The sequence below is a fragment of the Salmo trutta genome, chromosome 19 (assembly GCF_901001165.1).
Source record: "Salmo trutta chromosome 19, fSalTru1.1, whole genome shotgun sequence".
Lineage (NCBI taxonomy): Eukaryota > Metazoa > Chordata > Actinopteri > Salmoniformes > Salmonidae > Salmo > Salmo trutta.
The window spans coordinates 32,829,758-32,901,846 of record NC_042975.1 but is presented as its reverse complement, the minus strand read 5'-3'; the positions used below and the strand labels follow the sequence as shown (position 1 = coordinate 32,901,846).

The 72,089-nt window shown below is 42.0% G+C and overlaps 1 protein-coding gene across 1 annotated transcript; it reads left to right on the top strand.

The window, feature by feature from the left end:
- Window positions 1–17,348: 17,348 nt before the first annotated feature.
- Window positions 17,349–54,313, top strand: LOC115153738 (uncharacterized). The gene is made up of 4 exons (XM_029699326.1): window positions 17,349–17,454; window positions 50,222–50,276; window positions 50,781–51,480; window positions 54,140–54,313. The coding sequence occupies exons 1-4, from the start codon at window positions 17,349–17,351 to the stop codon at window positions 54,152–54,154; spliced, it is 876 nt and encodes a 291-aa protein (XP_029555186.1). The 3' UTR covers window positions 54,155–54,313.
- Window positions 54,314–72,089: the final 17,776 nt, after the last annotated feature.

Genomic DNA, 72,089 nt, shown 5'->3' with positions numbered 1-72,089 from the left:
AGACAACACCATTCTGTATACTTCTGGCCCCTCTTTGGACACTGTGTTAACTAACCTCCAGACGAGCTTCAATGCCATACAACTCTCCTTCCGTGGCCTCCAACTGCTCTTAAACGCAAGTAAAACTAAATGCATGTTATTCAATCGATCACTGCCTGCACCTGCCCGCCAATCCAGCATCACTACTCTGGACGGCTCTGACTTAGAATACGTGGACAACTACAAATACCTGGGTGTCTGGTTAGACCGTAAACTCTCCTTCCAGACTCACATTAAGCATCTCCAATCCAAAATTAAATCTAGAATCGGCTTCCTATATCGCAACAAAGCATCCTTCACTCATGCTGCCAAACATACCCTCGTAAAACTGACCATCCTACCGATCCTCGACTTCGGTGATGTCATCTATAAAATAGCCTCCAACACTCTACTCAACAAACTGGATGCAGTCTATCACAGTGCCATCCGTTTTGTCACCAAAGCCCCATACACTACCCACCATTGCGACCTGTACGCTCTCGTTGGTTGGCCCTCGCTTCATACTCATCGCCAAACCCACTGGCTACAGGTCATTTACAAGACCCTGCTAGGTAAAGCCCCGCCTTATCTCAGCTCACTGGTCACCATAGCAGCACCCACTCGTAGCACGCGCTCCAGCAGGTATATCTCACTGGTCACCCCCAAAGCCAATTCCTCCTTTGGTCATCTTTCCTTCCAGTTCTCTGCTGCCAATGACTGGAACGAACTGCAAAAATCTCTGAAGCTGGAGACTCATATCTCCCTCACTAGCTTTAAGCATCAGCTGTCAGAGCAGCTCACAGATCACTGCACCTGTGCATAGCCCATCTGTAAACAGCCCATCTATCTACCTACCTCATCCCCATACTGTATTTATTTATTTATTTATCTTGCTCCTTTGCACCCCAGTATTCCTACTTGCACATTCATCTTCTGCACATCTACCATTCCAGTGTTTAATTGCTATATTGTAATTACTTCGCCACCATGGCCTATTTATTGCCTTAACTTACCTCATTTGCACTCACTGTATATAGACTTTTTGTTTTCTTTTGTTCTACTGTATTATTGACTGTTTTGTTTATTCCATGTGTAACTCTGTGTTGTTGTATGTGTCGAATTGCTATGCTTTATCTTGGCCAGGTCGCAGTTGCAAATGAGAACTTGTTCTCAACTAGCCTACCTGGTTAAATAAAGGTGAAATAAAAAAATAAAAATCTATTACAATGAGCTATAAATTACGGGATTATTTTATGGTAGTAAAGCTAGAGGATACAAACATTATTGCTATTGTTTCTAGATTATCCCCTCAACTATTGTCCAGCTAGCTAGTAGTTACTACTAAATGTAATACTATCAATGGGTAATTGGGGTTAATTTTAAGCATCTTATACGGTTTGGGTACATTTTAATTCCAGAGAAATGTGAACATCCCACTCAATCAGAACACAGAACAAAAAAAATGTATTTTCTGTTTTTGAAATGTTTGTGATGGTCTGTGTGTTTGTGCGTGCGTGTGTGTTCTACGTATGTTTGTGACTGAAGGGATGTTATGGGACAGGTTTAGAGGCTTTTAAGGGAGATCTGGGAAGTGGAAACCTAATACTGCTTGGCTGCTGCTCTCTGTGCATGAACCCTACAGCTGCAGGAGAGAGAGAGCGAGTGGAAGAGGGAGAGGGGGAGAGAGAGGGGGCGAGAAAGGGCGTGGTGTGCGCAGTAATTAGTTGTCTGGTTTTCTATTGATCAGTCTGGTGCGTGGGCCTTTGGGACTGTTAAATTTGCCATTGAACGTGAAAGGATTATGCGTCCCAAAAGGAATTAAACAGAGCCAATGAATAGGCTAGATGGAGGGCCAAATGGAAGACTCCTGTTTTTCCCCATTCTCTTTTTTCTATCTAGCTCTCCTGCTGTATTTTCCTGTCAAAACCAGAAACCTGGTGAAAACTCATTCTTTTATGATGAGTGAAAAGTAAAACGCTTGAGCTGGGGCACACATGAGATAGTTAGTGTGGAGGTGCTGACTATCGGCGAGTTAATTGTAATTTATAAAAATAAATAAATAGAGTCGCACAATCTATATACATATATACAAACGTCCAAAGAAGGCACAGTGATGCCAAAACGTTGGTGTTTTACCCAATAAATTACTGGGAGTTTGTATATGTAGAGTGTGCGACTCACTTTATTTATTTTTATATGATGACTGAATAAAACACATATGATAGGTTTGTTTATGTAGTGGTTATGACCAGTATTTTTAAAGGAGAGCTGAAACAATATCTTATTATAGTCTGTTACTCACTTGGCAGAGCATGCTTGTCCAAATCATTTCCTGGTGTTTGCCATTGAATGGTGTGACATTGACTGTGTGTGTGTTTTTTGTGCATGCGTGTGTGTGTGTGTGTGTAAACGTGAGCATGTGTAATGAAATCCGTTTGCGTAGGACAGGGGTTCTTAAACTTTTTCAACCTGGGACCCAAATGAGAAATTCTGTGTTTTTCTGGGACCCAAGCTTGTGAAAACATGCAACTATAAGTACATGTCGGTACATTTCATTGCCCTTATTCCTAAAACAAATGCAATATAGACAAAAACAAATAACAATGAAATTAAATGAAATACCCATATAAAAGCAATTCATAATTTTCCCCATTAAAAACACTCTTACATATCTGGCTAGGTTGGAACTGTTGCTGTTAAAATACAATAAAGAATTTTCATTCTGAACTGGAATTAACTGATTGATCACATCACACAGATGTATAACAGAACACACACAGAGGCTTTTGATAGTGCAACCCTACAGTAAGTAACAGTACAGATGAAAAATGATCAGGCCTACTGTACATCTTACTGTAGAAAGGATAGTTGAAAAAAATAATGTTAAAATACAATAAATATTTTTTTATTCTGAACTGGAATAAACTGATTGATCACATCACAGACCAGAAAACACATACACACAGTCCTAATGAGAGGTGTGTAACTGGTTGAAGTTTTCAACAAGCAGGTCTATTCTGGACTCAGTTTCTGACAGTGCAACACTGAGGTACTTGTGTTTTTTAAGTAGGTCAGAGTTGAGAACCCTGACTCACATAGGTATGTGGTGTCAAACTGGATCAGAACATCTACTGCTTTCTCAGTCATGCAGGAGACCGCTTCTTCCTGTAGATGAGCAACCCATAACTGTGTGAGAGTGTTTTCCTCAAAAAGCATATGGCTTCAATCATTTTTTGCAGTTGAGAATAAAAATGATTGCTTGTATTTTAACAGCAACAGTTCCAACCTAGACTTGTTTTCAACAATAATTTCTACAGTAAGGCCTGATAATTTTTCATCTTCATATGTACTGTTACTTAGTGTTGCACTATCAGTAGCTAGCTAGCTATTAGCTGTGTACAAGGGGATTGTTTGAAAGAGAAACTCACACCTACTACTATGAGAGATAGTGCTCCCTTATTTCTGTTTATCATCACCTTTTTTAAAATGACAACAATGCCTTGCTAGTTGACTTACTCGTCCACTGTCGAAGCACTGTTTCCTGAAGCATTCTTCCCTGTTCTGAAAGAACTGCCTGGGTTTACCGTCATGCTGTGGATGTTTGGTCAGGACGTGTTGTTTTAGTTTGTTTGTTTTGAGCGACTCATTAATAAGCACTCCCCCGCACAAAACACATTGTGGGCGCTCATCGTTATTTCTCTAAGTTTGTATGAAACCAAGAGAGATAGTAATCGTTGTATTTGCGTTTCATGACGATTGAGCTCAGTCAGAACATGTGGCTAGCTTGAGTCCATTTGATGACAGCAGTGAGTGATGGCGAGTGGGAATAACAAGTCAGTGGCTGACAGCGCATCATCTGCTGCTGAACGACGGCGCGTCATCTGCTGCTGAACGACGGCGCGTCATCTGCTGCTGAACGACGGCGCGTCATCTGCTGCTGAACGACGGCGCATCATCTGCTGCTGAACGACGGCGCATCATCTGCTGCTGAACGACGGCGCATCATCTGCTGCTGAACGACAGCGCTGCAGCGTGTGGGTCGCGGAGTGATCTTCAAGAAAACTGCCGAAAAAAGATCTGGTAAACCGCAAAGCACACGGGCATCTCCCCCCACTCGTGCAGCTGCCAAACTGAGCAGAGCAAAGACACCGCTTCTAAGCAGAGAGCACACTGAACAGAGAGCGAAGTTGCACTTGGCCAAATCAATTCCAGTAATTAAATAAATAATTATACATTTACTCTGACACGTGGTGACCCACCATTAACAGGTCAGACTGACCCATACTTTATGAAAGGCTGGCGTAGAGGGGTGGTGGCTGATGGGGAAAATTGACGTCTCCTCTCTACCTCGCTCTCCTCGGGAGAGAGATTTTTGTCACTGTTTACCCCGGCTGTGATTGGTCTCACTTACAGTGGAGGGCCCAGCCCGACAAGCCAGCGTTGAGAGAACATCTTCCCCAGCCATTTAGACACAGACAGGTAGTCAGAAAGTCAGAACATCTGCCCTACTCACTGGGTCCAGACAGACAGACAGACAGACAGACAGACAGACAGAAAAGAGGGAGACAGACAGATTGTGCTCGCTCAGTGCTCACTTACAGTCCAGCCTGGCCAGACTGCAGCAGGGGTGAGCCTTCTAACGCTCCCTGTCACCAGACATATGGGGGGCTGGCAGGGTGGAGGGTCAGAAGGGCGGCTTAGGGGAGGGGGGAAGGGGGCTCAAAAGCCTCAGACCAATCAGTAACATGATCTCCTTGTGATGACTGCCAAGATCTGTTTGAGCGGGATGGTGGCGGGACGACTGGGAAAAAAGTGGCACGTACAGTATGAGGGATCTGTTGTCTCAGTGACTTAACATTAGCTTTCATGCGCGTAGCCAGAGTTTGAACCTGCCGAACTGTAAGCCTTGAGCATATCTTTCGGATGACAGAGGGATGATTTCATGTTCTCTCTCAGTGTTTGTCTAGCTGGCAGAGCAGAGGAGAGAAGAGGCAGAAAGAAGCGCTGCCTACAGAGGGCCGCAGCAGCAGTTATTGTATGACTTAGTTAGGACCAGGGGTTAGAACCAGTTCAGGGAACAGTACCGAACACCGGAAAATAATGGAATTTTTAGAGGAACAGAATCAGAACCGGGAACTAAAGTGATCTATACTGTTCTGGAACATAACTGTTATTTTAAAAGCATGGGAACTGGTTAATAATGTTTTACATTTCGGGCATTTTTTTCCAGTCCCACAAAAAACGCAACAAAGCGCCTCACTCTGTCATTCAGAAACATATTCCAGTGTCTGCCTGCCAGCTGAAAATATTTGCCTGTGTGTGTGCATGTGTAGAATACTTGCCCCTCCCCCTCCGAAACAGAAACATAGGCAACTGTAGCCTACTGATGTTACAAGAATGATCCAGAAATTAGGGAGAGAGATTATTAATTTGAAGAATGGATTAACCTTTTCAATGCTAGTTAAGGAAACTATAGTTATCACGTTTCACATTGGATTTATTAACTACAAAAAGGTTAGAAGTATTTTTATTTTTATTCTGGTGCCTCTCTGTACACACATGCTTGTTAGCTAGCTAGCTGGTCCAACATTAAGCTAACTGTAGGAATTTCAAAGACATCGAAGGTTCCTCCATAGAAGCCACTCCTCCGTAGGTATAATTCTGAGGGCCTAATTCAAATAATGCATGTCATAACAAAGATGCCCAGCGCTTCAAGCCTCCTCCTCCTCCCTCTCTTCCACCCACAACATTTCAGTTGCATCTCATGCCCTATGCTAGTTTGTCCAATGCATGTAAAGAACTAGGCCTATAGCTTGCCCGTTCCATAGCAAGCAGCTCTATCCATACTGATTGGTGGACTAATTTAATGTTGAGATAAATGTAAAATAATATAGACATTTTCAAAGGTTTAAAAGGAACAGAAAGGAATGATATAAACCAGTATTTTTGGGGGTTTCAAACCGGTTCAGAACTTTTGTTTTGCTGGTCGGAACAGTGGAACATAACGAAACAAATAATGGTTCTGTTCAGAACGAAATGATTGGAACCTTGGTTAGCACCCACACTGTTTGGTCCATCAGGACACTATCCAAACCACAGATAAAAACCACAGGCCTTATTCCATTTGTGTTTTGTAACTCTTTCACCACAAAACTCCACAGCTCCATTTTACTTTTTTGTATGTCTTTTTTTGTGTGTTTTTCCTTTGATTAGGTTTGTATAAACGGGCAAATTTTATCAGACTTGACTCATTTCTTTGGTAGGCAGCTTTTTGATCCAGGCAAGAGCAAGAACCTTTGTAGATAAGACACCCAATCTGTTTGAGATCCCTATGTGATTACCCCAGTGTAAATACAGCAGACAGACTGGCCTACAGGTGGCCAGGTGGGAGAGACTGAAGAGACAAATATACAATATCACTCTATCACTGTGTATCAGTATCACAGAATAAGAATTAGAATAATGGAAGGCATAATCCCAGTTTGTCACAGCATATCAATATCATAGAAGAAAAAGTACATTAACATTCTTCACAGTAAAACTGTCACAGAAAGTACAGTGTCACAGTCCTGACATTATTGCTGTGTTCTAATATCTACACTGGCAAATCGGCTATTTACTAGAATGACGCTACAGTATGTATTGGGGGCATGCATTGCAGCAGCTAGTAAAGCCATTAGCTACACTCAATGATTTATCTAAACAGAAGAAATGAGCCTCTTGATGATGAGTCCTAATGAGTCTCTGTCCTCCCTCTGCTCCTTACCAGGAGGGGATACTAAGAGCAATAACCTGGCATCCTGATTGGCTCCTAAATAGAAAACACACACAAGGCTCACAGTGTGCCAATGATGCGCAGCAACAAAATTTCTGAGAAGCAGCAGCTCTCCCTCTCACTCTCCTCCTTTCTCTCTCTCTGTCTCTCTGTCTCTCTGTCTCTCTGTCTCTCTCTTCTTTCTGTGTGCATGGGACTAAAGCAGGTGTGGATGGAGCCTGGTCTGCTTTGAAAGCGAGAGAGAGGAAAAAAGAGCAGAGATGTAGGAGAAGAGCGTAACTCCCGCCAGGCGCTCAGCGCAGAAACTCATTTACCGTTTTATATGAACGCAATTAGCTAGCGCCCAGCTTGTTTATAACCAAATCACTCTGCGACGTTATCATAGTGGAGTGCTTTTTGCTTTGCTCCATTCTGTTTGTTTACTGCCATACAGGCCAGCTAGAGCCCAGCGCTATAGCCCCTCCATGAGACAAGCAGAGCACATCGTCACCTTTTCCACGCAGTCTTTGACATGGTTGATGACCTGAATAAATGATTGAGAGGACAATCAGCAAAACACCATTAGTACATTATAACATTTTCCTTCCTAATGTTCTGGACAACAAGAGACAGGGCATTGTTTTTATCCCTGCTTTTTTCCCTTTACTCTATGTGAAGTTGAACTTAGAATAAGTCTCCCAGCCAGGATGCATCATCCAATACATCAGGGTGTGTGTGTGCGTGCGTGTGTGCCTTCTGCTCTTGCTGTGTGCTCTGATCCAGAAATGGAGGTAGGCTGGAGGGGGCTCTGCACTGTGCTCAGTGGTGGTCATATGCCATGCAGGGTGATCTCTCTTGTCTCTGCATGGAGGAGCTTTCTACTTCGACACGTGTTTCTTATGGCCAGTCCAAGTGTGTGAATCTCTTAATTTATGCAAGCAAGTGTATATCCATAATTGTTTATTTGTGTGCGCCCGCGTATGTGTGTGTGTGTGTCTGTGAGAGCAGAGGCGTCCTGGAAGAGACAGTTACACTGCTCCTCCCCTTTCACCCCTGTCCCAACTCCCAAACTCCAACTGTCCCCAAATCTCCATATGGTCTATAGGTCAGGTCTCCCCCTCCCCTCCCTGGTAATAGATTGCCTCGTACCTCTAGTCCAGGTCCACCTTCAAGGGACAAACAGTACGCAGAGCCACTGGAGGTCTATCTCAGACCCACCCGGCTGGGCGAGGACAATAGGAGAAGGGGTGGGTGTGTGTGTGTGTTAGGGGACCCGTGTCCAGCAGAGACGCATGCACACACACCCGTGATGGCGTGCTGGTGTGGCGGGGGTGTGTTGGGCTAGTCTATGGCCTGCATGCCTGGTGGCAGAGAGAGAGAGAGGACTCAGAAGGAGACTCAGGGTATGCAGTACATACACTGTTCTTTACTTCCAATTTTCTCTCCTCTGTCTCTTACAATTCACCGCTGCCTTGCTCTTGTTCTCCGTTTGTTTGTGTTTATTTTGCACGTGTGACTGTTTGGAATATCAGTGTGTGTCGCTAGAGTCGCGGTGCTGCTACTGCTCCTCGCTGTAGAGTCACTCTGGCTCCACTCTTTGTCTAGCGGAATGCTGGTGCTGGGGGTGCAGTTTGGGTGGAATTTTCATTGTGTGTGTGTGTTCGTGTATTCCTATGAGAATCTGCGAGTCTACGCGTGTGTATGCATTAGTGTTTTGATTCACACGCTGCTGTGCTGACAATGGGGTTGACCTTTTGTGTGTGTGTTCGTGCACGCATGTCCGTGTATGTGCCTGTGCTTGCTGTTTTGGATGTGCATATGTCAGGGCCATCCACATGATGTGGGAGCCAGGGAGGTGCATGGTGTCTGTGCTCTGTGAGCTACATAGTACCCAGGAGAGAGAGTGAGTGTTTTCTCTCCCTGCGTCGCCTCCCTGTTGCAGGGATCCTGTGGTTTCTTTAGCTTTCATATGGAAATGGAGTGCAGAGGAGGGCAGATTCTCACATCAACTTGATGTGGTCATGAATGGCAGCCAGTGTTTTGGCTGACCCAGAGTTGGCTTAAAGACACTGGCCGCCTTCGGCCTCGGATCAGGGGACAGCTGAAAGGAAAGCACATTCCAACAGCGCTACACACACACACACACACACACACACACACTTGTCCTCTTCTGTCATTTCGTATCCTTTCCCCTCCTCCTTCTCTCTATCTTTCGTGGGTTGCCCACCCAAACTGTCAGTATAGCCCTATGACCATGATTCTCCTTGACTAAGCGGAGGCATTTCCCTTTATTAAGCGGTCTTCTTATCAATTTGCATTTTGATTGGTTTAAAGTTTTCACTGTAAGCCACCCAGGTAGTTATTACCACCTTAACACCCAACAATATGAATCAGTACTAAAATACTGACCAATTTGAAGTGGTTTTATTTTTGTCAGATATATGAATCATTTGACTATTTGTTGTTTAGATGTTGGGTATTTGATTTAGTTATTGTAATTTTTAAAAATAATATATTGCACTCAGTTTTACCAAGTGATATTTCTTGAAAACTGAAACACAAATTATTCAATTGTAAAAAGTTGTACAATTTCCTAGGCTTCTTGCCAATACATACTATGGTTTAAAAAAAATATAAGAATATGGCAGTCTTGAGGTTACCGTTAAAACCAAGAGAGCATTTTAGGTAAATGAATGAGCATGTTTCAATCCTATGTACTGTATAAACTCAGAAATGTTATTTCATTCAGTTCCATGGTTCATTATAAATCGAAAATAAATAAATAGTTTTTTATTTACATTTTAGATAATACAATGAGATTATCTGTAAATTGCTATCCTATTTCAGGAACTCCATCTCTAATGAATTTGTAGTGCATTTCCTTCTTATGTTTTTCTTTCATACAAAGTACAAGTCTCCAGACTGAACGATTTCAGTAGGATCTAGCAGCAGGGGTTCCATTAAATGAGATTGGTCTCGGTGGATATGCCGTATTTGTCCTCCAGGATTAAATGCCCGATCGGCTACTAATATTACTCTGTTACACACAACTGTTAGATTCAGACAGTGTGTACTATGTTTGAGCACTTGTTTGTTTTTTTACATTTTAAAATGTGATATATGGATTTGTTTTTTATAATAATTGATAGTTCACTATTCAAACAATGTGGAATCACATGCTGAGAAAACTGTTATTTATTCAAACATTAATTTGCATTCTATTCCCCCATGTATCAAACAAAATCATGTTCACACTCTAGATAATAAAAAATAATCACTTCTTTTTTTAATACAGATATTATCCGTTTTTCATCTGAGAAACCCAATTTTCTAGAAATTATATACAGATGTAGGATCTTAATATGAGCCAGATCGCTACAGTAGGAAAATCATCCTGCAGCAACAGGAAATGTGGATTATAATTAATGGACATTTTTGTAAGGGTTGATCAATTATTATTTTGTATTTTTTTTGTAAGGGAAAAGCAAGTCAAAGTGGAAATTACTAACTTTTTAAACCTCAAATACACTACAAGTTCTCCTGCAACAAGGTGATCAAATTAAGATCTGTCGATTGTAGTAATTATGTCTGTTCAGAAAATGAGAGAGAATTGTCTGCCTTGCAATACTGCTTTTAAAAATGTATTCTTGAGGCTGATGAAAACCATTTGTAATTTTTATTTTTTTATTTTCTTCAGTTAAAGGGTAAAGGTGAAATATATATTTACCAGTAGTTAATTTGTACGTTTATTTCGTAATATGTATTTAGTAATATGGGAGTATACATTTGACTGATTCTATACTATTTTATTATTATTTGGTTCTTGATATTTGCACAGTTTTTATGACATTTTAAAGAATGTGTGATAAGCTCATCGGCAGTGATGTGTAGCCCATCAGGTTATCGACACCGTAGTGTGATGATCACTAAAAGAGCAACCGCTCTCCTAAAGGACTCCATGTGTGCTGCTGTTTTTGTTTCTCCCTTAGTCCTCATTCAAACAACAATGAGTAGGACTAGCAGACGGTGGGCTTGTTAACACACTGACTATTTGTGAGGCGGAGGAGTCCTTCTGTGACGACAAGTGTCTTTCAGTGACAATACACTCCACTCCACCACCACAAGTGTCCTCCTCCCAGCTTCCTGGTGAATAGGGAGGATTTGTTGCTTTCCACTTAATTAAAGGAACCACTGAGTTGTGGTAATGGGTCTGGCTTCTTTGTTCTGAAGCACAACACCCAGCACCTTCTAAAGCTAATGTTTGTCTGTGATGACAAGGAGCAGGGTGGGTGGAACCTCACCTTACAGTTTCACTCACAGTAGCTGGCTTTCACACTGCTTTTCTGATTTATCTCTTACACTATGTGCATAGTTTCTGTATCCTAAACTAGTCTACTGCATAGCCTATCCTCGTACAAGTGATACATTACAAATGTTTTTTTTTGACGGTGGCGGCCACGATTTAGCAGCACTGGTGCGCTGCTGCTAAATGCATTTAGGGGAAACACTGACCACAATTCTAATCCTATTTTCTGTGTTGTGGATTTCCTTTGGAAATCTGTTCTTTAATTTGTTAACAATAAAATTATGGGAAGAATGTGTGGACACCTGCCAAATAATTCTGGCAGAATTGTGGATTTTAGGGAAATACTCCAAAGTACATTGCCAGCTCATGTAGTTTGCTTTAAAATGAACCGTTAAATGTAATTTATCAGCTTGTGTAATTTGCTTTCAAATGAACGTTTATGTTGTGGGCAACCATGAAGAGCCGGATTACTAAAGATGTTTTCTGCTGCCTGCCTGCATGCCTGGCACTAGTGTTTAAGGGCCCTGATTACATGGGATGGGAGATTATGAAGCACGCAGTGCTTTGTGTGGGTGCCTGTGGGCTTGACGTGAGGGAGGGTGTGACAAGCCTTTGTGGTTGTTTGAGAGAGGGAAAAGGGGGTTGAGAGCGACAGTGTCAGTGTTAAGCTAGTGTGGTGTGTGTGTGTGTGTGTGTGTGTGCAGGCGTGCGTGCGTGAGTACTTGTTTTGAGTGTGAGTGCGAGGATGTGGGAGGGGGTTGGAAAGCAAATGTCCCCTCCCCAAAGCACACAGTACCCAGATCAAAACTTCAATGCAGACGTGTCACACATTAGCTTAGGAGTCACATGGTATGCTGCCCATCCAATCTCCATTCAGAAAGATAGGAAGGGTCTAGACACGACCAAAACACAGGGGACAGACATAGTTATCTATCTGACAGCTGAATGAACTGTCTGCATCTCTCAACCAAGTTTTGAATCATTCCAAAGTTTCCCTTGTGGATCATTGGCATTCTCTCATCCTAACGCTGTGTGATGGCTCTGTGTTAGGATCCTTGCTCTGACATTGGGGACGCTAGATTGTATTAAGTGTAGTTTGCTGATGCTGCTGCTGTCTCCAGGCAGGGCCATGGTAACGGGGCCAGTTGTTTGCTTTCAGGTCACAGGCCGGACCGACCAGCGGAGATGGGCTTGTGATGAGGAGGGGTAGGGGGAAGAGGGATGAGAGGGGCAGAGACAGTGACTTGCACCGAGGAAATCCAAAGCTGTCTCTTGTTACCTTTTAATCGATTTCTGTTCTGCTGTCATTCAATTAAGACCCAAATGTGATGGATGGTCTACAGAGTGCAATACCAGGCTGGACCCGTTTGGCCCCGTGCTGAAAGCTTGCTTTACTTCTGCTCTGCTTTTTCATTTCAAGTGGTGGTCAAGGTTAAGTTGAAAATGGTGTTGAAGTGAATTTGTCTTATCATCATGATGATGTGTCTGATTTGTTCTTGCACTTGCTGTGATGGCTTGGCTATTTTAGGAGAATATGCTCATAGCTATTCACTCAACTTCATTTGATATTTTATATTGTGGTAGGAACTTTTATTCAATGCAGATCAGTTTATATAATTACACTGCAGAGAGTAAATGTAATACATGAATTGCTTCTAGAATAACTAAATTAAATGTTACTCATGATACTATATTGAATGCTATTTCCTGTATTTTATCATTATTCTGGGTTTTATTACTGTGTGTGTGCCTGCATGTGTGTGTGTGCCCGTCTTCTTGTTCCCTTACATAGTGGCTGATTCAGTCTTTCCCGGTCAGTGCGGCACATATCTTCACAAGAGAGGTTTAAACTGGGACCCTCCGCGACCACGTTTGGGCTATTGTTCCCACCCAAGGGGCACTGTCTGTGTGGCAGCCCACATGCCCTCTCCCGGTCACTGGACTTTTCTCATCCCTGGTCTCCACCACTTGTTCCCACTTTAGTTTTCACCAGACTTCACTACACATCTCTCTCCTCAGATTTCTCACAACTCTTTCACCCGTCAGACTAAAATTGGTCCTACGTTGACATGCTCCCAACCTCTGAGTTATTTCAGTTTTACATTAATATTGAAATGTGTCAAATTCATCACATCCAACATGGGATTTGCTTTATTTCAAGACAGAAAATGTAATTAGGAATGCACAACTTCTTTGTTAAAGACCTGTTATTCATGAAATTCTCACAAACCGCACTGCTTATACATACAGACTGAAGCTCAATACAAATGTATTGGTGGTTTTATTTAACTTTATTGAATTGATATTCTGATACTCAGTTTTAACATAGGTCATTATCAATAAAACGTCACTAAGGTGCAGAGCATTCAATTCGGCTGCTGGGGGGCAAGGATCACTAAACCATTGACAACTACATGCCATTTTCAAGAGATTGTTAAATAAATGTTATAACTATTTGGGTTTAATGTCATCACCTCTTGAAGAGCATAGTCAGAACTACACATTTCCGATGATTCCACATTTAGCTCTATCATCAGAGTTATACAGCAATATAACTAACTGCATACATTTCATGCTCATGAAACATATATTCATCCTGTATTTTCAGATACGTGAGGGTAGCCTGTCCATTTGGCATGTAGTTAGCTAGCTACAACATGTCATATCATTTGCTTCATCAGAGGTTAGGCTTTTAGAAAGAGCTTGACATCAGCAACTCCTCGTCCGGGTAAAGTTGGTATTCGGACTACTGTCATCACCGCAAGCAAATATTGCCATTTAGTTTATCCCCTGAAAGTTAGCTTGTTAACTGGCCATATGGACGTGATCTGTTGTTAGCTAGCTAGCCAAGTTGACGTGGTCCTTCAATCAATGCAGCCTATCATGTCTATCGGCAGCAATCGTGATTAAACACTTAAAAACAATGTTGAAAAGGGGATAATGTTAGCTAAATTCGCTAGTAGGCCTACATTGGTTGGAGAAAAATGTACATTACCTACCTCTATGTTTAGCCAACTGTACAACGTTTCTACTGGTAGCTTGCGAAGTAAACATTATCAGCTAACAGTACATCTGCTAATCTGCCTTTCTGCTGCTTGACAGGCAGAGTCCACAATGGATGGGAAATTAACCCAAATTACTCATACTTGTCACGTACAGTTCACTTTTATTTTATATCACTCAAATATCCAATTAATAGTGGCCAATACTGAGAGATATCATGAGGCTACCCTCATATATCTGAAGTGATGATATTACAACCAAATAGTTCATATTTATTTAACAATGCCTTGAAAACGGCACCCAGTTGTCAATGGTTTTAGAGGAGCTAGGGGTCTCCTTGCCCCCCAGCAGACAAATCGAACGCTCTGCACCTTAGTGTGCCGTTTAATTGATAACGACCTATTGCTATATGGATTCAATTCATATATGTAACAGAAAAATTATGATTTCATTGTTTTAGTTTGATTAGTATTATTTGAAACTGATTTAAAATGAAAAGGGATTCAATATCAGTTTCTAAAATGTTTGTTTTGTTTAGATGATCTACTAACTATGGAGCCTAGATTTATTAGCATAATATTAATATGACAGAGAAATACAAAAGTTTGGCTTCAAATAATATAATTTCTTAAACTCAGCCTCCAAAAAATACATGAATAAAGATTTAAGACTTAAACTGCTGTTTATGTGTGCATGTCAGTATAGTGTTTAATATGTGAATATTTGTAATCCATTGTTGTAGATGTATGACCTCTGTGGATTGATTCAAGTTATACTAATCCATTAGTCCATTTTACTGGCAACCTATCATCTTATTTATTCCTTGCCACAACATGCAGTCTTAGCAATTTACATGTATTTATCATATGCATTTAGATGCTTATTTTAACCTAAGTTTCACATAATTGCCTGGATGTGTGTGTTTTTTCTGTAGCTCAGAACAAAGTGCTTAGGAAGTTCATCTATTCTCTTCTCTATCTATGTTGTTCACCCACAACAACAGCCTCCCCCCCCAGTCTGTCTGTCAAAGCGATGTGGTTGTGTGTCTATGCAGTGTTTGCTTCAGTGTGTGTGGCTCTGTGGTGGATCCGGGCTGTGGCAGATGTAGTAGTGCTGGTAGCAGCAGCAGCTGCAACCGTAGTAGCATTGCCAGTGCTATCCGGGATCTTTGGGACGTCCCTACTCTAAACCATAACCATAACCCTTACCTAACCCTTAACCATTTTACATTTTAACTTCAAAGGGGTAGGGGCGTCCCAAGGATCCCAGATAGCTTGGACCATAAGTAGCATCAGCAGCAGCAGTATGTTCCAATTGTGGAGGTAGTTATCCATTATTGTTTTGGAGATCCTGAGGACACAATGCCTTTTGTCTTCTCACTTCACTGGTTCATTTCCTTACCATCCTCTGCCTTTTGAATTTGCTCTTTTTCTGCCCCGTTTTGTCCCCCTTATGCCCTTCCTCCTCTTCTTGGCACATCCATAGTAACATGGGACATAGACAATGGTAGCTAGCTGCTCTTAATTGCAAGGCTAGACCTACTACATTTTTGTGATCCCTCCGCACAAATTAGATTTGTAGTTTTTCAGTTGTAATTGCATTTTATTGCGTAAAGTAAACCATTATTACCAGTGTCAATAGACACTGGTAATAAGAGTCTATGTTTAACCCAGCACTGAAAAATGTTACAATTTATGTACGTATTTAGTTGTACCCCTGACAACATTTGTGGCATACAGAGGTATTCAAAACAATACAGTAAATGACTCTCAAACATTGAATATGAACTTCTGAATAAATGTCCTCAATTTTATTCACAAAGCAAAATAAATTAAAAAATCCTTTACATTTTCTTCAAAACCTATGTGTAAAGTACTTCACTGATAAATTAAGGGAAACCAAAACTAGTCTATCTTTTCATTTTTTATTTGTTGAGCTAAAAGTTGGCCCTAGTTTTACACTTATTTGTCTTGTCTATTCCTACTTTTTACATTATACTGCAATTTCATTAAGTAAAAAAATAATAAATAAGACATGGTTGTTGATGTGATACATGTGCAAGAAGAGCCCCTGCTGATGGTGTTGGTAGTTGCTATGAATGTACACAACCTCAATTGAGCAACAATGAACTGTTGACATTGATCTTCTCACCCTTTTGCTAAGGCTATTGGTGAGTTTGGGAGAGCTGATGCCCCTAATATACACACACATTCACATTCGCACAGCTGGTGGTGAAAACACAAACTATATAAATGTCAGATTTTGTATGTGTTGAAATCGTCATTATCGTGAGCTGTTTTGCGCTGGTATTTTATGTTGGGATAGACTGCCATTTGTGATTTCCTGTTGATTTCTGAGAGCTGAAAACATTTAGGAAAATAGTATTATTATTATTGAAACAATGTTTGATAATTTTGTAAGGATATGGATATGTAATTATTAACTCATCTTTTCAAATATAAAGCAATACATGGCATAGGAGATATAATTTATCACTTTAAATTGATGTGAAATCGAGCTAAATTATAGAAATTATAGTTAAGTAAAACCAGTGACATTACAGGATATTTTTTTTAAATAACAAAAGTATTTAACTACATACAATTCCAGCTATTTCTCGGTACTTCATCATAGTGATATTGAAAATAACTTACGCTAATATGAGTCTTTTTTTTACCATGAGTTCATAATTATTCATCTAAATAAATGGAAGAAAAATGCGTTAAAATCACAATATCAAAAATGGACAAGATCAATGGATACTGTGGATGGCAAATCATACCAGGGACTTGTAGTGAAATCGTAAGATTCCCACTTATTTAAATCAGTTGTAACAAACTAAAATAATGTCTGTCAATGGGTGAATAATGATTCATTTGGAGCATCAATAAAAACAGATTGAAATGAAAAATGAGTCTTATAAGAGAGAACAGAAAAATATACTATGATCTGGCCCACAACACGGATCAGACCTAAACAGGAAAAAAACGCTTGCTAAGCTATCCGTTTCACACATGCACGGACAGAAGGTTCGATATTCATTCGATCGATGAATGAAAAGGCACAATGGCAAAATCAGACGGACTCCTTTTTAAATCCACGTCTCCGATGGCCCCCCCGCCACCCTTCCACAGTCTGCAGTCGCTCGGCGGCTGGTGTGACCAGCGGAGTGGAATGGGAGAAAGAGCTAGAGAGTGAGGAGAGCAAGGGTTACTTCAAGGCTGCTCCCTGGACCGTGCAAACAAGTCTAGACCAGTGACCTGTTCAATGGCTTCTTTTGAGGAGTGGGGCAAGTTCGGTCAGAGCGAGGAGAAAGACAGGCGTGCCCCTCTTTTCAGTGCCGGAGCAGCTCACAGCTCGCGGCTGCCTGGAGGTAAGGAGGGCCGGGAGGGCAGGCATCTGCTTCCATGGTTACGGGCCGGGTATGGGGACCCCGCTATTGAGGAAGCTCCGTTCTCATGCTCCCTCTGAAGCAATGTCATGCATTTTAAAGTACGGGCGGACCGGGCCGGGGCTGAGGCTTGGACCATATCCACAGCAGCAGCAGAGTGGGAAATAAAATGATAGCACATGTTATAGGAAACAATTGGAGTGGGGGGATGCGTTTGGAAATGGGGGCAGCAGTGGGGCGCGTAGTAGAGAGGAAAGCAAAGTATTTCACATGATCGCTGCAAAACCAAATGCAAAGTAAGATCTTTTTTTAAACGATTTAATGTCATTTTTTCTTCTTGCTTTCAATTAAGGGGCTTTGCTTTTCTTTGCGGGAATGGTATTGTTCCGTGGAAGTCAGCAGCATATATTATTTATCTTTCCCGAAAGCAAAGGTCAAGGTTTGTGGTGAACTCTTTTGTTGAAAGGCCGGATATCTTCTTAATGAGGATTCACCACAGCCTTCAACTTTGAAGTTTTACAAAAAGAGGAAATCGGCGCGTAATGTGAGCAAATGACTGTGTGCTGAACTGTCTGTATCGATTAGTTGTTTTGCTCTTTGAATTCATCTAAAATGGATGAGCAGTTAATATATATATTATATCTATACAGTCCCGCCAAATTACTGTATGCTGAACTGTCTGTATTCGTTAGTAGTTTGCTCTTTTTTAATTAATCTAAAATGGATGAGCAGTTATATATAGATATACTGTACCAGTCGAAAGTTTGGACACATACTCATTCCAGGGTTTTTCTTTATTTTTACTATTTTCTACATTGTAGAATAATAGTGAAGACATCACAGCTATGAAATAACACATTTGGAATCATGTAGAAACCAAAAAAGTGTTAAACAAATCAAAATATATAATTTATATTTGAGATTCTTCAAATAGCCACCCTTTGCCTTGATGACAGCTTTGCACACTCTTGGCATTCTCTCAACCAGCTTCATGAGGTAGTCACCTGGAATCCATTTCAATTAACAAGTGACCGTTGTTAAAAGTTAAATAGTGGAATGTCTTTCCTTAATGCGTTTGAGCCAATCAGTTGTCTTGTTACGTGACAAGGTAGGGGTGGTATACAGAAGATAGCCCTATTTAGTAAAATACCAATTTATGGCAAGAACAGCTCATATTATGGCAAGAACAGCTCAAATAAGCAAAGAGAAACAACAGTCCATCATTACTTTAAGACATGAAGGTCAGTCAATCTGGAACATTTCAAGAACTTTGTAAGTTTTTTCAAGTGCAGTCGCAAAAACCATCAAGCACTATGATGAAACTGGCTCTCATGAGGACCGCCACAGGAAAGGAAGACCCAGAGTTACCTCTGCTGAAGAGGATAAGTTCATTAGTTACCAGCCTCAGATTGCAGCCCAAATAAATGCTTCACAGAGTTCAAGTAAGAGACACATCTCAACATCAACTGCGTGAATCAGGCCTTCATTGTCGAATTGCTGCAAAGAAACCACTACTAAAAGACACCAATAAGAAGAGACTTGCTTGGGCCAAGAAAAATGAGCAATGAACATTAGACCGGCGGAAATCTGTCCTTTGGTCTGATGAGTCCAAATTTGAGATTTTTGTTTACAACCGCCTTGTCTTTGTGAGACGCAGAGTAGGTGAATGGATGATCTCTGCATGTGTGGTTCCTACCGTGAAGCATGGAGGAGGAGGTGGGATGGTGCTTTGCTGGTGACACTGTCTGTGATTTATTTAGAATTCAAGTTACACTTAACCAGCATGGCTACCACAGTATTCTGCAGCGATACGCCATCCCATCTGGTTTGCGCTTTGTGGGACTATCAATTGTTTTTCAACAGAACAATGACCCAACACACCTCCAGGCTGTGTAAGGGCTATTTGACCAAGAAGGAGAGTGATAGAGTGCTGCATTAGATGACCTGGCCTCCACAATCATCCAACCTCAACCCATTTGAAATGGTTTGGGATGAGTTGGACTGCAGAGTGAAGGAAAAGAAGCCAATAAGTGCTCAGCATATGGGGGAACTCCTTCAATACTGTTGAAAAAGCATTCTTGGTGAAGCTGGTTGAGAGAATGCCAAGAGTGTGCAAATCTGTCATCAAGGCAAAGTGTGGCTACTTTGAAGAATCTAAAATATATTTTGATTTGTTTAACACTTTTTTGGTTACTACATGATTCCATATGTGTTATTTAATAGTTTTGATGCCTTCACTATATTCTACAATGTAGAAAATAGTAAAACTAAACAAAAACCCTTGAATGAGTAGGTGTGTTCAAACTTTTGACTGGTGCTGTATATATACACTATATATACACAAATGTATTTGGACACCCCTTCAAATTTTGTGGATTCGGCTATTTCAGCCACACCCATTGCTGACAGGTGAATAAAATCGAGCACACAGCCATGCATTCTACATAGATAAACATTGTCAGTAGAATGGCCTTACTGAAGAGCTCAGTGACTTAAGGTGGCACCGTCATAGGATGCCACCTTTCCAACAAGTCAGTTCAGCAAATTTCTGCCCTGTTAGAGCTGCCCCGGTCAACTGTAAGTGCTGTTATTGTGAAGTGGAAAAGACTAGAAGCAACAACGGCTCAGCCGCGAAGTGGTAGGCCACACAAGTTCACAAAACCGAACCGCAGAGTGCTGAAGCGCGTATAGCGTAAAAATCATCAGTCCTCAGTAGCAACACTCACTACAAAGTTTCAAACTGCTTCTGAAAGCAACGTCAGCACAAGCACGGTTCGTCGGGAGGTTCATGAAATGGGTGTCCACGAGCTTAAATCAACATGTGCAATGCCAAGCGTCAGCTGGAGTGGTGTAAAACTTGCCGCAATTGGACTCTGGAGCAGTGGAAACGCGTTCTCTGGAGTGATGAATTACGCTTCACCATCTGGCAGTCCGACGGACTAATCTAGGTTTGGAGAATGCTAGGAGAACGCTACCTGCCCCAATGCATAGTGCCAACTGTAAAGTTTGGAATAATTGTCTGGGGTTGTTTTTCATGGTTTGGGCTAGGTCCCTTAGTTCCAGTGAAGGGAAATCTTAACGCTACAGCATACAATGACGTTCTAGACGATTCTGTGCTTCCAACTCTGTGGAAACATTTTGGAGAAGGCCTTTCCAGTTTCAGCATGACAATGCCCCCGTGCACAAAGCAAGGTCCATACAGAAGTGGTTTGTCGAGATCGGTGTGGAAGAACTTGACTGGCCTGCGCAGAGCCCTGACCTCAACCCCATGGAACACCTTTGGGATTAATTGGAACGCCGACCGCGAGCCAGGCCTAATCCCCCAACATCAGTGCCCAACCTCACTAATGCTCTTGTGGCTGAATGGAAGCAAGTCCCCGCAGCAATTTTCCAACATCTAATGGGAAGCCTTCCCAGAAGAGTGGAGGCTGTTATAGCAGCAAATGGGGACCAACTCCATATTAATGCCCATGATTTTGGAATAAGATGTTCGACGAGCAGCTGTCCACATACTTTTGGTCATGTTGTGTGTGTGTGTTGTATAATACAAAAATATTAGTGTACCAGCTGTAAAGCTGTCTCTAATGTAATAACAATTGTTTTATGTGAGTATTTTTGAGTGATAAGCCACATGCCTCAAAAATAGCAATCAGGTTTGTTTGTTTTCTTTGTTTGTTTGTTTTGGGGTTTTTGGGGCCCCGGGCTGTGACTATTGATTTTATTGTTTTTTTGTTTTGTGTTTTTATTCGGGGGGGGGGGGGGGGTGTGTAAGGGTGGAGTGGGAGGCAGACAGTCAGGGGGAGTGTTGGAACGTTGAATTTGGTCATGCAGCTGACGCTTTTCCCCTAACACACCAAACAGAATGGACAGATGGCTGCCCCTGAGGAAGGGCTCAGGGCGAAGGATTTGCTCCCGGACCGTGGGAAAGTCTTTGGCTGACTTCACCTGCTTAGGGAGCTGCGACCGGATTAAATACCAATAAGAGAAATGTACACTAACGTAGCAGCACGCAGAGAAATGGACTTACCGCTAGGTTCTGTGTGAGCACTCCTTAATGCTGCATTTTGTTTTGTGCTGCTAAAGGTGATGTTGGTAATACATGTTGGTAATACATTTTCAAATATAAAAAAGTATGTTGGAATTATTATATTTTTACTTGTTAGATTTGCTTGGTAACTGTGGAGCTGCATGGCCTTTTCTCTTCGTAGGTACACCATGTTCAATATACCCATCTCTTTTGGCACATTTTCTTTGTAATCCGTAATTGGAAGTGTTTGATGTGGGGATAGCAGACAAACAAGGCATTTGGCCATCTTAGTTCTGTGCTTTTGATTATCTCTGTCGCAAAAAGATGGCCATGTGCGTTCTTTATAGAGGTGGATCAGCTTTAATATAGATTGTGGCTTCAATCAATGTAAATGTCTGCATCATTTTCAATCCCCTGTATACATATTTTTTTATAAATTTAGATGTTATTTTACACACACACACACACACACACACACACACACACACACACACACACACACACACACACACACACACACACACACACACAGTTGAAGTCGGAAGTTTACATACACTGATGTTGGAGTCATTAAAACTCGTTTTTCACCCACTCCACAAATTTCTTGTTAACAAACTATCGTTTTTGCAAGTCGGTTAGGACATCTACTTTGTGCATGACACAAGTAATTTTTCCAACAATTGTTTACAGACATTATTTCACTTATAATTCACTGTATCACAATTCCAGTGGGTCAGAAGTTCACATACAGTAAGTTGACTGTGCCTTTAAACAGCTTGGAAAATTCCAGAAAATTATGTCATGGCTTTAGAAGCTTCTGATGGGCTAATTGACATCATTTGAGTCAATTGGAGGTGTACCTGTGGATGTATTTCAAGGTCTACCTTCAAACTCAGTGCCTCTTTGCTTGACATCATGGGAAAATCAAAAGAAATCAGCTAAGACCTCAGAAAAAAAATTGTAGACCTCCACAAGTCTGGTTCATCCTTGGGAGCAATTTCCAAATTCCTGAAGGTACCACGTTCATCTGTACAAACAATAGTACACAAGTATAAACACCATGGGACCACGCAGCCGTCATACCGCTGAGGAAGGAGGCGCGTTCTGTCTCCTAGAGATGAATGTACTTTGGTGCGAAAAGAGCAAATCAATCTCAGAACAACAGCAAAGGACCTTGTGAAGATGCTGGAGGAAACAGGAACAAAAGTATCGATATCCACAGTAAAACGAGTCCTATATCGACATAACCTCAAAGGCCGCTCAGTAAGGAAGAAGCCACTGCTCCAAAACCGCCATAAAATAGCCAGTTTACGGTTTGCAACTGCACATGGGGACAAAGAGCCTACTTTTTGGAGAAATGTCCTTGGTCTGATGCAACAAAAATAGAACTGTTTGGCCATAATGACCATCATTATGTTTGGGGGAAAAAAGGGGGAGGCTTGCAAGCCGAAGAACACCATCCCAACTGTGAAGCACGGGTGTGGCAGCATCATATTGTGGGGGTGCTTTGCTGCAGGAGGGACTGGTGCCCTTCACAAAATAGATGGCATCATGAGGCAGGAAAATTATGTGGATATATTGAAGCAACATCTCAAGACATCAGTCAGGAAGTTAAAGCTTGGTCGTAAATGGGTCTTCCAAATGGATAATGACCCCAAGCATACTTCCAAAGTTAAGGACAACAAAGTCAAGGTATTGGAGTGGCCATCACAAAGCCATAACCTCAATCATATAGAACATTTGTAGGCAGAACTGAAAAAGCGTGTGTGAGCATGGAGGCTTACAAACCTGACACAGTTACACCAGCTCTGTCAGGAGGAATGGGCCAAAATTCACCCAACTTATTGTGGGAAGCTTGTGTAAGGCTACCCGAACCGTTTGACCCAAATTAAACAATTTAAAGGCAATGCTTCCAATTACTAATTGAGTGTATGTAAACTTCTGACCCACTGGGAATGTGATGAAAGAAATAAAAGCTGAAATAAATAATTCTCTCTACTACTATTCTGACATTTCTCATTCTTAAATAAAGTGGTGAACCTAACTGACTGAAGACAAGGATTTTTTACCAGAATTAAATGTCAGGAATTGTGAAAAACTGAGTTTAAATGTAATTTGGCTAAGGTGTATGCAAACTTCTGACTTCAACTGTGTGTGTGTGTGTGTGTGTGTGTGTGTGTGTGTGTGTGTGTGTGTGTGTGTGTGTGTATTTATATATATATTTATTATTATTTTATTTTTTCCTTTTATTATTTTCCCCTAACCCTACCACCCCTCACCTTAATTGGAGTAAACTAATGGACAACAACACTCTTCTACTTCCAGCTTATACATACTATATCAATTTTAAGGACACAGTATATTTTACATGAGTTATCTTTTGTTTGTTTTTAGTCCCGTCCTTCAGCTACCCTCAACCCCTCTCACCACGTGTGTTCTTAGATGTATTTTTATTAAGAGAGAAGTGAGCCGCTTGTCAGGCTTTCAACTGATTCATGTTAAGATACAAAAACAATTCATAGCTTTGTGCTTCAAAGAAACCACAAGCCATGCAGTTAATGCACCATAAATTTAGTTTAAAAGAACACCAACTTGTCTTTATCAGATATTAGAAATTACATTTCCAGTTTGTGAAGGCATACATGGGTCTGTGTAAATAGATGCGCAAAGTAAATGTTATTTATTTTGTTGATGTGAGGAGTTTATATCAACATAAAGAGTAAAAGGTTTGGAGGTATATAGTGCCAAATTACATTATACATTTTACTTTGATGTGCTATATGATAAGCCTCATTAGAGCTCATAAAAATGTCATGTAGACCTATACAGTGCATTCTGAAAGTATTCAGACCACTTGACTTTTTCCACATTTTCTTACGTTACAGCCTTATTCTAAAATTGATTAAATTGTTTTTTCCCCCTCATCAATCTACACACAATACCCCATAATGATGAAGCAAAAACAGTTTCATTTTTATTTGAGCTAATTCAATAAAAATTAACAACTGAAATATCACATTTACAATAGTATTCAGACCCTTTACTCACTACTTTGTTGAATCACCTTTGGCAGTGATTACAGCCTCGAGTCTTCTTGGGTATGACGCTACAAGCTTGGCACATCTGTATTTGGGGGGTTTCTCCCATTCTTCTCTGCAGATCCTCTCAAGCTCTGTCAGGTTTGATGGGGAGCGTCGCTGTACAGCTATTTTCAGGTCTCTCCAGAAATGTTCGACCAGGCTCAAGTCCGGGCTCAGGCTGGGCCACTCAAGGATATTCAGCAACTTGTCCCTAAGCCACTCCTGCGTTGTCTTGGCAGTGTGCTTAGGATCATTGTCCTGTTGGAAGGTGAACCTTTGCCCCAGTCTGAGCTCCTGAGCACTCTGGAGCAGATTTTCATCAAGGATCTCTCTGTACTTTGCTCTGTTCATCTTTCCCTCGATCCTAACTTGTCTCCCAGTCCCTGCTGCTGAAAAACATCCCCACAGCATGATGCTGCCACCACCGTGCTTCACTGTAGGGATGGTGCCAGGTTTCCCCCTGACGTGATGCTTGGCATTCAGGCCAATCTTGGTTTCATCAGACCATTGAATCTTGTTTCTCATTGTCTGAGAGTCCTTTAGGTGCCTTTTGGCAAACTCCAAGTGAGCTGTCATGTGTCTACTGAGGAGGGGCTTCCGTCTGGCCACTCTACCATAAAGGCTTGATTGGTGGAGTGCTGCAGAGATGGTTGTCCTTCTGGAAGGTTCTCACATCTCAACAGAGGAATTATGGAGCTCTGTCAGAGTGACCATCGGGTTCTTGGTCACCTCCCTGACCAAGGCCCTTCTCCCCCGGTTGCTCAGTTTGCCTCGGCAGCTGTAGCTCTAGGAATAGTCTTGGTGATTCCAAACATCTTCCATTTTAGAATGATGGAGGCCACTGTGTTCTTGTGGACCTTCATTACTGCAGAAATGTTTTGGTGCCCTTCCCCAGATCTGTGCTTCGACACAATCCTATCTCGGAGCTCTACGGACAATTCTTTCGACCTCATGGCTTGGTTTTTGCTTCTGACATGCACTGTGAACTGTGGAACCTTAAATAGACAGGTGTGTGCCTTTCCAAATCATGCCCAATCAATTTAATTTACCACAGGTGGACTCCAATCAAGTTGTAGAAACATCTCAAGGATGGTCAATGGAAACAGGATGCACCTGAGCTCAATCTTGAGTCTCATAGCAAGGGGTCTGAATACATATGTAAATAAGGTATTTCTGTTTTTAACAATTGTTTTTTGCAAAAAAATCTAAAAACATGTTTTCGCTTTGTCATTATAGGTTATTCTGTGTAGATTGCTGAGGTTTTTGATTTAATCCATTTTAGAATAAGACTGTAAAGTAACAAAATGTGGAAAACGTCACGGGGTCTGAATACTTTCCGAATGCACTGTACATCTGCTATTTCTGTGAAGTCATTCCAAGGTATTTTCTTTTTGGTTTCCACCTGGCAGATGGACTCAAGTAAACTTATTGTGGGAAAATTGGTTGGCATTTCGGTACGCATTCCATTAGCTAAAATATTTTAGAGTGGCCTTTTATTGTCCCCAGCACAAGGTGCACCTGTGTAATGATCATCCTGTTTAATCATCTTCTTGATATGCCGCACCTGTCAGGTGGATGGATTATCTTGGCAAATGAGTAATGCTCACTAACAGGGATGTAATCAAATTTGTGCACAAAATTTGAGCGACATAAGCCCTTTGTGCGTATGGAAAATGTCTGGGATCTTATTTCAGCTCATGAAATGGGACCAACACTACATGTTGGGTTTTATTTTATTTTCAGTATAGTTTGGACAGTTAACAGGCTGTTAATATTTACATGTAGAATACTCTTGTCTGGTTTGGGCCCTGGCCTTTGCACAGGCTTCATATCCAAATGTCCAGTTTAGACTGAGGGCCTTGGATAGGCAGAGGACTCTCTGATTGCTATTTGTAGTTCCTTGCTTTAAAAAAAAGGCATTTGATTCAATAGTGGTTAAAGAGTGTCATTGGGTTGTGTCAAGTGCACTCCAACTGAAAAGGCGGTTGGTGTGTGAGTGGGGGGACTATTGTAGAGCTTAAACGTGATTATCGCACTGCAGTATGCATGATGAAAATAGTGTTTCTGTAGTTCCACTCTGGACTCTACTGTCAAAGCTGCTTTTCTCCTCTGCACAGATGAGAGAACAGAGCAGGTCAATTAGGGTTAGTTTTTCTGTTTACATTCTGCAATTGCAGCATTTTTAATAGCTTAAGCATAAAAAAAGTAAAAAATAGCATAATGTCAACATAATTACAGGACCACTGTAAAGTTCTGTTATGACGTCCGCAGTGTAATAACTTATCTCATACTGTTCTCTATAACGGTACTCCATCCATTTTACACTATTACATCGGTTACCCGAAATACCAAAATAGTGTTAAAATCAAAGGAATTGTCAGAGCTATCCTATTATTTTCTAATATGACCTGTCAAACACATTTAGGCCTACACAGCCATTTTTCCTGTATTCTTTGCATTAGAGTAGAGCAGGGTTTCCCGAACTCAGTCCTGGGTCCCCCCATGGGTGCACTTCTTGTTTTTTGCCCTAGCACTACACAGATGATTCAAATAACCAACTCATTATCAAATGTTGATTATTTGAATCAGCTGTGTAGTGCTAGGGCAATAAACAAAACGTGCACCCAGGGGGAGGGGGAGGGGAGGGGGGGGCAGGACCGAAACTCTGGAATAGAGTATCATATTTAATTTTAGATAATTTCACACTCCATTTAATAAATCATTGAACAATATAATTATTATACATTTTTCTAATGTTCTTCCTACAATTAGCCTAAATCATTTTTTTTTACTCTCAAATTTGTCCAGACTGACCCATAGAAGAAACTCACACCAAACACATTTGAAATGAATGTGTATATATGATATTATCCTGTAATATCATAACAATCATTTAACTTGCATACATGTCAGACATAAACACAACATATACACACTCACATAGCAACCCCGCATTTCCATACATTACAGCACATACATAGTTGAGGAGGGGGCATTAATTGGGTTAGTTGCCATTTTCCCCGTTTGTGCTCTGTACATTGTATATAAATACATACTGGGAGACATTTTGTGCTCTGTACACTGTATATAAATACACACTGGGAGACATTTTGTGCTCTGTGTATATATATATATACACACTGGGAGACATTTTTTGCTCTGGCTTAGCTGACCTATTCACTTCAGCCGCTATTTTTAACATGGTAATTTGCCATTGGCCCAATGTACTGGTTTCAGAGGCCCACATCATTAATCATGGAGGGCATTACTGCAGTAATTACACTTTCTACCAGTCACTGTATACCCACAACACCAGGAACATCTCTCTGGCTTCGACACACACACACCTTGACAGTACAGTAATTCAATATTTCCCGTAGTGTCCAACATTTTGCATACACACACACACCATGTCTTGGAGAGTACTTCTGCAGTGTTCAAACCTTCCTGCAGAGCACACACATACAGATTATACACTCATTCACTCACACACAATTCCAAAGGGCTCTACTTGCCGTAATTCTGTTTTATCCATGTGTATTCAGAGCACAGTTTGCAATGCTCCAACTCACATACTAAAACAAACATCGTAATCATCAATCAAATCATATCAAATTTCAAAAACTTACTTACAAGCACTTAAGTAACAATGCAGTTTCAAGAAAATAGAGTTAAGAAAAGATTTACTAAATAAACCTAAGTGAAAACATTCAATAAAAAGTAACACAAAATAACAATAACGAGGCTATATAAAGGGGGTACCGGTACCAAGTCAATGTGCGGGGATACAGGTTCGTCTAGGTAATTTGTACATGTAGGTAGGGGTAAAGTGACTATGCATAGATAATAAACAGCGAGTCACAGCAGTGTAAAAACAAAGGGAGGGGAGCTTTCAATGTAAATAGTCTGGGTGGCAATTTCATTAATTATTCAGCAGTTTTATGGCTTGGGGGTAGAGCTGTTAAGGAGCCTTTGGGACCTAGACATTGCGCTCCGGTACCACTTGCCGTGCGGTAGCAGAGAGAACAGTCTATGACTTGGGTGACTGGAGTCTTTGACCATTTTTTGGACCTTCCTCTGACACCGCCTTGTGTATAGGTCCTGGATGTCAGGAAGCTTGGTCCCAGTGATGTACTTGGCCATACACACTACCCTTTGTAGTGGCTTACGGTCGGATGCCGAGCAGTTGCCATACCAGGCAGTGATGCAACCGGTCAGGATGCTCTCGATGGTGCAGATGTAGAACTTTTTGAGGGTCTGGGGACCCATGCCAAATCTTTTCAGTCTCCTGAGGGGGAAAAGGCATTGTCGTGCTCTCTTCACAACTGTCTTGGTGTGTCTGGACCATGATAGTTTGTTGATGATGTGGACACCAAGGAACTTAACTCTCGACCAGCTCCACTACAGCCCCGTCGATGTGAATGGGGCGTGTTCGACCCTCCTTTTCTTGTAGTCCACGATCAGCTCCTTTGTCTCGCTCACGCTGAGGGAGAGGTTGTTGTCCTGGCACCACACTGTGTGGAGTGTGATTGAGATTGCGTCATCTGTGTATCTGTTGGGGCGGTATGCGAATTGGAGTGGGTCTAGGGTTTCTGGGATGATGGTGTGTTGATGTGAGCCATGACCAGCCTTTCAAAGCACTTCATGGCTACCGACTACCTTCGCTTTCTTGGGCACAGGGACTATCGTGGTCTGCTTGAAACATGTAGGTATTACAGACTTGGTCAGGGTGAGGTTAAAAATGTGAGAGAAGACACTTGCCAGTTGGTCCACGCATGCTCTGAGTACATGGTAATTTGTCTGGCCCCGCGGCCTTGTGAATGTTGACCTGTTTAAGGGTCTTGCTCACATTGGCTATGGAGAGCGTGATCACACATTCGTCTGGAACAGCTGGTACTGCCATGCATGTTTCAGTGTTGCTTACCTTGAAGCGAGCATAAAAGGCATTTAGCCTGTCTAGTACGCTCGCATCACTGGGCAGCTCGCGGTTGGGTTTCACTTTGTAGTCGGTAATAGTTTGCAAGCCCTGCTACATCCAATGAACGTCAAAACCGGTGTAGATGGATTTCATTTTAGTCCTGTATTGATGCTTTGCCTGTTTGATGGTTCGTCTGAGGGCATAGTGGGATTTCTTATAAGCATCCGGATTAATGTCCCTCTTATTGACAGCGGCAAATCTAGCCTTTAGCTCGGTGTGGATGTTTCCTGTAATTCATGGCTTCTGGTTGGGATATGTACGTATGGTCACTGTGGGGATGATGTCGTCGATGCACTTATTGATGAAGCCGATGACTGAGGTGGTATACTCCTCAATGCCATTGGATGAATCCCGGAACATATTCCAGTCTGTGCTAGCAAAACAGTCCTGTAGCATAGCATCCGCGTCATCTGACCACTTCTGTATTGATTGAGTCACTGGCACTTCCTGCTTTTAGTTTTTGCTTGTGATCAGGAATCATGAGGATAGAATTATGGTCAGATTGAAGGGCGAGGAAGAGCCAAATGAAGAGCAAGTGAGAGCTTTATATGCGTCTCTGTGTGTGGAGTAAAGGTGGTCTAGAGTTTTATTTTATATTTTTCTCTAGTTGCACATGTGACATGCTGGTAGAAATGAGGTAAAATGGATTTTAGTTTGCCTGCATTCAAATCCCCGGCCATTAGGAGCGCTTCTGGATGAGCATTTTCTTGTTTGCTTATGGCCTTGTACAGCTCGTTGAGTGCTGTCTTAGTGCCAGCATCGGTTTGTGGTGGTAAATAGACGGCTACGGAAAAAATGTATGAAAACTCTTGTTAAGATAGTGTGATCTACAGCATATCATGAGGTACTCTACCTCAGATGAGCAATACCTCAAGACTTTCTTAATATTAGATGTTGCGCACCAGCTGTTATTGACCAATAGACACATACCACCACCCCTCGTCTTAATGGACGTAGCTGTTCTGTCCTGCCGATGCATGGGAAACCCAGCCTCGTTGAGCCACGACTCGGTGAAACATAAGATATTACAGTTTTTAATGTCCCTTTGGTAGGATAGTCTTGAACGGAGCTCATCCAGTTTCTTCTCCAGTGATTGCACGTTGGCCAATAGGACAGATGGTAGAGGCAGGTTACCTACTCGCGACAAATTCTCACAAGGCACTCGGATCTGCGACCCCTGTATCTCTGTCTTTTCTTCATGCGAATGACTGGGATTTGGGCCTGGTCCGGGAGAAACAGTATATCCTTTGCGTCAGACTCATTAAAGAAAAAATCCCACTGTGTTCTTATCAATGACACTGTGGGTGTTGATTGAGTACTTATTATTAAACATGAGGACAGTTATTTCTTTAGGGTGTGTTTGTTGTTTTGTATGAGGTATTTATGACGATTTAAACAGCACATAAGAAAAACAAGTGAATATACAAACCTCCCAGGAAACAGAAAAAACGAGGGAAGGAGGGTTGGAGGGGGGGAGAGAGAGGAATCAGTGGCAATGCTATGTAACCTCTTTAAGATCATTGTTCCATGCCAAATGGCCCCTGCGGTGTGTGACACCAGACTCAATGAGCTCTTCCGTGGGATATAATGGGTTAACGCCAGGCAAAGGGAGCTGGGAACATGGAGCACAGCAGGGGAGGCCACAGTGGAAGCACCAGGGCTGCAGTATAATCCTCTGCTCTGTTCCCATCCTGTTTGCTCTGCCTGGAATCATCATCCATGGCCTGGGCTGACTAGACTGACTGACTGAATGACACACATGCTGCTCTGCTCCCTCCCTCCCTCTGTAGGCTACATGGCTTTCTTGGTGAGGAGCCACATGTTATGTTTTAAGCATGAACACTTCTTTCTGACTGTTCCCCTGCTATACCACTAGCTCCAGGCCATGCATGGATGTCAGTCACATTCCTTGGCTAAAACCAGGCCAGAGAGATGACGATAATTAAAAGCACATTTTTAAATTCCATAGGATGAACGTGAACTTTGAGCCAATGCTCGGCATGGGTCTCCTCAGATGAATGTTAACCTAGGGCTTCTTTACCCTGCCACACATCATGTAGAATGAAGTTACTCTCCCCTACATGTGTATTTAGACAGTGATGATAAAATGTTGTGGCTCTAGCATTTTGGATTTGAGATCACGCTGGCCTTTTTTCTACAAGGAGTATGTGTGCACTTAAGTTGAAAAATGTAGGTGCACACAAAGAAATTAAGGAGCACAATGAAAAATATTTGAGGTAATAAAGCTAGTGACCTGCAGGGCTCTACAGTTTTTCTACATTTTAAATACCAAGTTGCACAGCAAAATATTTAGGCACATATGCGAGTAAAATGGTCACACTGTAAAGCCCTGCATGTCACCTTTTAATTGAGGGTATTTTCAAACGTATCTGTTTTACCATTTCGAAATGAAAGCACTTTATAGATCTCGTCCCCCCATTTGACAATCTAGTCAAAAGTTTAGTATTTGGTCACATATTCCTTGCCTATGTTCGCTACATACTTCAGTCTGAGACTGTCATCATTGAAGTTGTTTGTGGTGACATCAAAATGAGGGGTGTTGTACAAAACAAATCCGTCAGCGATTGGATCGTCTCTTACCAATCAGAGTATCAAAGCCAATGACACATTTTCAAAACGCCACTTTACCCACGTGTGTTCTTGCCCAACCCATCGGTTTTTGGTACCAATCATAACTGTTAGAATGTGCTTGCGTTCTAGAAATTGTCGGGGAGGGACTCAAATCCAAACTCATTACAGAGAAGAAATGTTTGTAGGTGTGGCGTTTGGCCGGAGCATTGAGTTTGGATAGCCAAGTACGCAATGACTACATCAAGCTTGTTACTCTACAAACTCGTTGGATGTATTTGTTTTGGGGTATGTTTTGCCCAATAGGAATTGAATGGTGAATGATGACTGGATTCATTTTCTTTCTAAGTGAGTATCTAAGATGTTTCTGAACACTTCTAAATCAATCCTGATTAGGGTTGCAAAGGGTCGTAAACTTTTTTCCCAAAAAATGTCCTTGGGAAGTTAGGCCCATGAATTTTGTGAATTTTGCTTAAATTCATCAAAAAACGTTAGCTTATAACAGTGAACCTTTTTTGTTGGATACACATAAGACAATTCTAAGTCTTGTGGCATATTTTGGTTAAACTATCCCCAATTCAATGGAATTGCAACCCTCTGCATGTGCCAAATCATATGTGAAGAATGCAACAAAGATGCAGAATCATCTGGCCAAGTGCATAAAGTTCCCTCAGCGCTCACAACAAGCAACCTCTGACAAAAGTCCCTCTACTTCTATTCGAGGTGAAAATGATGAATCAGACACCTTATCGATAGCAACAGCTCATGGTCCTCCTGGAATTAGAAGTTTTTTTTACTCAATGGAGGAACGTAGTCAGAGAAATGCTGATGAATGTCTTGCTTGAGCTGTGTATGCAACTGGTTCAACTCTGATGCTCACAGGCAATATGTATTGGAAGAAATTTCTGAATGTTCTTTGCTCAGCATACCCTCCAACCAGACATGCTTTATCTACTCATTTGATGCAGAGTTCAAGTGAAGGTCAAGCAAATCATAGAGAAAGCAGACTGTATTACAATCATTTCTGATGGGTGGTCGAATGTTCGTGGGCAAGGAATAATTAACTACATCATCTCCACCCCTCAACCAGTATTCTACAAGAGCACAGACACAAGCGACAACAGACACACCGGTCTCTACATTGCAGATGAGCTGAAGGCAGTCATCAATGACCTCGGACCACAGAAGGTATTTGCACTGGTGACAGACAATGCTGCGAACATGAAGGCTGCTTGCTCTAAAGTGGAGGATTCCTACCCTCACATCACACCCATTGGCTGTCCTGCTCATGCATTGAATCTGCTCCTCAATGACATCATGGCACTGAAAACAATGGATACACTCTACAAGAGAGCCAAGGAAATGGTTAGGTATGTCATCAAGTTATAGCAGCAATCTACCTCACCAAGCAAAGTGAGAAGAATAAGAGCACCACATTGAAGCTGCCCAGCAACACCCGTTGGGGTGGTGTTGTCATCATGTTTGACAGTCTCCTGGAGGGGAAGGAGTCTCCAAGAAATGGCCACATCACAGTCTGCCAATATAGATAGCCCCTTCAAGAGGATCCTCCTGGATGATGTATTTTGGGAGAGAGTGGTAAGCAGCCTGGAACTCCTAAAACCTATAGCAGTAGCCATTGCACGGATTGAGGGAGACAATGCCATCCTGTCTGATGTTCAGACTCTAATCCCACCAACATCAGCCGCCTCAGAGCACAACTGGTCCTTTTTTGGGAACACACACACCAAAGCAAGCAACAGGCTGACCAGTGCAAGGGTTGAAAAATTGGTGGCCACCTGGGAAAATGTTAGGCTTTTTGAGCCTGACAACGAGCCATTCTCAACAAGGTTGAAAGTGACAGTGAAGATGAGGCCTCAGAGTCTGATGTTCAAGAGGTGGACATTGAGGAGGTCCAGGGAGAAGACACGGAAGCCTGAGAGGAAGACAACCAAGGCTTTAGTTTCTAGATTGTCCTTTTACAAATGTTTTTGGGAGATGCAATGAGTCATTGGGATCATTCAATATTCCCTTTCTTTTGTTGTTCAGTGAAATCATCCCATGTCATGAGTCAACTCATTTAAATGAGTCAACTCATTTAATTAAAGTTCAATTCATAACTACATTTTTTTATTTTATTTATATTGGAAGGATTTAATCATTTGCAATTATGTCTAAAAGGTTTATGTTTCTGTCTCCATATGATATGGTAAATATATACAATGCAAAAAACATCTACATTTAAGTGGTATTAATATTAATTCCCATATATTCCCACGGAAAGTTTCCACCTCTGAATATTCCCCAAAATGTGCAACCCTAATCCCGATAAAGATTTTTAATGAATGAATCGTGAATAATGATGAGTGAGAAAGTTAGAGAAAGCATGCTAATCTCTCACAATTACCTATAATGTGTGCGATTAGCACCTTTTTTTGGAGGGTACGATCTTTGTCCCTTTAACTTTCTCCCTCATCGTCATTCACGATTCATTCATGATTATCCATAATTATTGTAGCATCCACATTCATGTAGAAGTGTTCACAAACATATTATATTCTTACTGACACAATATATTATTCACAATTTCTTTCCTATTGGACAAAACATCATCCGAAACACAATAAAAACAAGCTGTAAATACATCCAACAAGTTTGTAGAGTCACAAGCTTGATGTAGTCGTTGTGTGCCAGGACTATGAGGCCAAATACTAAACTTTCGACTACTTTAGTAATACGCTAAGGGGCAGTTTCCCAGACACATTAAGCCTGGTCCTGGACTAAAAACTAAATTCAATAGAGAATCTCCATTGAAAATGATTTTTAGTCCAGGATTAGGTTTAGGCTTAGTCTGTGTCTGTGTCTGGGAAACTGCCCCTTAGCGTATAAGGGGCAGTTTGGGAAACTGCCCCTTGGCCATATAAGTGAAATGTGTCCAAATACTTATGATTTCAAATGGGGGACTAGATATATAAAGTGCTTTCATTTCTAAACGCTAAAAGAGATCTGTATGAAAATACCCTCAAATAAAAGGTGACACTCATTACTGTCACCTCATATGAAACATTTGATCTCAAATCTAAAATGCTAGAGTATGGAGACAAATTATTTGTAAAATTTGCATCACTGTCCAAATACATACGCAGGGGAGTGTATATACACTGCTCAAAAAAATAAAGGGAACACTTAAACAACACAATGTAACTCCAAGTCAATCACACTTCTGTGAAATCAAACTGTCCACTTAGGAAGCAACACTGATTGACAATAAATTTCACATGCTGTTGTGCAAATGGAATAGACAACAGGTGGAAATTATAGGCAATTAGCAAGACACCCCCAATAAAGGAGTGGTTCTGCAGGTGGGGACCACAGACCACTTCTCAGTTCCTATGCTTCCTGGCTGATGTTTTGGTCACTTTTGAAAGCTGGCGGTGCTTTCACTCTAGTGGTAGCATGAGATGGAGTCTACAACCCACACAAGTGGCTCAGGTAGCGCAGCTCATCCAGGATGGCACATCAATGCGAGCTATGGCAAGAAGGTTTGCTGTGTCTGTCAGCGTAGTGTCCAGAGCATGGAGGCACTACCAGGAGACAGGCCAGTACATCAGGAGACGTGGAGGAGGCCGTAGGAGGGCAACAACCCAGCAGCAGGACCGCTACCTCCGCCTTTGTGCAAGGAGGAGCAGGAGAAGCACTGCCAGAGCCCTGCAAAATGACCTCCAGCAGGCCACAAATGTGCATGTGTCTGCTCAAACAGTCAGAAACAGACTCCATGAGGGTGGTATGAGGGCCCGACTTCCACAGGTGGGGGTTGTGCTTACAGCCCAACACCGTGCAGGACGTTTGGCATTTGCCAGAGAACACCAAGATTGGCAAATTCGCCACTGGCGCCCTGTGCTCTTCACAGATGAAAGCAGGTTCACACTGAGCACATGTGACAGACGTGACAGAGTCTGGAGTGGAGAACGTTCTGCTGCCTGCAACATCCTCCAGCATGACCGGTTTGGCGGTGGGTCAGTCATGGTGTGGGGTGGCATTTCTTTGGGGGGCCGCACAGCCCTCCATGTGCTCACCAGAGGTAGCCTGACTGCCATTAGGTACCGAGATGAGATCCTCAGACCCCTTGTGAGACCATATGCTGGTGCGGTTGGCCCTGGGTTCCTCCTAATGCAAGACAATGCTAGACCTCATGTGGCTGGAGTGTGTCAGCAGTTCCTGCAAGAGGAAGGCATTGATGCTATGGACTGGCCCGCCCGTTCCCCAGACCTGAATCCAATTGAGCACATCTGGGACATCATGTCTCGCTCCATCCACCAACGCCACGTTGCACCACAGACTGTCCAGGAGTTGGCAGATGCTTTAGTCCATGTCTGGGAGGAGATCCCTCAGGAGACCATCCACCACCTCATCAGGAGCATGTCCAGGCGTTGTAGGGAGGTCATACAGGCACGTGGAGGCCACACACACTATTGAGCCTCATTTTGACTTGTTTTAAGGGCATTACATCAAAGTTGGATCAGCCTGTAGTGTGGTTTTCCACTTTAATTTTGAGTGTGACTCCAAATCCAGACCTCCATGGGTTGATAAATTGGATTTCCATTGATTATTTTTGTGTGATTTTGTTGTCAGCACATTCAACTATGTAAAGAAAAAAGCATTTAATAAGATTATTTCTTTCATTCAGATCTAGGATGTGTTGTTTAAGTGTTCCCTTTATTTTTTTGAGCAGTATACTTTATGCTGGTTGATGCGACAACCTTTCTAGAAATACTTCATTTCCTCTCATTTTCGTTTTACACAAACATTTCCCATAGATATTTTGAGAGCTCTGTTTTTACATTTTTTATTCTTCAACATTATGGTTTACAACACTACAGTCCTGAACATTATGGTTTACCACACTATATGCCTGAGCACTATGGTTTACCACACTATATGCCTGAGCACTATGGTTTACCACACTATATGCCTGAGCACTATGGTTTACCACACTATATGCCTGAGCACTATGGTTTATGACACTATATTCCTGAACGCTATGGTTTACGATACTATATTCCTGAGCACTATGGTTTATGACACTATATGATTTGACATTTTTGGCCGATACCGATATCCAATATTTTCCTTGCCAACAAAAAAAACGATACCAATATTTAAAAAAAATTGCGGCCTTTTATGCATTCTAGTACAGTTAAATAGTTAACACACACACATGGACGCAGTGGTCTCAGGCACTGTATCTCAGTGCAAGAGGCGTCACTACAGTCCCTTGTTCGAATCCAGGCTGTATAACATTCGGCCGTGATTGGCAGTCCCATAGGGCGGCGCACAATTGGCCCAGCGTCATCCGGGTTTGGCCGGTGTAGGCCGTCATTGTAAATAAGAATTTGTTCTTAACTGACTTGCCTAGTTAAATAAAGGTTACACACACACACACCACACTGACCAAAAAGTTATTTTGTTGGCATTTACGAATGTCCCCATTACCAGTAAAACATAATCAAAACCTATTTCTTTCACTTACTTGCTGTGCTGTTTCGTTGTTCATTTGTTCAGTCGTTTCATCCTCAACCAGGATTTCTATGGAACGCCGTTTGGGTCTTTCCTATGGAACTCTGTTTGGGAATTTGCTTGTCAAAAAATATACTATTTAACACTATTTGACGTGTCAATAGGCTTGTTGACCAATCAGGACCTGAATATGACTGCACGTCACATAATAATTTAACGCATTCATACATTTTTTACGTAGTTATTACACATTGATTACACATTGATTACACTATCACTCGTATTTCATATGTCACAACGATTCATCGATACGTGTGCTATGATGCTAGTAAAGTTGTCTCGCGCACCTACAGTGCTGGTCATTAAAAAAAAGCTTGGATGCAAACAATGTTCTTCCCCAAAAACATAGCAAAACGACAATCTGTTTCAGTATATATATAGCTAGGTGTCATCTAAAATAACCCTCATTTAAAAGACAGTTCTTACTTGATTAATGGTGGTCGGACCCATCTATGTGAAGCTAGCCACAATAAGGATTAGCCACAATAGTGGACTTTGCGATTAGCCTTCAAAATAGAAATATGGCATAATTCTACTATTTCTATTCATTTGCATCACTGTCAATGACATACTTTTATTTTGAAGGCAAACCGAAAATCCACTATTGTGCCTAATCCTTATTGTGGCTAGCTTCACAACACACAACCCGGTGCGGTCGAGCCTCACTAGCCAGATAAAGCTAGCTGGCTGCTTATAACGTTAGCTTTGGGCAACAGGGTTAAGTAGCTGGCTAGCTATTTATTTTCATGAACTGAAGTTCAATTTCAATAGGCGAACAACAAGTGGCAACCTAGCTAATGCTTACTCACAAGGATTCCTAAATCATTGCTAATAATAATGAAAATGACAGCAGTTTCTACTGGTCATTGTTTTCAGGCTGGTTGTATTGGTGCTAGCTAGGTACCAAGCTAAAGCTAGCTACCCCAGAAGTTGCGTTCGAACAAATTATGCTTTATTACCAACGCAGTATTGTAAACACATTGTTCGTGGCTGATGTTTGCTTGTTTGCAGACTTGTTTGTACAGCTTGACAGTGCTACTGTATCTTTATGACACGCAAAGATGCAAACATTCCATAGCATCTATGTTGTAACGCCTTTACTGTGTAACTCTGGTCGGGCAACATCTGAAAAATAGCGCACTTGGTAGTGTGTACCGGTGCTCGACCAGTCGGCGAAAGCCAACATCACCCACGATAGAGTACGGTTGATTGTCAAAGACAATGAATTCCATTAACTTGGTTTTAATGGATTTCGCCTTTGAGTTGTCTCGCTGAAATGTTGTTATTCTTTCAAATGACTGCTCAACTTGTTGACTGCTCGACTTGTTGACTGCTCGATCCAGACTGCAGACATTGTGGGCTAGTTTAGGAATGCTGTGTTGCACGTATAGCGCAAAATTTTACGTGGCGTCATTACGTCATGTAGCTACGTTATATAGGTATGCACGTCAGCTTTGACATCGGTTTTGCACATCGGCGTTAAACTAGACATCGGTCGATACCGATGTTAGCATTTTTAGCTAATATTGTCCGATTCCGATATGTTCACCGATATATCGTGCATCCCTATTCCTGAGCATTATGGTTTATGTCACTATATTCCTGAGCATTATGGTTCACGTCACTATATTCCTGAACACTATGGTTTACGACACTATATTCCTGAGCACTATGGCTTATGACACTATATTCCTGAACACAATGGTTTACGTCACTGTATTCCTGAGCACTATGGTTTATGACACTATATTCCTGAACACTATGGTTTACGTCACTATATTCCTGAACACTATGGTTTACCACACTATTTTCCAGAAACATTGCCTGAAATAGTCAGTGCATCGTTTGTGTCTAAGTCCGTAAAACCATAAAACATTTTATTGTAATGAATGATTAGCTTTATTTTTCACAGTGCAGAAACAATGTGAATATTCATACAGTGAGAGTTGTTCGGGAAAAGTTTAGCAATATCTGACAAATATCTAGATACCAAATTGTGTTTTGTAAGAATTTAGAAATATGACATAGACCATCAAATATTAATTAGTTGTGAGATGTAATTAAGGGAGCATTTAAATCTAGGAGCATAGTTTTGTCTGGAATTTCATCTAACCTTTAATTTCACATCCAACATTAATGTGTCTGTGGTATTTTCAGACAGCACAGAATGATTTCAGAAAAATTTGTGCGAATAGAACAAGGAAATCTGTAGCCTACATTAATTGTGGGGTTTGTAGGACTATAATTTCAAGCAGCTTGCAATGTAAAGTGTACATAGTTTGGTCAATGTTTTTAACAGTAGACGGTGAATTGTTGTTTTCTTTTTTTTATGTTTGTCTAAATAATTTGACATTTAGTTATATTGGGTGCAAAATGACTGCCCAATTTGTCATTTAGGATTGTTTGCAATACAGCTGATTAACCTGCAAGTCACCTGGCTGGCTGCTCTACTCTGCTTGTTTTGGGAGAAGCATTAGCCTAGGAACTGACTAGCAGCTGTAAAGACATAGGCCCTACCTACACAACAGGCTCTACATTCAAGAGGATTGGGGAAAAGGCATCTAATAACACCAATAGTAATTTAAAAGTGATACAATATTAATTAATCTCTCCTCGATTTATGAGTTTTACCTTATTGACTGGTTCTTCCTAATTGTGTCTGATTGCTTTGCAAAGAGCCTAATTACAGTCTTAGATAGGTAAAAAAAAATCAAGGGCTTACACTAATTTGCGTAATTTGCAGTGCTCATTTTTCCATTGTCAGTCAATTGCTTTGATAATGAGAGGTTCGGAAGGGGATTGTCTTTGGGAAAAGCGTTTGGTAAGGACATGCTGAGAGAAGGTATCATTATGGAAAGAGCCTACTCTGCTGCCAAATGAGAAGTTATCCTTAATATGGTAGATTACAGCCTGTTCATTGTCTGTCTGTCTGGAGAGGCCTGTGGAAAATCTATGTTGAGATAAAGAAGTGAAGGGTGTTTGATATCTTTGAACATTTCCAGCTTGTCTCTCTGGACTGCAGAAAGGAGTCAATGGGTTGACATAACTGATGTGTTTAACGCTACCCCTATAGGACCTTATAAAATAGGATTTTAATGATGAAATCTTGTTGTTATAAGAAATTTTATAACTCAGATTTTTACAATTTCATAAATGATTTCCATTATTTTATTTGGAAGGGCCGTGCCACATTGCGTGCTCAGAACAGAGACATGGTGAAAGAAAAATAAGCTGTAGCCATCTTGATAAATCTTTCATCACGTCATCCTGCAGCAGCATCTCCCATATTGAGGAGATCTAACTCCTCTATGTTACCGGGCAGACTTTGGCCTGTCAGTCTGGTACTTTGTAATTACATTGCATACGCTGGCAATACTGGAGTTTTATCTTCATCCAATCATAATTAAATCAGGCCTATCAGTTTTTAATTGTTAAGCCAATGGCTGTGTGTAAAGATTAGCATTTTTCCTGTGTCCTTGTTCTAATGTTGTAATGCCTGAGCTGTGATATAAAGCCTTGGTAATTAAAACACAATGCCAGGTCATGAGGGGAGCCAGCCACACAATGTAAAGCTCTCGGAGATCCCGGCATGAAAGGTGCCATAGAAATCCAATCCATTTTAATTGTCTTTTGAATTAATTTGAAATGGCTCGGGTCAATTAAGACAATGCATTTATCCAGCTTTGTGTAATGCCATATCCATCGATCCATAGAGATGACTTTATACATTCATTCATGTGTAAGATATGTTTATGTTTTCCAAACTCCTGCCATTTGGAATTCATTAGGTATTGATCTTTTTTAGCGACGCCGGTATAAAAGCACAAGGTCTGATAGCGGTCTTATCTGAAGACTCACCCAGCCCAGACCAGGTAATCAATTCAGTGCTATTCAGAGATTGATGCCCTTTCATTTTGTTATTGTTTGGCTGACTTCAACATTTGCTAGCTTTGAAAATGCATCCACTGTCTTTACATCTGTGTAATGACTTTAACTCAAAGCTACTACTGTATCTTAATTAGAGACGAACCCTTCTCCAAAGACTTTGTTTCAGTTCATTGTCATTTTAGAGGGACTATCCATGGTCATTTACCACTGGAGAGAGACCCTGTGGCTCCGTATCAATTTATTGTTTGACAACCTGCCCTGAATTATCAGTTTTTCATCTGAGAAGACTTGATGGCAGGAAACAAAGTGATTTTGTCCAGATTCAATGTTGTTCCTGTGGTGTGTTATTTCCTTGTTTTGAGGCAGTACCTGATTGGGTTGGTTGGGTTTTTGGTGTGTCTGTTCTCTGTTCTCTGCTCAACTCTCTTCTTATCCACACCGCTCAGAACCCTGGTCTGCGTACTTTGTCCCTCCCCTCCCTGCTGATTGGCCCCAGAGAGGGCAGCTGCAGCCTATGAGGTTTGCCAAAAGTGTTAGTGTTTAGTCTGGCGCTAGGCAGCAAAATCGACTGACAGGCGGGTCAGGCAAAGTCATCGTCTTGGCTGGCTGCCTGGCAAACCTCTGGTACCATTTAAGAAGAGGGGCCAGAACAAGGCAAGGAAAGGCCTCTGCAGGGGAAGCAACCTCAATACCCTTTCTCTGTCTCTCACTCTGCCTCTCTCTCTGTCTTGCGCTCTCTCTCACTCTTCCTGAAAAGTTCACTCTCTGAAAAGGCTGAAGAGAAAGGCTGAAGATTTGTTTTTCAGTGCTTAAACGGGTTTGATTGCTTAGTTTTTTAACCTGCAACCTCCCTTGCTTCAAAGGCAAGGGAGCACAAAACAGACCTGTTGCCTGTGCTGTAGCCTATGTTAACCCACGTTAACAAACGTGGATCTCTACAGCAGATGCATATGCGGTACAGTCCTCTCCTCAGCCTGACCCAGTCAGAGGACAGGACAGTGTGAACCTTCGTCTGGATTAACCTGTGGGCTGTATATTTCCTGTCATGGCTGGAGGAAACATGAAATGAGTGGTGATAAGGATGGACTCTTGGTTTGAGACATAAATAACACTGTCCCTTGTGAGACTTTGGAGAATAAAACGGCTGATATTATCTTCCCCCAAAGCTTAGGCTGCCTGTAGCGCAGGCTTGTCGTGAAGATTAACAAACCGTGTAAAAAAAATTATGTTTAAAATTTCACTCACAGCAAATGGCATGCCTCAGAAATTTGTGAAAACTGCTGATAAGTATGTTCATGTTATGGGTAAATTAGTCTTTCACCAGAGAGGCATTTTGTAATGACTATCTCACTCACATCATGCATTAGGTTCTATCAACATAGTCATCTTTAAACCGTCTTGGGATATTGTTTTTGTGGTTCAGATCAGATTAATTACAATTAGATAAATGCATTAAATGTCCAAGTCTAATGGTTTCCTCTCCCCTACGTTTCACCCATTTTTCCCTCCCTGATTCTCAACTGTTTCAAATTACTGTCTGTCTGTCAGATTTTTCACCCCTGTCTGGTTTATGATGGTATATTCCATCCCAGGGGAAACTATTTTTTCCTCCTTGGTCTCATTTGAACTTTGACCCTGGCCTCCTGCCTCTCAGGATATGAGATGACCCCTCAGTAGGGGTGAGGGGCGTGAGGGAGGGGTGAGGTGGGTGAGGGGGATGTTTTGGACTAGAGTCTGTGTGGTTAATGGCGCTGGGAGCAGATGAGGCCCTGGCTGGGCCCTGCATGGCCCTTTGTTTGAGCTTCTTATTAATACTGAGGTTATTATTAAAGTCTGGCCCGGCCCCAGCGACAACACTGACTTACCCATTAGCTGACGGACTGACTCGAGTCATTAGAAATGATAGAGACTAAACCAAATGTAATTAACGTTTGTAATACATTGGTTGAAGTTGTATGATTGACTTGTCGGTGTCATACTGAGCTTTAACGGCAGCACTGACAATGATGACAGCATTATGTGTTGTATTGTACTTCTCATCCATTTGTGTTGTCCCTATTTGACATGAACTTTTATCATCGTTACCATGTTACTACATGTTACTAGACAGGCTGGGAGATATGAAGTCAATATAAATGTACCTCCTAAAAGATAATAAATAATTTGGCTTGGTAACCTCTCCCCTTCCTCCATCTCTTCCTCCCACCACAGACAGTCAGTCAATCCCAGACAGTCTCAGGCTCTCAGCGTATGTGTTTTTTAATCCTTACCGTAGGTAAAGAAGCATGGCAGATTCTCAGCACTTTTGATTGAAAGCTATATTATGTGGGGGAAACATGTAAAAGAGGCTTTTGGGCATAAATTAGAGCTCCTCCATGGTGTATTGCTGGCTCCATGTGAGCCAGAGGGCCATGTTATATGTGTGAGTTATTGCCTTGAACCGTGTGACTCCTGTGTGTGTGTGTGTACTTCTACTGTACGAAAGAGAGCAAAAAAGAGGAGAAACATTGCACACTGTTTTTGATTCATGGAATGTTTACAGGAGAGATCCAGCAACATAGGATTGTTTGACTGTATCTGTACATTTCCTGTATGTTCCCAGCCACAGCAGCAGGCTTGCTGTTTGTCATGATAGCTGGAACTAGAAATGTCATTTTACAACCTAGAGGATGAGGAGAAGAGCTGTATGAAGGACCAATGCCCAGTTACACAGACCAGCAGAGAAGACTGAGTATTATAGATGAATGTGAATGCTGGTAGATACTGTATATTCCAAGCAGTGTGTGTTTGCGCGTGCTCAATGGGCAGAAGATATAATCTGTAGAGCCCTTTTCATTTATTCTATCAAAAAGGGAACTGGTATATGAGGCGAATTGAAAGCTCCCACCATGAACATCAAATTGACTTTGGAAGGCTCCAGGCATTCCTGTTCGACAGCACATTAGCCCCGGCTACTCTCCACCTTGAGATGATGGGCTGCCTGCCAGGTAGGGGTTGCCATGACTCCTAACGCCACCCCTTCCCTCTGCACTCCCTGCCCCCTTGAATGTGCCAAATTTTCGGGCAGGCTGGGCTGGCTAAGGTTTTGATTTAGACAAAAGATGTCTTAACAATGTCAGTAGAATGCTTTATGGGAATGCTGTGGCTTTCTGGTAGGAAATCATGTGACCTCCTCGGCCAAGGTTTTGTTATGGTGCCAGGAGGGAGAGAACGAGAGAGGGAGTGAAGGGGGAAACTTGGAATGCGATGCCAGCAAAGGGTTTTTATTCTTTCTTTTTGGGCTTTCTTTCATTCTTGTGTTTGCTGAGAAAATGGCGGACGGTGTGGAGCTGAAATGAACCCGACTTGCCAATGGAGCTGGGCACAATAACACAACTCAACTTTAGTATTTTTAAATCAATTTTTTTGCATGGCACCCATGTCTCATAGCTTTTTGATTCCTGATAAATCCTGCTTCCTATCTGTCTGTCTCCGGCTGGGTACAAAAGAGAGGTCTGAACAATCCAAATCAAATAGAGATGATGAATGTTAAATGGTTAGTAGAGATCTGGGTAAGTGGCACTGGTGCTGGCACATTTGCACTGTTCCATTCCATACCTGGCTTTGTCGCACTGCGGCCATGCAACCACAGCCAGGAATATTCTGATGTGTTAGGGAACGATGTAGTTGGCACCGTTAATACTAGCTGACCGTGGCATGCTCCATTACACTGGCATCCCATTCGCCATGGCATCCCGTTCACCCAGGCAGATTTATACAGCTCCTTGCCACGATTTTCTAAATTGCTGTTGCTGTCTGGGCTAAGTTGGGCTAACCTATCCTCTCCTCTCGCCACAGCCTCAGTGCTGCATGCTGGCCAGGAGGAGACGAGAGGAGGACTGCCCCTGCATGTGTCTCTGTGGGAAGAGAATAGACGGGGAGAGATCTTCTCCACAACATTTTTATTCTCACTCAAAAATGGACTTCCATGCACATTTCCTATCTAGAGGGAACTGCTGAAGCATGTGATGCTTATGAGCGGCTGCAACTGTAAATGGAATCTGCTTTAGAATGGACAGAATACTATTGCAATACAATTGCCGGTATTATCAGGGTTTTTGTGAAGCCGTTCTCTCTTCGTCTTTTTCTTTCTTTGCTTTATTATTCACCAACACATTTGTTTTCAGTCTGAAATATTGTGTGTTTAAAGATAATAATTTGTTTATATTGTACTATTGCTATTGATTTAAGAACCATGAAACTGTGCAGTAGGGTGTGGAACTGCTGGTTTTGAACAAGCCAATTAATGTTGTTACTTTCTTTGTGTTTTCAGAGAGGAAGAGAGTGAGAAATGACCATGGGTGACTACTTACCCTGAAAGGCACACGATCAACAAGGTAAGTTACCTTCAGAAATAAGTTATCCTCTACAGTATATTGTGTTATTGTTTGTATCCTAAATTACCAAAAGCCAATGGCTGTTTCTTGAATTGTGGACCTTGGATTTGGCACAGACATTGTGTTGTATTCCTCTCCTCAGCTTGCCCTCTTTGTGCCATGTCTATAGGCCAGACAAAAAGCTATGGAGACATTCTTTGCCTTTGCAGTCTCACCTGTACATTCAAGCAATACATCTGTAGTTATTTAGGTTTTGTAGCTGTATTTGGTTTGATCTGACTTAGTTTGACAGGTACGGTATATTTTCAGATCATATGTGGGAGATTCTGCCCTGCAGTTTTCGTCTGGCCATTTCTATTGTGCTGTTCTTTTTCAATTCCTATGTTGTAGCCAACATCCCCTTGCTCAGCTCAAAACACTTCAGATCCTTATACGATTCAACACATGTAGCAGAATTGATCCACTCTGTGATTTAGATGGAACAGGGTTTTATTGTGTGGTTTATTGTCCTCACTGTAGTGTTGATTAGGAAAGTGTAATGATGACATTTTGGTATTTGTGGACATCAACCTATAACTGACATTATTTTTGATTTGACAGCCTGTTGCATGCATGGTACAATTGACTTCTCCACTTACATAAAGTGACATATTAACACAGTTGGGCCCCATGTTTGTGGCATAGTGTAACGTATTTTTCAGTGTAAGTTGACATATTTATTTTGATACTTTCCAACTAACCACTTGGCACAAACCCGTAGATCCGATCTTGTGGCAAATCTGACATCACAAGCTCCTCTCTGTGGGTCTCTGTCATTGTGGTGTGAACAACATCTTTTTTTAAATGGCACCTTTGATGCTCTTTGTTTGTAAAATGACTAGTAATAGATATTTCCTGTCCTGTGGTGTTTAGGAGCTCCAATACATTGTTTGTGAGGCAGAATAGAACATTCTGATTATTATAACAAAGCCTGAACCAAAATGTTTCAGTGTTGTTTGATTTGATAGCATATTCCAACCTTTTGACGGTAATGGAAGCAACCAACAGTACAAATCAGAAGATTCTAGTGTTCTTGGCTTGCAAATAGCGGACAAGACAAGAAGAAGACCTACTGAAAATGTGTGCATCCGGGTTGAGGTAGTAGGTTGTATGGTTTAGAATGACACCCTGGGAGTTAACGGTACAACCTTCTAGCTTTCCTTGGAGTACACTCATGACATCAAGCAAAAAGATGACCCTCATCATGTCTTTCAAAGCATAGCTTGGCTTGGTTTACATTAGCCAACTATTTTTGAGGGCCACGATGTCAAAATCTCACCGTCAATGTTTTTTTCTCTGTGCACTATTTTAATTTAAGTGTGCATTTGTTTACACTCTGTAAGAACGTTTGTTGGTCCTGTCGCTATGACTACAACGGGCTAGCTTGACTGGAGCTAACTATAGCTAACAGACTTCTATGCTAACAGACTTTTATAAATGAAACTATGAAAACCTCATAAAAAATATAACAACAGTTATATCATTACGGTCAGTTTAACTTGATGATAATGTTTAAAATATTTTGTTTATCTGGTGCTTTTCTCTTCAGTTTTCAGTTTGCGCTCTCATTCAACTGACACTGACTGGGCAGGCTAGCGCGAGACCCACTGTAGAGTGAGAGTGCGTGAAGCAAACCACTAGAGCGAGCGGCTCCCTCTGTGGTCCGAAACAGGCACAACACCCATTGACTATAAATACTGTAAATTATTACAATATGACAAAGTTTAGGCTACCATATACACTACCGTTCAAAAGTTTGGGGTCACTTAGAAATGTCCTTGTTTTTTAAAGAAAAGCACATTTTTTGTCCATAAAAATAACATCAAATTGATCAGTGTAGACATTTTTTAATGTTATAAATGACTATTGTAGCTTGAAACGGCTGATTTTCTACATAGGCGTATGGAGGCCCATTATCAGCAACCATCACTCCTGTGTTCCAATGGCACGTTGTGTTAGCTAATCCAAGTTTATCATTTTAAAAGGCTAATTGATCATTAGAAAACCATTTTGCAATTATGTTAGCACAGCTGAAAACTGTAGTTCTGAGTAAAGAAGCAATAAAACTGGCCTTCTTTAGACTAGTTGAGTATCTGGAGCATCAGCATTTGTGGGTTCGATCACAGATTCAAAATGGCCAGAAACAAAGCACTTCCTTCTGAAACTCGTCAGTCTATTCTTGTTCTGAGAAATGTGAGCTATTCCATGAGAGAAATTTCCAAGAAACTGAAGATCTCGTACAAAGCTGTGTACTACTCCTTTCACAGAACAGAGCAAACTGGCTCTAACCAGAATATAAAGAGGAGTGGGAGGCCCCGGTGCACAACTGAGCAAGAGGACAAGTACATTAGTGTCTAGTTTGAGAAACAGACACCTCACAAGTCCTCAACTGGCAGCTTCATTAAATAGTACCCGCAAAACACCAGTCTCAACGTCAACAGTGAAGAGGCGACTCCGGGATGCTGGCCTTCAAGTTGCTTCTGAATTTATCAGAAACTTGCCCATACTGGTATGTCAATTAATCAATATAATACCAACCAACCCCTTTTGACCTTGGGGGGTTTATTTATTTAATGCATTGTACTGCCATTGTACTATGGTAATGCACAATTAATAGAGATCGTACCATATGATAATTTCTGAGGCAATACCATGGTATTATTTAGGTGTACCATCATACTTCAAAGCTAAAACCATGGTACATTTCCATCAAACTATACAATGGTATAAGTGAAAGTACCATAGTAGTACAATGGTATGGATAGAAGTACCATAGTTGTACCTTGGTACATTTTGTAATTGCCAAACGACACTACTGCCACCTTCTGGTTTGGAGTATTTTAATAGGCTTTGTGGCTGACGACAACAAGGTCTTTGCTGTGTATACACAAAAAAGATTGACTGCCGACACTGTTCAGAGGTGCTAATTACTCTCGGCTGGCAAACGGTAGACAATTCTACACTACATGACCAAAAGTATGTGGACACCTGCTCGTCGAACATCTCTTTCCAAAATCATGGGCATTAATATGGAGTTGGTCCCCCCTTTGCTGCTATAACAGCCTTCACTCGTCTGGGTAGGCTTTCCACTAGATGTTGAAACATGGCTGCGGGGACTTGTTTCCATTTAGCCACAAGAGCATTAGTGAGGTTGGGCACTGATGTTGGACGATTAAGCCTGGCTCGCAGTTGGCATTCCAATTCATCCCAAAGTGTTCCAATTCATCCCAAAGGTGTTCCATGGGGTTAAGGTCAGGGCTTTGTGCAGGCCAGTCAAGTTCTTCCACACCGATCTCAACAAGCCATTTCTGTATTGATCTTGCTTTGTGCACTGGGGCATTGTCATGCTGAAACAGGAAAGGGCCTTCCCCTAACTGTTGCCACAAAGTTGGAAGCAGAAAATTGTCTAGAATGTCATTGTATGCTATAACATTAAGATTTCCCTTCACTGGAACTAAGGGGCCTGCCCTAATCATGAAAAACAGCCCCAGACAATTATTCCTCCTCCACCAAACTTTACAGTTAGTGCTATACATTGAGGCAGGTAGCCTTCTTCTGGCATCTGCCAAACCCAGATTCTTCCGCCGACTGACAGATGGTGAAGCATGATTCATCACTCCATAGAACGCGTTTACACTACTACAGAGTTCAATGGCAGCAAGCTTTACACCACTCCAGCCAACGCTTGGCGTTGCGCATGGTGATCTTAGGATTGTGTGTAGATGCTTGACCATGGAAAGCCATTTCATGAAGCTACCGACGAACAGTTCTTGTGCTGACGTTGCTTCCAGATGCAGTTTGGAACTCGGTAGTGAGGGTTGCAACCGAGGACAGATGAGGACAGCACTCAAAAGTCCCGTTCTGTGAGCTTGTGTGGCCTACCACTTTGCGGCTGAGCCGTTGTTGCTCCTAGACGTTTCCACTTCACAATGACAGAACTTACAGTTGACCGGGGCAGCTCTAGCAGGGCAGAAATTTAACAAACTGACTTGTTGAATAGGTGGCATCCTATGATGGTGCCACGTTGAAAGTCACTGAGCTCTTAAGTAAGGCCATTCTACTGCCAATGTTTGTATGGCTGTGTGCTCTATTTTATACACAGCAACGGATGTGGCTGAAATAGCCGAATCCACTAATTGGAAGTGGTGTCCACATACTTTTGTATATATAGTGTATGTGTGTGTCCCTGCTCTTATAGCCTTTCCTTTCTCTACACAGGCTCCTAATGGACCTTTCCTGCCATTAGACCCAAGGTCAGTCTGCCTTTAGAGGCACAAAACCTTCAATTAGTGTTAGGTTGAAAAGTGGTGTATTTTTAGATGGTTGTCATCCACTCTGGTAGGGAGGGAGGAATGACCAAACTGCATCAATCACACAGGGGATCTGTAATGTTAGACATCCACTGTATACTATCACTCCAACCACAAAAAAGAACACAGCAAACAAAGGCTTTCCCCCTTGTTCTTTCACTATCCATGAGTATATAGTGTATTAAATGTATAACTGATTTATCTGCAGAAGGAATACAGTGAATGCACATTTCTCGCAGCAAGTGAATCTGCAATATGTCTTTCATAGCCTAATTCTGTCAAGCCATTCTGCTATTGCTGAAGTTCAATTTTCTCACCAAGACACTTGTGTGGTGGTACTTATTTCACACAATACCAGTTTCCCCTGGTTTCACATTGCTCCCTGAGCCATTTCTGTGTTTTTGTAGCCTCCATCAGTCAGCCCAGGCAACACTCTCTCCAATGAAGGCCAGAGAACACTCTCTCCAGTGCAGGCCAGGCAACACTCTCTCCAGTGCAGGCCAGGCAACACTCTCTCCAGTGCAGGCCAGGCAACACTCTCTCCAGTGCAGGCCAGGCAACACTCTCTCCAGTGCAGGCCAGGCAACACTCTCTCCAGTGCAGGCCAGGCATCACTCTCTCCAGTGCAGGCCAGGCAACACTCTCTCCAGTGCAGGCCAGGCATCACTCTCTCCAGTGCAGGCCAGGCAACACTCTCTCCAGTGCAGGCCAGGCATCACTCTCTCCAGTGCAGGCCAGGCAACACTCTCTCCAGTGCAGGCCAGGCAACACTCTCTCCAGTGCAGGCCAGGCAACACTCTCTCCAGTGCAGGCCAGGCATCACTCTCTCCAGTGCAGGCCAGGCAACACTCTCCAGTGCAGGCCAGGCATCACTCTCTCCAGTGCAGGCCAGGCAACACTCTCTCCAGTGCAGGCCAGGCATCACTCTCTCCAGTGCAGGCCAGGCAACACTCTCTCCAGTGCAGGCCAGGCAACACTCTCTCCAGTGCAGGCCAGGCAACACTCTCTCCAGTGCAGGCCAGGCAACACTCTCTCCAGTGCAGGCCAGGCATCACTCTCTCCAGTGCAGGCCAGGCAACACTCTCTCCAGTGCAGGCCAGGCAACACTCTCTCCAGTGCAGGCAAGGGACTTGACAACCATTCTCCTGTGAGTTGAGCACTGAATCACTGCCACATTTTATGATGCCCAGATGGTTGGATGTAAACATCAAGTATAAAATGTAATAATCATCATAAATCTGAGATTCTCTGTTTAGCTGATTCTTTTGTTTCAGAAAACATCAGACATCACCCTCAGCTTTTACTATGTATCCATTTGCGCTGTGGAATATAGTTCCGAGCTTCAGCCAGGTTTTGTGCCTTTCTTAAGGGGTTTAGTGGCTTGATTATCCCACCTACCTACCTACTGTACCTGCTGGAAGCAAGGCTGTTCCCCAAATTGCTTCAGTAGACATACAGACTGCTGTAATGTTAAAACTGTCCAGCATTGGAACAGTTTATGTTTATTTGTTTCCATGCACCAAGCCTTAGTTATGATCTATGGGCACTTATGTGACGGGGTGCAATAGTGATGTGCGGTCTGGTCTGGTCGGGGGTTTAAACCTGCTCCAGTCCAGCATGGGCTGAAGTCTTTATTTACCACAGACCCAGTCGGTTTGTCTACTAAAATCCGGGGCTCTGGCTCTCTCTCTGGCAGTGGGGCTCAGCAAGTAAGAGATGGATCAACACAAAGGAGAACAAAATGCATATGTGGATCAGTTTAATCAGTCTGCAGATTATTTCAAATTCAAACTGAATTTGAAATATACTGAAAGCAAGAGGGTGTTGCTGTAATTCCTCTCTTCGTCAGAACACCATGTCAGTTTTTTCTGACTTTGTTGATGGCTGATACTGTAATGTAAACCTCTCATATAGGGTCATGAGTAAATACACCACTGTTATGATACTATTGTCTTTTTCACTTTACACTGTCAGTAGTTGGAAAGCAGTCTCTTCAGTCTAGAGTGGATATGGGCGTCAGATTGTCCCTCCAATTCAACCTTAGTTCTCAAACCTGCAATGGCAGCTTTATTCATACTTTGGTTTGCGATTCACGGCTATATTCCAAAACCTGATATCACTACAACGAGACAAAGATGTTTTGACCAAGATGTCTTGGAAAAGACCAGAAGCCTTTCAAACACACTACTAAACCCATAAGGGCCATAGCTTGACAGACATTGACAGTTGCTAGGAACGCCCTGCTCCATCCGCCACCACAGCTCTGCAGCAGTACCTCAGAGAGCACAGCCTCTCTCAGCTGGTGGAGCCTCTTATCAACATGGGCCGCCCAGTGAAAGGGACTTAGCAGCTGTTAATTAGGGGCCAAACGAACGCAGAGTGTTATTAATGGGTGTTCAATGGCAGAGCGTGAGAGGCCTATAGGAAGACAGGCTCATTGTAATGGCTGAAATGGAATTAATGGAACGGAATCAAACGTATGGAAACCACATTTGACTCCGTTCCATTGATTTAATTCCACCCATTCCAATGAGCCCTTCCTTCTATAACTCCTCACACCAGTCTCCTCTGCTCTCCATGTAGGCTCAACAACCAGCCTTAGATGGCTCACAATGCCAACAGGTTGACAGTGTGTTGTTTAGCCTGATCCTGTTAAAACCCTGGAAACCCCAGAAGGAATGGCATTTTATCTGTATGGGGCCTCTTAGCTGACTTTCCTGCTGGCGTGGGGTGGGATCTCTGTGGTGACTGCTCTGCTCTGTCAAAACAACAACTATAGTGGTACACCTCAGTCACTCAGTCTGTCTGGCCCTCTGGGGCTCTGGGGTCAGACTGAGTGAAAGGATATTGGTTAAGGTTCTGAATGATGTAAAGAACATTCAATTAACCATGTCTGAATTTCTGGAGGAGAACCAATATGAAATATATACTCTTAATTCCAGTGCAAATTTATAGATAACTTTTTTGGTGATCAATCTCTTGAGTTTTTAAGAAACAAATTAAATTATGTTGTAGTATGTACTATACAAATATATGTTTTGCCATTTACAGCCAGGTATGCAAATAGCCTTGGTTGGGTTCATCCGGTTCCTTCTCAGCCCTCCATATAGTTATTGAACAGACTAGAGGAGCCAAGCTGCGTTGTGCCGGAGCACATAGTTTATTTTAAGAGCTCCATTTTCCCAGTCTTTCCTCACCTCTGAACTGAATGGTCATCCAGATATAGCTAGCAAGCGAGGCTGAGGCGAAGGGGACCTGCTGCCTCAGCACTCCCTGCTCCAACTGGCCCAGTGGCCAGGCAGGGCTAGGAGTCATTGGTTCCAGCTGTGCTTCCATTTATGGGATGGTTGGACAAATAAATGATGGGATTATATAGGAGGGGGAGGTGAGACGGTGGGGGAGGTGAGATGGTGGGGGAGGTGAGATGGTGGGGGAGGAGAGACGGTGGGGGAGGAGAGATGGTGGGGGAGGAGAGACGGTGGGGGAGGAGAGGTTCTATTTTCACTGCACTAACCAATCAAGGCCTGCTGAACAAAAAAGCACACTGACAGAGAGCTCTAAAATAGGTCATTTAAATGATTTTACTGAATTTTACTACAGGATATATCCTGCATTCCAGGTCATGCTAGGCAGCATTTATTTACATAAATGTCATGCCAGGTGAAATTGTGTCATGCCAGGTGAAATTGTAACAATGGAATGTTTTCTAACCAAATTATATGGGGGATTAGGCATGTTATTGTCTGATTATGAAATGCAACTTATCATTACATACAATTTTAAATATTTGTTTTTTCTGTACACAGGAAGGAAATGGATGAATATCACAATCTCTCCAGGACCAGCTGCATTAGCAAAAGCATTGTTGACCTCTTGCTGTCATAGTTGTAGAATAGTTGACAATTTTAAACATATTTTGAAGTGGTTTTTTTTAGCCTCTACGTGTGCATAAAAAAATAAACCCCATTGTAATAAGTATATTGAGAGTATTTTCAGTGAGTTATTGTTGGACATAATCCCCATACACATATACTGAATTAATATATAAACGCAGCATGCAGCAATTTCAAAGACTTTACTGAGTTACAGTTCATATAAGGAAATCAGCAATTGTACTTAAGTAAAAATACTTTAAAGTACTACTTAAGTCGTTTTTTGAGTATCTGTACTCTACTTTACTAATTATATTTTTGACAACTTGTACTTTTACTTCACTACATTCCTAAATAAGATAATTTACTTTTTACTCCATACATTTTCCCTGACACCCAAAAGTACTTTTGGCATGCTTAGCAGGACAGGAAAATGGTCCAATTCATGCACTTATCAAGAGAACATCCCTGGTCATCCCTACTGCCTCTGATCTGGCAGACTCACTTAACACAAATGCTTTCTTGTATTTATTAAAGATCCTTATTAGCTGCTGCCCCTGGGGTCCAGCGACATTAAAGCAATTATACAATTTAAAATATGACATGACAAACCCCCTAACACTTTTCACAACACGTTAAGTGTGTTCCCACAAGCCACTACTCTACTATCACATATCTACAATACAAAATCCATGTGTAAGTGTGTGTAGACTGTGTGTCTTATCATGTGTATGTGTGTCTGTGCCTGTGTGTGTGTCTCTTCACAGTCCCCGCTGTTCCATAAGGTGTATTTTTATCTGGTTTTAAAATCTGATTCTACTGCTTGCATCAGTTACCTAATGTGGAATAGAGTTCCATGTACTGTAGCCATGGCTCTATGTAATACTCTGCGCCTCCCATAGTCTGTTCTTGACTTGGGGATTGTGAAGAGACCTTTGGTGGCTTGTCTTGTGGGGTATGCATGGGTGTCCAAGCTGTGTGCTAGTAGTTTAAACAGTGGTGTAAAGTACTTAACTAAAAATACTTGAAAGTACTACTTAAGTAGTTGTTTTGGGTATCTGTACTATATTTTTGACAACTTTTACTTCACTACATTCCTAAAGACAATAATGTACTTTTTACTCCATACATTTTCCCTGACACCCAAAAGTACTCGTTACATAGCATAGCAGGACTGGAAATTGTCTAATTCACGCACTTATCAAGAGAACATCCCTGGTCATCCCTACTGCCTCTGATCTGGAGGACTCACTAAACACATGCTTCATTTGTAAATTATGTCTGAGTGTTGGAGTTTGCCCCTGGCTATCCATATTTTTTTTTAATATGAAATAATAATATGCTTAATATAAGGAATTTCAAACAATTTATACTTTTACTTTTGACACTTAAGTATATTTAAGCAATTACATTTACTTTTGATACTTAATTATATTTAAAGCAAATACTTTGACTTTTACTCAAGTATTTTACTGGATGACTTTCACTTTTACTTGAGTCATTTTCTATTAAGGTATCTTTATTTTTTACTGAAGTATGAAAATTGGGTACTTTTTACACCACTGAGTTGAAACAGACACCTCGGTGCATTCAGCATGTCAACACTTCTTACAAAAACAAGTAGTGATGAAGTCAATCTCTCCTCCACTTTGAGCCATGAGAGATTTACATGTATATTTTTAATGTTAGCTCTCCATGTACATTTAAGAGCCAGCCATGCTGCCCTGTTTAGAGCCAATCGTAATTTTCTGAGGTCCATCGGTGGCACCTGACCACACGACTGAATAGTTGTCCAGGTGCTACAAAATTAGGGCCTGTAGGACATGCCTTGTCGATAGTGTTAAAAAGGCAGAGTAGCTCTTTATTATGGACAGACTTCTCCCCATCTTAGCTACCGTTCTATCAACATGACAGTTTACAATCCAGGGTAACTCCAAGCAGTTTAGTCAGCTCAACTTGCTCAATTTCCACATTATTTATTACACAATTTAGTTGAGGTTTAGGGTTTAGTGAATGATTTGTCCCAAATACAACTCATTTAGCTTTTTAAATATTTAGGACTAATGTATTCCTTGCCACCCATTCTGAAACTAACTGCAGCTTTTTGTTAAGTGTTGCAGTGATTTCACTTGCTGTAGTGGCTGATGTTTGTAGTGTTGAGTCATCCGCATACATCGACAAACTGGCTTTACTCAAAGCCAGTGTCATGTCATTAGTAAAGATTGAAAAAAGTAAGGGACCTGAACAGCTGCCCTGGGGAATTCCTGATTCTACCTGGATTATGTTGGAGAGGCTTCCATTAAAGAACACCCTCTATGTTATGTTAGACAGGTAACTCTTTATCCACAATATAGTAGGGGATGTAAAGCAATAACACATACGTTTTTCCATCAGTAGACTATGATCGATAATGTCAAAAGCCGCACTGAAGTCTAACAAAACAGCTTCCACAATCTTTTTATCAGGAATTTCTCTCAGCCAATCATCAGTCATTTGTGTCAGTGACGTGCTTGTTGAATGTCCTTTCCTATAAGCATGCTGAAAGTCTGTTGTCAATTTGTTTACAGTAAAATAGGATTGTATCTGGTCAAACACAACTTTTACCAAAAGTTTGCTAAGGGTTAGTAAAGGGCTGATTGGTCAGCTATTTGAGCCAGTAAATGGGATTTTACTATTCTTGGGTAGCGGAATTAATTTTGCTTCCCTGCAGGCCTGAGGGGCATACACATTCTAATAGGCTTAAATTAAAGATGTGGCAAAATCGTCTGCTATTATCCTCAGTAATTTTCCATCCAAGTTGTCAGACCCCGGTGGCTTGTCATTGTTGATAGACAACAATAATTGTTTCACCTTTTCCACTCACTCACCAACCACCCACTTTACGGAATTCAAAATTACAATGCTTGTCTTTCATAATTTGATCAGTGACTTGGATGTGTAGTGTCAGCGTTTTTTGCTGGCATGTTTTTTATTTTACCTTTATTTAACGAGGCAAGTCAGTTAAGAACAAATTCTTATTTTCAATGACAGCCTAGGAACAGTGGGTTAACTGCCTGTTCAGGGGCAGAATGACAGATTTGTACCTTGTCAGTTCGGGATTTGAACTTGCAACCTTTCGGTTACTAGTCCAACGCTCTAACCACTAGGCTACCCTGCCGCCCCACATCATGCCTAAGATGAATGAGTTCTCTGATTCAATGAATGATGCAGCTGAGTTTGCCTTTTTGCTCAAAATTTTATTTAAGATAAATGTCTGAGTGTTGCAGTGTGCCCCCGACTATCAGTACCTTTTAAAAAAACAGAAAGTGGTGCCGTCTGGTTTGGAATTTTAAATTATTATACTTTTACTATTGATGCTTAAGTATATTTTAGCAATTACATTTACTTTTGATACTTAATATATATTTTTTAAGTATTTGGCTTTAAATATACTTATCTTAATTTTTTACCTATTTTTCTTCCCAATTGGTAGCTACAGTCTTGTCCCATCTCTGCAACTCCCGTAGGGACTCAGGAGAGGCAAAGGTCAAGAGCCATGTGTCCTCCGAAACACCGTACAGCTGGCGATGAAGTCAGCGTGCATGCACCCAGCCGCCACAAGGTTGCTGGAGCGCAATGGGACAAGGACATCTCAGCTGTTCAAACCCTCCCCTAATCCGGACTACGCTGGGCCAATTGTGCACCTCCTCATGGGCCTCCCGGTCGCGGCCGGCTGCGACACAGCGGGGATCGAATGTGCATCTGTAGTGACGCCTCTAGCACTGTGATGCAGTACCTTAGTCCGCTGCGCCACTCGGGAGGCCCCCTACTTTTAGACTTTTACTCAAGTAGTATTTTACTGGGTGACTTTCACTTTTACATGAGTCATTTTTTATTAAGGTATCTTTACTTTTACTCAAGTATGACAATTGGGTACTTTTTCCACCACTGGAAATCATTCAATTGAAATAAATAAATTAGGCCCTCATCTATGAATTTCACATGACTAGAAATACAGATATGCATCTGTTGGTCACAGCTACCTTAAAAAAAAAAAAAAGTAGGGACGTCGATCAGAAAACCAGTCAGTATCTGGTGTGACCAGCATTCGTCTAATGCAGCGCGACACATCTCTTTCGCCTTGAGTTGATCAGGCTGTTGATTGTGGCCTGTGGAATGTTGTCCCACTCCTCTTAAATCGCTGTACGAAGTTGCTGAATATTGTCGGGAACTGGAACACGCTGTCGATCCAGAGCATTCCAAACATGCTCAATGGATGACATGTCTGGTGAGTATGCAGGCCAAGGAAGAACTGGGACATTTTCAGCATCCATGAATTATGTACAGATCCTTGCAACATGGGGTCGTGCATTATCATGCTGAAACATGAGGTGATGGCACGGATGAATGGCACGACAATGGGCCTCAGGATCTCGTCATGGTATCTCTGTGAATTCAAATTGCCATCGATAAAATCCAATTGTGTTCATTGACCGTAGCTTATACCGTAGCTTATACCACCATGGGGCACTCAATGCCATACACGTGGTCTGTGTCTGTGAGGCCAGTTGGACGTACTGCCAAATTCTCTAAAACAACATCGGAGGCGGCTTATGGTAGATAAATTAAAATAAAATTATCTGGCAACAGCTCTTGTGGACATTGCTGCAGTTAGCATGCCAATTGCACACTCCCTCAAAACTTGAGACATCTGTGGCATTGTGTTGTTTGACAAAACTGCACATTTTAGAGTGTCCATTTATTGTCCCCAGCACAAGGTGCACCTGTGTAAGTTGTTTAATCAGCTTCTTGATATGCCACACATTTCAGGTGGATGGATTATCTTGGCAAAGGAGGAATGTTCACTATAAACTTTTTGTGCGTGTGGACAATTTCTGAGAACACTTTACATGTTGCGTTTATATTTTTGTTCAGTGTACATACATGTACGTGCAAATTCTGTTGATTCATGCTTTTGTCTGAGTGAGAGCCCTTTTAACAAGGTCATTTGTCTGCTGGTCCTGCCCTCAGTAAACACTAGAGACCTTGATAAAATAAAAACATGAAGGATTGTAGCCTGACACTGTTGTTACTACCCAGACAGGCAGCTAGCTACTAGCTACTAGCCAGCTACAAATCCCCCAGTTCATACAGCAGCAGCTTGTGATTTGGTGAAGTCTCTGCAATGCTGCTAGTATTTTTCCCCAAGGCAAGATATCCCCTTAATGTGATCCGTTTAGTGGCAAATGAATAACCATAACACATCCATGGCAGACGGGTGTCCCATTGATCTGTCTGGAGTCAGTCAGCCCCCCCCCCCCCTCCCCCCTTTCCTCTCGGCCTACTGCTGCATCAGCCACTCTCCCCCATCGATACGCTCTTGCCCCTTGACCCCTGGGACAGATCAATGGTATTGATCGAGAAGGGCAAGGGCAGGGTCCGCTGACTGGCCCCACCAATCCCCCCCGTCCGTCCGTCAGCTAGTGTGACAAGACATGATCGTCATTAATGTCCCGCTGGCTGTCTGGGCCCCCCTTCCCCCACACACGCATCCCTGTCCCCCCAGTTACCTGCTCGCCACTAATGGTGCTGTCTATCTGCCTGCTTGTCTGCCTGCTTGTCTGCCTGTCTGCATTCCTTTCTGTCTGTATGCTAGGCGTCCTTTGTTTGGATACCTGTCTGATTGACACTCGCCTGCCGCTTTGTAAGACACTGTTATCTGAATTCAGGCTTATCGTTAAATGGGTGGACGTGGTGTAATAGCGTTTTGATAGTTTATATTGGTTCTCAAGTCATTGTGTGCACTGCCTTCCTGTTAATGTTTTTGTGTTCTTTGAGACTACAGTATTTCTAGGGTATAAATCATAATACTTCTGTCATGACAATGTTCTCTTTTATGTTAGTAGTGCATCATAGAGGTTTGAGGAGATGTACTTACTCTACCTTCCTGATACTTACATTCCTTCTTCCTTTAGATTTTTACTGGAAGACAAGGGTCATTAATGTTTATGACATTGTACACATGTTCTGTTTCCACGAATACCACGACCAACCGTGGTATTCCAAGATTTGCTAACAGTCTAGCCTAGAGAAATGGAGATGATAGGAGTATAGAGGAGGAGAAGTGGGGGGAGGAGAGGAGGGTCAATGCGTGTCGTCAAGTCATGTGCGTGTGTTGGGGGGGAGTAGCTCTGCGCTGATGGGAGTGTCTCAGGGATTGTGTGTGTGTGTGTGTGGCGGGGCAGTGGTAGCTCCAGACATTGCAGTGACACTGCTGTAATGGAGCTGATTGATCACCAGTCCTGTTGTACAGACTGCCCCCTTCTTCTCCCTTCCCTCACTCCCACCTCCCCTCTCTCATACACAATAGCTAGTGATGGGGGTTTGAAATAATTTTACTATTCAGAATAGTGTCATGAATTTTGGTTGGATATCCAGATATTAGAAATACATGTGTTTTATTTATTTTTTTTACTTACGTTTTTAACCTGAGCACTGCTGCACAAGGTACAGACTGGCACTTTATTGTTACAGCTGCAGAACGGGCCGAGAGAGATGGGAGCGAGCAGACTATAGCTAGCTAGGCTAATTGAGGCCACATGCTGCGCATTCCCCCCAACCCAATTCAGATAAAACTACAGCCTACCTGTTTGTTGCTCTTTGTAGCCTACACCTTCAAATTTCAAGAGGAAGATAATGGAATAATACAAGATTTTTTTTAAACTGTTGGCGTTCTAGGTCTTGATGTTGTTTTGAGCTAAAATCCAAATTTCTGTGTGTGGAGCGCCAGAGTGATTTATCTGAAGGATCTCTGCATTGCAGCAAAGCCGAGACTTGGGGGTTTCGCAGTGAGAATTCAGGGCTCCAGGCATAAGTTACATAAGCAGTCGCTGACAAAAAAATATCATACAATTTGAAACTCTTACTGTTGAGAGTTATAATAGTATAATACACAAGGTGCAAGTTCGAAATTTGGTTGTGCATCAGCAGTTTTTATATTGTTATATGTCACTCACTGACAGTCACTTAATTAGCCATGTCAGCTAACAATGTTTAGATTGGTAAGTTAGTTTAGCTAGTTATCTAGTCATCATGGCCAAATACCGACAAGGCACACAGGGCACGTGCCCAGGGGCCCTGACCTTCATGGGGCCCACATTGATTTTGTTAGTCACTCTCACTCAGGTATCATCAACATAGCATAAGTCATAGCAAAATGTTTAGAATTGTAAGGTGCAGGGAGCTTTAAAACTGAAGAAAAAACATCTCCCCACCCCATGGCAAAATGAGTAGAATTTCAGGAAATTTGCTTTAAAACAGCTCAAATGTATCTCTGCCCCATGCTAAAATAAGTTGAATTTTATGAAATGTGTTATAAAATTGCAACATATTATTTCTGCCCCATGGCAAAATGTGTAGAATTGCAGGGGGAAAAAAGTTTAAATGTTCATTTTTCTCTCCAAGAGGGGGGCCACTAAAAATGTTTGCCCGCTTGGTGGGGAGGGCCCCCAACCAAATCTCGCTTAGGGCCCCTAAAAAGGCTAGCACATAATCAATCAATGATAAAATTTGCAGTCCCCCTTCTCTGTCGCACAGGGTCGCGACCCTAATCCATCTGGGGTGTTGAGGGTGATAGGTCAGGGTCTCTGAGATTAGGACGAGTCGTCAAGGTCAGATCTCACTCAGATAGAGAAAAATTAACCCATCATCTGTTTTCTTTGTTTTGCTCTATCTTATGACTTAGTTCCATTTGATGTGCCTCGTAACAACACTTTAGTGTTCATTGTATTCTACCAAGCGATGACAGACTGTGCATAAAATAGCCCTTCAAACAATTGTTATTTAAATAACCTCAACTTAAATAAAGATAATTTCATTCATCATCTTATCATCAAATGTGTAAGATGAGTAAGGTCTGTGGTATTTATTCTACCTTGGGATGAGGAGGACAGTGCATCTCGAAGGCTGTGTATAGCAGGAGCTGGACATAAAGAAGTAGTCAGCCTATGTGAGACTATACAGTATGTCTTTAACTGACGGGATGGTTTTGCTAAAGGTCCTGCTTTGTTAACTGCAGTGCTGTAGTGTGGATGTTGTATGAAATCATAAGGGGATTGATAGATGGGCTGCTAGAAAGAGAGAAACTAGATAGAATACTTCAGGTTAGGTTAAGCCACTTCACTCCGAAACCTGTCCAAGCAGAAAATCTCACAAACAGCCCTGCCCTGTGATTTCTGTGTCATTTAGCATCTATATACATGTATATATATTTAATACTTTTATAAAGCTATTATGCTATTCTTTGTCTGGCCTGACTGGTGAAGTACAGTGCTGTCGGACTGCGTCGTCTGTCTGTGTGCATGCTTCAATGCTTCAGTCACAATATTGTGAAAGTGTCAGTGTTTTTGATTGTGTCTGTGTTCAGTGTTGGTGTCTGTGTCATTCTGTCTGCACTCTGTCTTTCTGTGCCTGTACCTTGTGTGTAGCGGGACTGACACAGTGTCTGTCTCTGGTATGTTATTTGTGTCAGTTTGCTTGTTGTTTATGTTTTGTCTACGACTGTGTCTGTGGTTGTGTCTGTGTTGTGTGTCAACATGTCTGTGTTGCATATGTACTCTGAGTTGTGTGTCAGTATGTTAGTGTCTCTAGTGTAACAGCATGAGCCACTATAGGGCGTCCTCCTCCTTGGCCAACCCACCAGGCGGCTGGCTGGTTGCAGTGTGTTTGTGCTCCTTAGGAAAGAGAAGGAATTGATCAGCAGAATGGGTGGAACGTGTGCGTCGACAGAGGCTGTATGGAGGGAGTGAGCGAGAGGGAGGGCTGTCGCTGCAGACTCCCATTGCCGTAGTGTAGTACCACACTCTAGGCGAGTGAGCAGCCACAGACAGGAGTCACAGACAGCCAGATGACTAGACAGGTAGAGACCTGGGGATGGGGAGAAGAGGAGGGGTGATGGGAATAGGAGTTGGCCAGTGTTTTGGGAGACAAAATGTTTTGGCGCCACCGTTTTCTCCCGATGGCCCTGTTGTCACCGTGATGTTAGTCTTGGACCTGCGTGGAAAAAAACAGGATAGATGACATTGTCACGATGCGGCTGAGATCCTGGAGCCTAAGGCGGAGGTGGGGGGTGATGAGATGGAGCTGATGATGCAAGCGGTGAGGGAGGGGGAGGGGGTGGAGAGGCGTCCCACCTCACTGACCTACGTCTGGCTCAGCCACCGTGGTCTCAGCATCTCCCTTTCTGATTTTCTTTTCCTTTGCTTTCTTTATGCCTGCTCTTTTTTTTATCCTTTTCTTCCTCATCCTCCACTCAAAGATGGATGACAAAGGCATAGTCGGCACAGAGACGGAGGATTGTGCGAAGCGCCGGGCAACAAAGACAGCACTTGCGTTTCCGGAAGCTTCCGCTTTGCTCTGTGTTCCCCTGAGTGAGGCATCTATCGATCTAATTATTAGTGGGAGGAGTTATGGGGGTATAGGGTACAAATGACATTTGGTTGCAATGTGGTGCGTTGTTAAGATTCATGACAGGGCAGTTTGCTTTCTTTCATGACAATGATGATTGTGTGTCTCTGGTTACCACAGCCTGTGACTGTACTCTGTGTGTGTCTGAACTCTGTCTGTGATGAGAGGACTGAAGATGACAATGTGGCTGCTCTCGCTTGGCACTGTGGCGGTGACAACTTATTTCTGTACCGTGTGGAGCTCGCCGCCATGGCAGTGGGTGCAAGGGGAGGGGGAGGGACAGTTAGCATTAGAGAAAGCAGTGTGTGTGTGGGGGGGGGGGGGTACGCGTTGCAGTCTGTAGCAGGGAGTGGGGGGAAGCACTGTGAGAGCTCTGCACGAGACAACTTTATTTCAATTTGTTTTAACCCTGATTAGTATTGGTTTTTACCTGCCACTTCCGCGAAGCGGGTCAGCCAAGAGTGGCGGTGTCGTGTATAAAGATATATTTTCTTATTATTTAATTTCTGACTGAGGTTATCCACAGACCGTGGGGGGGGGTCTCTGGTCCCCCCAGTGGTGGAACACCTCAGACTGAGGTTGTCAGGCGGCTCTCCTCTCTGGCGGTGGTGTGGTGGTCAGCAGCGGTTAGTGCAGGCAAGGTTTCGGAGGGTCCTGTGCAGTGGCCAGCACTGGGTCCAGCCATCCCGAGGGAGAGAGGGAGATGTAGACTGATGATCTGCCTGCATGTCGACGCTCAGAGGACAAAGAGGCGAGATGGCTGCCTGGCTAGGGGGGCTTTCCTCTGCCAGCACAAAGGCTAGTTAGCACAGAGCACAGCATAGCAGGGAATGCTGGCTCGCCTGTCTATGGCTAGCTCTGGCTTCTGCGCCGCGACAGGGGAAATTAAGGTCTGACCATCTCCAGCAAGCCTTATTCCTCTTTTTTGCCCTCTTAATTTTCTCTCATGTCATTCATCTTTGTCTCTGCCATTATTGTCTTGTTGTGCTGTGGTGTTACCGTTTACTGTGTTTGTGGCGTGTATTCTGGTAGGTCTATGTCTATGCCCATCTTTGTGTGCTGAGCCTTCAGCTCATCTCTAACTCCAGCTCTCTGAAATGAAGGGATAAGTAATCTGCAGTGAAGAAGGGGAAAAGGGGGACATTTTTTCTCCTGCTTCGTCCACAGCGGACGACTGTTGTTTGACGGAGCCAGTCGGTACATTACCCAAGCAGTCAGACTGGACCGGACACTGGGCAGACAGACACGCGGAGGTGGTTTTGGGTCAGGATGGAGAGGGAGGCACCTAGGGGTGGTGGTAGTGAGAGATAGAGTACGACTGAGAGGGGTGCCAGGCTGCTCACCCCCACGTCCGGCCAACTGGTTGACTGACTGAATGTGTGCGGCTCCTCAGTGCCAGGACCCTGTTGTACTTCTCCTGCTCCCTGAGACCCTAACTTGTGAGCTCTCTCGATGAAAAATCACGGGTTAGGCTCTTGGGACGCGGGCGGAGGGCACGAGCGACTACAGCGGCAAACCCAATGTGCCTGCCAAGGGTGGAGTCGGGATGGAACAGCTGCTGACAGCAATGTTACACACATCAGGATGTATGGGGAAAGGGAGGAAAGGGAAGACAGGGAGAGATAGAGGGGATGAGGAAGGGGGACCGAAAGAGAGCATTGTTGGTAGTGGAATGAAAATGTGTAGTTGTTTTTTAATTAACTTATTGACTATTACTATTGAGTTAGCCCTCACTCACATCCCTGTGTTTAATGTATGATCATCCATACATGGCAAAGAACAGAGGTAGATGTTATACTATGCATGCCTGTGTGGCTTAGCAAATGTAAAGACAATGGTTGATAACAAAGTTATGTTTTATCCATAGCGACGAGGAATCATAAAGGACAACGTATGTCACCACAGTAATGTAATTTAACACAATGCCCGTCGGTCGATCCGTTCTATCATGGTACTCGGCCAAGATGTCGCATTGCTTGTGTGAATAACAGTTAAACTGCTGTGGACAAACATGCACCGACAACCATGTAGCTCCATGAAGCGCACGTTTGGCATTTGCTTTTCCATGTATGTTTCCATATGAAATTGTTGCCGTAACTGTAAGACCCAACATTTCTTCAAGCCACCACACCATACTCGACTAGCAAACCAACTAGATGGCATGACAAAGTCAATATTTTTTGATCAGCATCAAATCAGATACACATTGCATCTACAGTACCTACTTTATTTATTCGCACCAATGCTGCTTGGGCCAGTTTGAAACTTGGTATTTTACTGTTACACTACCCTGTTTCAAATATGGTGGCAGCATACAGCAGGCACACCTCATATCAAATCATTCAATAGTCAATCATTTCTCAGAATCTTTTTACTACATTTTATTGATTTAATCTTATTCATGGGTACTTATGAATATGACATTTTCCCAGAAAAATTCTAAACTTTAATTTTATTAGTTAAGTGATGGCACTAAATGCACTTAAGCATTAATTCCGTATTTTAATAAGTGTGTGTGTGTGTGTGTGTGTGTGTGTGTGTGTGTGTGTGTGTGTGTGTGTGTGTGTGTGTGTGTGTGTGTGTGTGTGTGTATATATATCTTAAAGTTAATATGTCAATTATGTATGAAGGAATCTGAAAGTATACTTTAATTTCACCATCCCTATAACTGCTTTATGATTTTAATCTAAATGGATGCAAATAACTTCCCCTGAAGACACAATTACATTTTAATGACCTCAACCCAGCAAACCTGAAGTTAGGAATAACAATTGCTCTTCTATTGCAAACATTTGTTTTCATTAATTACTCTACTATATTTGCACTGTAAATGATACACTATATGGATTTATAGTACATATTTGTTCGGCACAGAAACATTGTTTACCTATGTAAATAGTTTACCATATGGTTTTCCAAATTGGTTATATTTATTAACATACATTTTACATAGAGATCTACAAGATGTGTGGAAACTAGGTGATGTTCAAGCAGTTTAATATGTGGTGCTTAAATATTTGTCATGTTTCAAACATGTGTAAATGCTTCTTAAAAACCTTATATAATCTCAAATTATCGACTTCAATAAAGTCCAGGCCCCAAGTTTCTCTGAAATCCATCTTAATTCAGGGAGTGAGAAGATGTCAGATAGGATGTAAAATGGGAACACATGATTTGTTGTCATACAAAATCAATCTGAACTTTTGACCAAGACAATACCATTACAAACCCATACAAATTCACCCTGATCTGGACTGTTAGAAATGTACCGTCACAGTTGACCTCATTTTTAAACTTTATGCTTTTCCCAAGGCAGCTAGCTTTTTTATATAAAAAAACTAATTTCTGCTCAATGACCCACATTAGAAATGCAGTTTCAAAACAATAGATTTTCTCTCTATGACCCCCCCCCTCGCCCCCTCTCTGTCTTTCTCTTTTCTCTCTCTCTCTCTTACTAATTATGTTTTTTCCTATCTATTCCCCATTTGGTGTTCATAGTGAACAATGCCGATGCCAACTAATCAGTCTGTGTCTGTGCCACAGAGCCCCCAGCAATAGCTGAAAGAGTGAGTGCCATGCCCCAATGAATACCAAGCAGCCAGGCACGGTGCGGCGATCTCCTAGCAGTCAGACACGGCGCAGCGAGTGCAGAGCTGGTGCCCACAAAACAGCCAGACAGTTTTATTAGGATGTGTCTGACACGCAGCGAAGCCTGGCAGTCAGGGAGGCAGCTAGCGCTCGCAGGAAGCCCACTGATAAAATGGTCAATGCATCAATGCATTTCGCTACACTCGCAATAACATCTGCTAACCATGTGTATGTGACCAATAAAATTTGATTTGATTTGATGCAGTGCTAGACTGCGAGCTCCCCTAAAACGAACAAAGCAGGCTGGCTGCTCTGCACTGCTCAGCCCATATCGTCATCTGAAGGAAGCAATAAATATTACAGTCACATCATCTCAGCAACCCTCAGGGCTTTAGCCTCTAACACTGTTCAATACGGAATAGCCTAGACAAACTATTTTACAATGAGAAACTGGTCCAAATTATATGGATTTATTTTGCATTGAAATGCCTTAAAGTAGCCTACATGGCTGAGTCTGAAGGGAAAATACGACAATATGGAGAGAATCCCAAAATAGTGTAAAAGACAATTCTGGATATTACTTTTGCGAATTATAACTTAGGTTCTCTTCTTCCTGTGTTGAGTGGATTCTACAATATGAGAAGAGGAATAGACAGACACATTGCATGAATAGCTCAAACATGGCAGGTTTCGGAGATGTAATGTAAAGTCTATGTAAATTGAGAGGTAATTCACAATTCAAACAATTAACTCTCCCTCTTCTAAAGGGTGTGTTGATATGGTAAAGGTTGATGAACTCTGATAGAGAACTGTTTGTATAGTCTGCAGAAAGAAAATGAACAAAGATAACAAGACATTGAAAATAAGCAAGGAAAAACAGTGCCGAACAATAAAAAATAAAAAACTCATCTTGTGGAACTTTATTTGTATTATTAGACATCGGCAACGAATCATCCTATTGTTTTCTCATATTTATTTCAATAATTTATGCCAATAAATGTGATATCCTAATTCATTCATTTCAAACAAAGACCGACAAGGTACAGTAGGACAGATGCTATTACTATGATCTGCCTCTTGTATGAAGCTGGTTTTGATTTTATATCATGAGATTATATCTTGAACCACTGTGGAGGTGGGTCCTCAGGTTAAAGACATAGTAAGAGATAAACATACTGTCTTGTCATTTCTCCCATTGATCATCGGCAACAGTAGTTCTATATTTCATTATTATGTCATGTATCAAAATCCCCTCTTACCATTTTTCCATATAGAGTAATTAAACCATATTACATTTTGGCTATATGGATTGGAATTGGACATATTAGGAGAAAAATATTTGTGCATTCAGTGGGACATTTTATACAGCATTCAGACTCTGTGGCTCGGAAAAAATGTGCTTGATTGATACTGCAACCAGCCGTGGATTAACCCAGGTTCCAGATGATTCTAGATTAAAGTCCATTCGCCAACGGACCCAGGATGTGTGAAGATTGCATTCCATTCTAAAGAGGTGTGTGTGCATGCATCCGTCCATCCGCCCGCCAGATGGGCCGGACCATCGTTTAATGGTGGTGGGCTGGTTGAAATTGACAAAATCATTCAAATATATACAGTGCCTTGAGAAAATATTCACACCCCTTGACTTATTCCACATTTTGTTGTGTTACAGCCTGAATTCAACATTTATGAAATAATTAAACTACACGCAATTCCCCAAAATGACAAAGTGAAAACATGTTTTTAGAAATGTTTGCCTTATTTATTGAAAATGAAATGATTCACACCATTGAGTCAATACATGTTAGAACCACCTTTGGCAGTGATTATAGCTGTGAGTCTTTCTGGGTAAGTCTCTAAGAGCTTTGCAAACATGGATTGTACAATATTTCTTTATTCTTTTCAAAATTCTTCAAGCTCTGTCAAATTCGTTGTTGATCATTGCTAGACAACCATTTTCAAGTTTTGCTATATATTTTCAAAGCAGATTCATGTCAAAACTGTAACTCGGCCACTCAGGAACATTCACTGTCTTCTTGGTAAGCAACTCCAATGTAGATTTTGCCTTGTGTTTTAGGTTATTGTCCTGCTGAAAGGTGAATTCACCTCCCAGTGCCTGGTGGAAAGCAGACTGAACCTCTAGGATTTTGCCTGTGCTTAGCTCCATTCAGTTTCTTTTTTATCCTGAAAAACTCCCCAGTCCTTAATGACTACAAGCATACCCATAACATGATGCAGCCACAACTATGCTTGACAATATGGAGAGGGGTACTCAGTAATGTGTTGTATTGGATTTGTCCCAAACATAACACTTTGTATTCAGGACAAAAAGTTAATTTCTTTGCCACATTTTTTGCAGCATTACTTTAGTGCCTTGTTGCAAACAGGATGCATGTTGTGGAATATTTTTTATTCTGTACAGGCTTCCTTCTTTTCACTCAGTTAGGTTAGTATTGTGGAGTAACTACAAAGTTATTGATCCATCCTCAGTTTTCTCCTATCAAAGCCATGAAACTCTGTTTTAAAGTCACAATTGGCCTCATGGTGAAATTCTTGAATGGTTTCCTTCCTCTCTGGCAACTGAGTTAGGAAGGACTCCTGTATCTTTGTAGTAACTGGATGTATTGATACACCAGCCAAAGTGTAATTAATAACTTCACCATGCACAAAGGGATATTCAATATGTTTTTTTACCCATCTACCAATAGGTGACCTTCTTTGCAAGGCATTGGAAAACCTCCCTGGTCTTTGTGGTTGAATCTGTGTTTGAAATTCACTGTTCAACTGAGAGACCTTACAATTATCTTTATGTGTTGGGTACAGAGATGTTAAACAAAAATCATGTTCAACACTATTATTGCACACAGAGTGAGTCCATGCAACTTGTTAAACACATTCTTTACTCCTGAACTTATTTAATATTACCATAACAAAGGGGTTGAATACTTATTGACTCAACACATTTCAGCTTTTCATTTTGTATTAATTTGTAAACATTTTGAAAAACATAATTCCACGTTGACATTATGGGGTATTGTGTGTCTGCCAGTGTCAAAAAATATAAATGTATCCATTTTAAATTCAGGCTGTAAGACAAAATGTGGGAAAAAGTCAAGGGGTGTGAATACTTTCTGAAGGCACAGCTTTTTTTTATGACTTTTGCGCTCTTTATCTGTTTTCCTAATGATCTATTTTGATGCATTTGGCTGACCAGTGAGCAACGGACAGCCCGGTTTTCTGATTGGCTCAGTTGAGGTGGCGCAAATTCACATTCAAAGTCAAACGTTCATCATTAATGAGTGAGACCCTCTCTGACTCTGTCAGTCACTCAGTCAAAACAGAAAAACTGAAAAGTGGTGCCGATTAAGTTAAGGCCGACGCTGCAAAATGTGTGAAATTAACCAATTTATTTGCTAAAAGTTCTGGTTCTGCTGATCCGAGTGCTCTGTCTGTGAGAAATTACAGATCAGCTGCAGTGGTGCAGTCGAGGTAGGAAAAAAACTGAGAAAGGCACACTGACACAGATCATGCCTGCTACTGCCAGTTAGGCCTAATATTGTGGCTGTATATTGTATGAAATATATTTCATAACTACTATAGTAGGCTAATTAGGGAAGGGAGATTTGGGGGAACATTTAGACACTAGGCTATTTTCAATATGGCCTAAAGATTGGCTTTTATAACACATAGTTAAGGCAATAGCTATCTACTAGACATTTATACAGTGCTTTATACTAATCACAAGTCATCATGTATTACAATAAAGGTCAATTCGGGGACTGTCTTTGTGTTTTTAATTGTTTTATCAATGTTTATTCTTTTCTAAATCTGTCTATTCAGCCCAGCAAGTTGGTTTATGAGCTGTACAGTAGTAACAAGTGACTTTGGTGCTGGATTACCACACGGCAAGCGGTACTGATGCACCAAGTCTGGAACCAACAGGGCCCTGAACATCTTTTACCCCCAAGCTATAAGACTGCTAAATACACTGAACAAAAATATAAAGGCAACATGCCACAATTTCAAAGGTTTTATTAAGTTATAGTTCATATAAGGAAATCAGTCAATTGAAATAAATTCAATAGGCCCTAATCTATGGATTTCACATGACTGGGAATAAAGATATGCATCTGTTGGCCACAGATACCTTAAAAAAATGTAGGGCGTGGATCAGAAAACCAGTCAGTATCTGGTGGGACCACCATTTGCCTCATGCAGCGCGACACATCTACTTCGCCTAGAATTAATCAGGGTGTTGATTGTGGGAGGTTGTCCCATTCCTCTTCAATGCATGTGCTAAGTTGCTGGACATTGGAGGGAACTGGAACACGCTGTTGTACACATCAATCCAGAGCATCCCAAACATGCTCAATGGGTGACATATATGGTGAGTAGGCAGGCCATGGAAGAACTGGGACATTTTCAGCTTCCATGAATTGTCTACAGATCCTTGCAACATGAGGCCGTTCATTATCATGCTGAAACATGAGGTGATGGCGGTGGATGAATGGCATGACAATGTGCCTCAGGATCTCATCACGGTATTGCTGTGCATTCAAATTGCCATCGATAAAATACAATTGTGTTTGTTGTCAATAGCTTATGCCTGCCCATACCCTAACCCCTCCGCCACCATGGGGCATTCTGTTCATAAACGTTGACGTCAGCAAACCACTTGCCCACATGACGCCATACACATCTGTCCAATACACCAGTCTCAACGTCAACAGTGAAGAGGCAACTCCGGGATGCTGGCCTTCTAGGCAGAGTTCCTCTGTCCAGTGTCTGTGTTCTTTTGCCCGTCTTAATTTTTTCTGTTTATTGGCCAGTCTGAGGTATGGCTTTTTCTTTG

What these genes read in the sequence shown, in the direction of transcription:
- LOC115153738 (XM_029699326.1), top strand. Translation starts at nt 17,349, where the DNA reads ATGGCTTCTTTTGAGGAGTGGGGCAAGTTCGGTCAGAGCGAGGAGAAA. An exon ending in CAGCTCGCGGCTGCCTGGAG is followed by an intron (nt 17,455 to 50,221) that starts GTAAGGAGGGCC and finishes CTGCTCTTATAG; the next exon opens with CCTTTCCTTTCTCTACACAG. An exon ending in TTCCTGCCATTAGACCCAAG is followed by an intron (nt 50,277 to 50,780) that starts GTCAGTCTGCCT and finishes TCTCCAATGAAG; the next exon opens with GCCAGAGAACACTCTCTCCA.